The 58,830-nt window shown below is 35.7% G+C and overlaps 1 protein-coding gene, 3 long non-coding RNA genes and 1 pseudogene across 5 annotated transcripts; 3 read left to right on the forward strand and 2 right to left on the reverse strand.

Annotated features, from left to right (window-relative positions):
• The first annotated feature begins 18,883 nt into the window (after positions 1-18,883).
• Positions 18,884-19,395, forward strand: LOC147509338 (uncharacterized). The gene is made up of 3 exons (XR_015216537.1): positions 18,884-19,089; positions 19,163-19,255; positions 19,358-19,395. It is a non-coding gene; the product is annotated as an uncharacterized LOC147509338 (long non-coding RNA).
• Positions 19,396-20,324: 929 nt separating this feature from the next.
• On the forward strand, positions 20,325-20,848 carry LOC147509339 (uncharacterized). Its single transcript, XR_015216538.1, has 2 exons — positions 20,325-20,372; positions 20,456-20,848. It is a non-coding gene; the product is annotated as an uncharacterized LOC147509339 (long non-coding RNA).
• Positions 20,849-21,129: 281 nt separating this feature from the next.
• LOC147509340 (puromycin-sensitive aminopeptidase-like) lies at positions 21,130-27,998 on the forward strand (annotated as a pseudogene).
• Positions 27,999-32,856: 4,858 nt separating this feature from the next.
• Positions 32,857-34,963, reverse strand: LOC147509341 (uncharacterized). Its single transcript, XR_015216539.1, has 2 exons — positions 34,690-34,963; positions 32,857-33,226 (listed from the first exon to the last, which is right to left on the reverse strand). It is a non-coding gene; the product is annotated as an uncharacterized LOC147509341 (long non-coding RNA).
• A 3,776-nt stretch (positions 34,964-38,739) lies between these two features.
• Positions 38,740-41,260, reverse strand: LOC147509342 (transmembrane protein, putative (Protein of unknown function, DUF599)). 2 transcript variants are annotated; one of them, XR_015218472.1, is made up of 3 exons: positions 41,026-41,260; positions 38,948-39,813; positions 38,740-38,799 (listed from the first exon to the last, which is right to left on the reverse strand). XR_015218472.1 is itself a non-coding variant. In XM_086601674.1 (2 exons), the coding sequence occupies exons 1-2, from the start codon at positions 41,191-41,193 to the stop codon at positions 39,262-39,264; spliced, it is 720 nt and encodes a 239-aa protein (XP_086457800.1). In that variant the 5' UTR covers positions 41,194-41,260; the 3' UTR covers positions 38,876-39,261. The 2 variants fall into 2 exon arrangements, 1 of the variants encoding a protein (XP_086457800.1); XM_086601674.1 differs by lacking the exon at positions 38,740-38,799 and having other exon boundaries at positions 38,876-39,813.
• Positions 41,261-58,830: the final 17,570 nt, after the last annotated feature.

Genomic DNA, 58,830 nt, shown 5'->3' on the forward strand with positions numbered 1-58,830 from the left:
TTACTTTTGTTTCTCATACTAGCAATATGATATTAGAGATAAGAACATATTGTTAGAGATCAAAACTCTATTTTTTATTAAGATTTGTCTATAAATTCCAATAAAAAATAGAGATACAATAAACTAGATTCAAATAATAAAGGTTTTTCTTCACATAAGTGGATTTAACTCTCCACACCCTTCCATCTATTCATTTCTCTTTTTAGGGGTGCATGTTTACGTAACTTGTAACTTAAGATATCTAAAATCAAGCTAAATAGTTTGAATATTACTAAACCATCAAAAATCCTTCTCACTAGTTTTCCATGAACAAACTCTAACTGTAATGCTATCCTAGACTTTAAGTTGGAACGAATCCCTACTCTAATTAAAAAAATCGAAAAACAGTGAGTAAGGAAGTTGAGTAGTGATAAATGTAAAAACAATTGTTTTACCTACTCTTAACTAATTATGCTGAGAATAAGTAAAAGCTTAAATTTACTCTATGATCAAAATTATTATACTCTCGTTTATCATGTAATATGTGGAGTAGAAAGTTCGTTCCACTCCTAGTTGTTTTAGACGTAAGTTTCATTAGTTTAATCAATTCTAACAAAATTAATGAGAGTAATGGATTGTAATTATACTAATATGGTGATTGAACTAATTAAGATGTTTTAACTTATACTATAACAATTAAATACTAAGAAGTGAATATGGAGAAGGAATTAGGGGAATTTGATTTCACTTAGATAAATTTCTAATATGTTAGTGTAGATTATTATAGTCCTAACCAATAAAGATTAAGTATTGATCTCTAATTATTCATGACAATCTCTACCAACTAATTATTAGCATGTGAGGAAGTTTAACCCATTCTCATGGTGAATAAACTAACCTACTAAAGTGAACTCTTAAATAAGCAATAATTCTAACTAACACATCAAGTCTTTATCAAAACTTCATCAAACCCCTCTAATGGAGGTTTAGCTCGGATTCATCAGACTATCATTAATAGAGAAATAAGAAGACCTAATGAAGAACAATAACTTGGCTTTATTAATCTAATGGAAGAGAGTCTAATAATTGAAAACTATATTAAAAACTAAGTACTGAATAATTAACTAAGTTTATGAATTAATAACTAAGTAAAATCTAGGAGTTATATCTAAGTCTAAGTCTAAGTACTTAAGAGTTATGCCTTAGTCCTTTTTATATAGGAGATGGATAGGTCTACAATTTCATGCATGGGCTTTGGAGCCATGTTTTGGGCCATGAAATTAAGCCCAAAACCTAATTACATATGTCCAAAAAGGGATTCTCTATTGGAAATTACTGCAACAGCCTTTTCGTAAATTTTTGCTATGCTGATTGGGTCAAAACCTAAACCATTAGAAAGCTCTTTCCGAACCGGTCGTTTTAACATATAGTAGGCCCAATTCCGAGGTCTGGGTCCAAAGATACGGTCTGCGGAAGTTCTGTTGACTTTTCTGTTCTATTTCTGCCCGCGTTGACTTTGACTTTCAGCTTTGACTGGGCTTTAAAAATGTTTTTTCTCCTTGAATCTTGGCCATTAATCATATAACTTCTTAGCAACCAACCATTGCTCCCTTATCTCGCAAAAGTGACATATTTCTTCACATATTTGACTCAAATACCTGAAATACATAAAAGCACGTATACAGTACTAACTCTTATTTATTATACACATAATTGGTCTAAATGTAATATTATTAAGGGATTAAAACTACAGTTTTGGGTTCTTATCAAATCACCCCTAAACAGCATTTTGCTTGTCCTAAAACAAATATGAGAAATTAAACTAAGTGACCAAAAATGGAGGAGTTCTAACTAATCTCATTTCGCCGAGTGCGATTGCATTGACCATATGCAACAAGGCCTTAAACCACTAAGAATTCCCTAGTGGACGAGTTATAGGCTCGTGAGAGTTTTCCAGAGAAGGTACTCACAAACTTCATCTATACTACAACGACTAAAAAATAAAATTACTGTTTCCTTATTTATGCTCAGATATCTACACATCTCCCTAGCAATGAATACAGAATAATCAATTCGAAACCTAAGCTAATATGTGCATAATAATCAATCATCTACATATAAACATATATATAATAAACTATGCTATGAAATGTAATAACAGGTCTGTTTCTAAAACTTTGGAATAACGTCCTTAAGTAGGTCCTCATATATATGTCAAGACAAAAACACTCTGATTTTTCCACTCAAGTTTCGCTCACTCCAGTGGGCACATTTTACCTTACAATCTCAACGACGTACAAGGAAGCCGAAGTCGATCAAACACATCTGCCACTTACTATCACACTAACATATTCCTAATTGAGCTATCAGTCTTTATTAGGTGTTGTGGGGATTAACTGATGGTTTAAGAATGAAAGAAATGGATATTCAGAAAGGACAAGTTTGAGATAATAGAGTCTTCAAAATATGTAACTAGAGACAACCTTGTTTTACCTTGTTTTTACACTTTGTTTCCATCCTTAGCAATTTTTTTCCTTTTTCTTTTGGCTTTTGACTCTTTTGATTATGTTTTTGGAATTCTAACTTTTTATTTTATTTATTTATTTTTTCTTTTCTTTTCTTTGGACGAAAACTTTCTTTTCTTAATTGAAGCAACTAACAAATTCTTAGTTTTCCACAGGTATTTCTCTTCTTTTTCTTCATTTCATCTCTATTCTCAGACTTATTCAAAAATGGGTAGGCTGATTTTATTTTTATTTTGTTTTATAAAAGGGTAAAGGATTTGCGATTTATGAAAGGCTAAAGAAAGGCTCAGAGAGGTGACTAACGGAAAAAATAATTTCATATAGGTTTAAATTTCTGGCTACATCGATCCAAAAAGGGCCAAAATTCTCATTTAGGATATGGTATAGTGATCAAGCAAGTGGGCGTGTGATTTCTCTATTCGGAATTTATTTCTCCCTTGTGTCATTTCTCAAATATTTCACTTATTTAAAGCTTTAGGCTATATTCTCATAGGATTTGTAGAATAAGTACTCTAGCCTAGATTTAAGAAACTTACTGCCAATACAAACATAGATGCTCATGCAATATATTTATGGAAAGATGCAATGATTATTACCTACATATTAACCTAAATTTCTAAAAACTATTCTAATTTAAAAGCTAACGTGAAACTTCTAGATTACTATCATCATAGAAAAAGAAAGAATACCAGTATTCCTAAGTGTATAGCATAAACTTTTTATTTATATTTTTGAATTTTTGAATTTTTTACTAGAAAACAAGTGCATATTAAACATATATATATATATATATATATATATATATATATATGGTGTCTTAAATTACGCGTATTTCTATGCCACCCCCAAACAAAAACATGTTTTGTCTTCAAAGTATAGAAATAAGAAGGGTAGGAAATACCATGGAAATGCGAGAAAATTTTAGAGTACCTGCAAAACAATTTAGAACATACTAATATAGATAAATAAAAATGGACACAACTCTATATGAGTTCCACCCGTTATGGGGATAACAAAAAGTAAATTACTTGGGACATAAACAGACACGAACAAAAAGTAAAACTTACCTCATATCCCTCATTTAAGCATTATCATCCTCTTCTATGAAGAAGTGAAGCTCCTTTGTAGCATACCATGCCATGACAATTTGCCAGGCCTTACGCCATGTATCATCAACTCGTGCTAATCTGTTAAGCGTTACTCGGTCTGATGGGGTGTAAGGGGCAACCCAATTAGGTTGTAGCCTCTACCCCGGCCAAGTCATTGCACGGAATGAACGTATAATGCAATTTGTGGGTCACATAATATAAACCCCAACCCAATCTGTATAACGGAATGTGAAATCAGGAAAGAAACATACCATGATGCGGCAAACCAAGACAGGCATAAGAAGGCACTTATGTTTCATACTTTGGGCTCGTGCTAAACTGGACACTAAGGTCTGGGGAATGTCATATAGCAGACGTCCCTCAGCTAAAGCAAGGAAAACATCACCTGCGGCGGTATTCGCAGAAGAAAATCGTCATTCCCCTAAGATATTCAGTATGATAAAGAACATAATAGTGCCGACATTAAGGGACAAGCTACCAAGGGCTATATTAAGATTCCCTTGGTCTTCTACACGAAAAATCCCCGCCCCATAAGTCTCTTGGAAATACTCATAGTTATATAGGTATATATTATCAGACATATAACCCCATGAGTTTTGGGGGCCTGGCATATGCATCCCAACAGCAAAGGCTACCAAAAATTTGCTAAAATCCATTGTTATATCATCAATGGTGGCAGAGAACACTTGTTCCCCATCCGGTTGATAAAAGAGCTTACTATAGTCATAGAAATAAGAAGTAAGTGCAGGAGAATAAGAGTCATTGGCACTTACTAGTAGATTTTGCCATCCTGACTGCACAATACTATCGTGGAACCAATATCCATACGTGTTACTATCGAGTAATTCGTCAAAGGATTGCTCCGATATGATTTTAGGAGACTTCATATCAAACAAACTTACCACGGAACTCCTGGAAGTGATTACAAAAGAATCCAAAAAAAAAAGAACTTGCGTTGTGATGAGGTGAACGCGCGAGCGCGCTTTTGATAGCCTATAGAAAGGCACAAGCGCACTCAAGCTTGACAAGAAGTCTAGTACCTTGGGGGCGTGCGCGCTCTGAGTATAGGAAAAATAGGGGGCGTGCATGCTCCGTGTATTAGAAGTGCTCTGAAGTGAAAGTGAAAGTAAAAGTGAGAGGTCCAAAGTGAGAGGTGTGATGTTAGGTCGAGAGTGAACCCTGTATTTATATAGGACTAGTTTCTAAGTTCCACAAGTTGCCCAAATAGTTAAGGCAACAAGATGGAAAAAGAAAATTTCTAAATCCAAAATAGAAACAGACAAGATGCATACTCCAAAACCAAACCAATAGCTTTTTGGCTGGAATTAAAATAGCAATCATCTAATTACTACTCCTTGAGGTTGCACCAAACAACACTAGCAAATTCTAGCTACACCAATTTAGTAACACACTCACATCAAGCAGGCAATAATATTTCGAAAAAAATACGTGGATATGATTAGAGGCATTGCTAAATAAATAAGTCCACCCCCAAACAAGTTGGAAGGGTGGGATTCACGATACAAAACATAGCATATGCTAGAATTTAAAACAACTTCAAATTTAAAATAACAAATGCAGAATTCAATATTAACTACTTAACTAAACAATTCGGAATCAAAATCTACTAAAAATAGGGAAAATAATCTTAACACAACAATAATACAATAAAAACTAGCAACAAGACGAGGATGGGCCAGAGTCATCCGTTCTGCGCCGACGATGCTCATGCCTCCCAGATTCATCAGAAGAAGAACCCTCATGAGGTGGCAAACATCGTAGAACTTCTACTTGAAATCTGCGTTGTTGCTCCATAAATGCATTCATGGTTTCCCCACCCTCATTATCACACTAGACGAGAATCTCCATGTTAGCATGTTAGCATGGAGATCCTTATAACTATCAGCTAGCAACTGAAAATTGGTCTGGTTACGGATAATGTTACCCTGCCTCGTTTGAATCTCCTCATACTGAGTATGGAGAGTTCGTAGGCCACGATGTAGTAAGGAGGCACAGTCTACATCTGTAGTAGCCTTTTCCAAAGCTCCGACATCAAAACATGACGTGTCGTCCTCATCCTCCTCATCCGATACTGTCTCCGTAACCAAAACCACAGGCACATTCCACTTATTCTGAATACATTCCTTGTAAATCTGTGCATTCTCATGCACCTTCAAATTAATCCTATCAGTCTTCGAAACATAGCCCCATAGCATCATAATCTTAGTAATCAATGTAGGTAAAGGGGTGGTATATACACCAACTGATCTAATCTCACTTAGCAAAAAGTCGAGGATACAAAACTCATACCTCTTCTTTTGAAGGATCCAGAGAACATGCAGGCAAGTCGTATTGACGTCACTCACTTTCGTGGAGCCAGTAATATTCCTACCAACCCATTGAGTGACAGCCAACTGGTTCCTTCTCAGAGACGTCTGTCGAACACAATGCGAGCCAGCATCATACTGTCCTTCCAAAATAGTCTCCGTCATCAAAGGACCGATCCCACCAAACTGAGATTCCTGCAATGTGAGTACGAGTGGGCTTTGCCTAATGCCAAGAATCTCAGACAATACAGCTGTATCCAACTGCCTCTTACTACCACTCACCTTCACAAAAACCCGACAACCCTCAGTCTCCTTCTTTTTATAAAAATTATACACCAAATCAATGTGATAAAATTCCTCCGTCAAATACCACAAACTACGCCACCCCCTCCTAATCATCTCATTACCATAAAAGGGTGAGAATTGGTCAAAAATAAAAACTTGTTTTGGAAGAATCTTTAGGTGTGTAGGAGCCATTGAGTTTGGATTTTAAAAAATTGGGGTTAATACAAAGAGGGGTTTAGTGAATGAATCACTCGATCGAGATTTGAATAGGGGTTGTGTGGAGGTTAGGGCGCGGGCGCGCTTTTGTTGGTCGAGACACGAGAGCGTGCACGTTTAAGCTTTTATGGGTCGGTTTGTTCTTGAGTTTTGGTTTGATGGAGGCGTGGAGAAGAAGAACAAAACGTGTGGGGTTTTAAAAGGGTGTCACGTGCGGGGCACATGACCGCGTAGGGTTTAACTTGTTGGGCCCAAGCCCAAAACAATACAGATAATACCCATCCTATCCCATGCCTCATATATCGTAACATTGAAATACTCAATTCGTTAATGGTCCAATTTTTGCGAATGAGCTATAAAAACGATCAACAAAGAAATTCCAATCTAATGATCTATAAAAAACTCAAAGCTAACCGTGACTGACATATAAAAAGATGGAAAATGTCTCAAAGTGCGTGAATGACATAAGTTATATGATCAAAAGAAATATAAATTCATAGATAGTGTCAATCCGAATCAAAATATGACTAAACGACATAAGTAATAAGAATAGAAAGTTGAGTGATCAAGAAAGGAAAAACTAAACACCCCACCCCCAAACAAATTTTTGAAAATATGGGTATTTTAAAGTCAGATTCCCGAGACTTGCTAGATTACTATTTTTATGGTTTTAATATATATATTTTTTATTTTTATGAATAATTTTTATATAAGGAAAACAATAAAACAATAAAGACATAAATCACTCCATAGAGAAACATGACTCAAAAACTGAGAAAACATGCAAGAGTGGAAAGCGTGATTTATGTTAAATGTGGACTTAGGATCCGATACTTATAGCCACACAATCCAAAGGAGGGCCCGATTACCTTAATGGCGCACTCCCATAATATAAGATTAGAATAGAGTACACCGAAGAATAAATGAGTCTCTTATAGTTAGATACTCGAGACGTTATCTAAAACATGTAGTAACCTGCAGTTTATCATATATCAACAATCTAAAGAGTTGCGAGTCTGTCCATACATAATTAATACGTAATGCACCACCAAACATAATCAAGCACCAAGATGTCCTATGACGTGGTGTAGCAAAATGAGAGTGAATAATGGTAGATCTAGAACTTAACCTAGCAGGTAATTTCTCCCTTTTTCCCTAACGAAAAGTTGGCCAAGTGAATGATTGTGAAAAAATGGATGGTTGTGGAAGATATGTGGGATATGGAAAAGGTTTAGAAGGAAGGAATGGAAAAAATGAGAATGTGGGTTGAGCACAAAACTTATTGGTGGTGTGGGTTGGTATAATCACACAGCTGAAAATGAAAATGTCAGGTGGCTCTTTCTTGGGTATTATGTCCTTACCAGATGGGTTTAGGAAGTCATGAAGCACAGGAGAAGCAAAAAGGTTAAGTGTAGACTCAGGGTTCCTTCGAAAAGGTGGAGGGAGGGGAATCGAGGTGGGTGGTGCGCTAGGTAATTCTTGAGAGGGTGGATCATCACAGGCTCTAAGAAACTCGTCGAATTCCTCATCTAGCTTGGTCGCATCCACATGATTATGGTATTCCTCTACATCTTTTAGAAAGTCATAAATCTCGTCCAAGGAGTCAAAATTGTGATCCTTGTCTTCATCCATAAAAGGGGTATCTACTAGTGTGGGGGACAAAAATGTCGGAAGCAAAACTTCCGAAGGAAAGGAAGTTGTGTATCTGATTCTCAGGAAACGTGTTGTGGAAATAATCTTGAGCTAAGCTCTCGATCATGCAAAACTCTCCATCGATAGTTGTATCTGGTAACTGTTTATTCATTTTGAAAACATTCACCTCAACAGAAAGGTGGCCAAAGGACATGGACATCGAACCATAGCGACAGTTTAAGGACATGGACATCGAACCATAGCTTAGGGTGCCAAGAAATGACACCCTAAGATGATAGGAACAGAGTCGTTAGCGACTTCTTTGTCGAGAATAACGAAGTCTGTTGGGTAGTAAAAATCTTGAACTTTAACCAGCACGTTTTCAACGACACCCTTAGGATACTTAAGAGAACGATCAACTAATTACAACATCATTTTAGTTGGTTGCATCTCTTGTAGACCTATTTGTTTATATAGATAATATGGGAGTAAGTTAACACTCGCTCCCAGGTCTAATAGAGCAGTTGTCGTGTGAGTATCCCCTAAGGTGCATTGTACAGTAGGACGACCAGGGTCCTTGTACTTAACGATTCCATTATGTTCAAATAGAGTGGGAAACTGTTCAATTAAAAAGGCGTCCTTTGGAATGTTTGTTTTTCACCTAGTAGTGTACAACTCTTTTAGAAACTTAGCATGTTGTGGTAATTTTTTAATAGTTTCAAGAAAAGGTAGGTTTATCGTTAGATTTTTAAAAACTTTTCTAATCTCATCAAAGTTTGTATCTTTATTTAACATGGCTAGCCTCTAGGGAAATGGTGGATTCTCTCTATATTTAGCATATGGATCAATATGATTTTTAACCTTAGTTGTTTTCTTTTTAGGTTGTGGTTTAACTGGTACCTCTACAGGGGTAGGATCTTCAGCTTCTATTTCGGTATCTAGTAAATTTTCATTTTTACTGACCACTGGTGGTGTAGCAATGGGCATAGTTACGGTGTTATCAATCACTTTGCCAGAATGGAGAGTGGTGATGACATTTAACTCACCTACGTTAAAATTATCATTACTAGAATTACCGATTACTTCAAAGGTTGTGTTTGGTGTTTTCGGACTTGGTATAGCTTAACCTGGAAACACACCTTTCTGTTGGGCTTTATCTTGGTTTAACTATTGTATAGATTGTTGTATGGCTAGTAAAATCTGTTAATTAGTTTACATGTAGGCTTCGAAATGATTCGGGTGTGAAGGTGTAGTGGCCACAGGTGGTGTGACAGGAACTATCTCACGTTGATTATTAACGGGTGGATTGTGATAGTTGTTACTAACCGGAATGATACCTCTATTATTATAATTATTATAATTACCTTGTCCTTGTCTTTATCTTGGTGGAGCTTGGTTGTAGTTGTTCGTTGGCCCAACATTTTGATTATTAAACCCTAGAGATGTAACTTGTTGATTATTTCTCTAACTGAAGTTGGGATTTTATCTCCAAGGGGTGTTAGGTTCACTATTAATGGAACAAATATTGTCTGGTTGTGCGGATGGTTGTTCATAGACTAAAAGACAATAGGAGTCGGGGTGCTCAAGACTCAAACATAAATTACATGGAATAAAGTTGACGTTAATGATAGGAGTAGGCTTTTGTTGAACAGAAATAACTTCTACCTTTTTTGTGAGAGATTCGATTAAAGTTTTAAGCTCTGGATCAAATTTAACCTCAAACATACTGGCAGCCTTAACTGTGGAAGAAGAATTAGCGGAGCGGGGGATGTCATTACCCAATTATTATTATGCTTAGATTGATCTTTTAAAAACCTATAAGCCTCTGAGGCTCCTTTACTAAGGAAACTACCCTCATTCATTATATCAAGAACCTCCTTATGGTGATGTGAAAGCCCTTTAAAAAAGGCACGAACTAGCGCGTCTTTCGCAAGGTTATGATGTGGACACTCAATGAGAAGATTAGTGAAACGATTCCAGACCTCTGAAAAGGATTCATGAGGATTCTGGCAGAAGAAATGAATCTTATATATCATTTCATCTATCTTCAATGGTAGGTAAAACTGCTCCACGAACAATTGAACAAATTTGGCTCATGAGTCCACAAAATTCGGCGCCTGGGCAGTTAACCAAGATGCCGCTCTATCGGCTAGGGTGAAAGGAAACACCATCAATTTAATCTATTCTGAACCTATGGTAGGATGATGAAATGTGGTAAGAACTTGTTCTATCCTACGCATATGCTGATAAGGCTTCTCGTGGTCTAATCCATGAAAAACCGGTAACAAATTAAATATATTCAGGGGAATTCAAAAATCCCCTACTGGGTCTGCAAGAACGATGCAAAACTTAGGGCTATCGTTAAGGGCTTTGTAAAAGTTAGAGAGAGGAGTCTTTGTTGCTTCAGCCATTAATGCAGGTGTAGTGTGTGATATTCTAGATAGGCGTGTGCGTTGACGTTTATGATAAAGAACAGAAGATGATTTACTCTTATCGGACCTTAATCTCATGCAAGCCTAAGCCCAATATTAAAGAAACACGAACAATAGTCAAAACAACCCTGATATGCTAGAATTAAAAACTCCGCTGACAGAAGAGGCGAGGAGTGGAAGAATGAGTACCTGAATGCCTCCTTGCTACGCGTTTGAATAACGTCTTGTATACACAATCTCAGTGTATTTAATAAGTTGGAAACACTGAATAACTTAAACGAAGAGAGTTGGAAACTAACCTGTGAAAAATCAGCTTTCGTCAGAATAGGCGCGGGCACGCTTCCGAAATAGAGTACCTAGGGCGCGGGCGCGCTCAAGGTAGTATTTCGAAAAAAATTATTTTATGAACCAAACAAACACAGTTATAACCAAACAAGGGTGGGTAGGTTTAATGGGGTTTTGGTAGGATAGAAAATACTAAATGAAACGAATCTAAACAAAACTAAGATGGCAGCGACGCCATTTGAAAAATGTAAAAAAAATGGTTTTACCTACTCTTAACTAATTATGCCAAGAATAAGTAAAAGCTTGAATTTACTCTATGATCAAAATTCTACTCTCGTTTATCGTGCAATTTGTGGAGTAGAGAATTCGTTCCACTCCTAATTATTTTAGACGTAAGTTTCACTAGTTTAATCAATTCTAACAATATTAATGAGAGTAATGGATTGTAATTATACTAATATGGTGATTGAACTAATTAAGATGTTTTAACTTATACTATAGCAATTAAATACTAAGAAGTGAATATGGAGAAGGAATTAGGGGAATTTGATTTCACTTAGATAAATTCCTAATATGCTAGTATAGATTATTGCAGTCCTAACCAATAAAGATTATGTATTGATCCCTAATTATTTATGGCAATCTCTACCAACTAATAATTAGCATGTGAGGAAGTTTAACCCATTCTCATGGTGAATAAACTAACCTACTAGAGTGAACTCTTAAATAAGCAATAATTCAAACTAACACATCAAGTCTTCATCAAAGCTTCATCAAACCCCTCTAATGGAGGTTTAGCTCAGATTCATCAGACTATCATTAATAGAGAAATAAGAAGAAGACATAATGAAAAACAATAACTTGGCTTTATTAATCTAATGGAAGAGAGTCTAAGAATTGAAAAATATATTAAAAACTAAGTACTGAATAATTAACTAAGTCTATGAATTAATAACTAAGTAAAATCTAGGAGTTATATCTAAGTCTAAGTCTAAGTACTTAAGAGTTATGCCTTAGTCCTCTTTATATAGGAGAGGGCTAGGTCTACAGTTTCGTGCATGGGCTTTGGAGCCATGTTTTGGGCCATGAAATCAAGCCTAAAACCTAATTACATATGTCCAAAAATAGATTATCTGCTGGAAATTACTGTAATAGGCTTTTTGTCCACTTCTGCTCCTCTGATTAGGTCAAGGGCTGAACCATTAGAAAGAATGCTCTTTCCAAACCGACTATTTTGACATATAGTAGGCCCAATTTTGAGGTATGGGTCCAAAGATACGGCCTGCAGAAGTTCTGTTGACTTTTCTATTCTATTTTTGCCCGCGTTGACTTTGGCTTTTCAGCTTTGACTGGGCTTTAAAAAGGTTTTTTCTCTTTGAATCTTGGCCTTTAATTATAGAACTTCTTAGCAACCAACTCTTGCTCCTTTATCTCGCAAAAGTGACATATTTCTTCACATATTTGACTCAAATATCTAAAATACATAAAAACATGTAAACAATACCAACTCTTATTTATTTTACACATAATTGGTCTAAATATAATATTATTAAGTGGTTAAAACTACAGTTTTGGGCTCTTATCAAGTAGTACCAAAACGGATAAAGAAAATAGAATTCTTTACACCGCAAAGTGCTAGCATCAACTACCCTTATTGCTTCCAATATATGTTGAAGCCTTTGCCACACTACAACAAATATGACATATGACATCACTAATTTTAGATCACTTTCAGCTAAGTGATGTCATATGAAAACTATGACATCACTTTTCTCAGTATGTGATGTAATAATTATCACAATTTTTTTTTAACATCACTTATTTGAAAGACTGATGTAGTAGAGTTGCACAATATCATTTTAATAAGTGATGTCGTGATAGTGATATAGTAACATTTTTTTACGTCACTCGCCATGTCACTTAAAAAGTGATGTAATATCTATGTATTCAACATCATTTTAAAAGTGTTGTCACTCACCGTGTCACTTATAAAGTGATGTAATATCTATGTATTCAACATCACTTTAAAAGTGACTTTGCCAAGTTTTGGAAATCACTTCCAAAGTGTTATTATTAATATACCTATTAATTATTAAGTTAATTAGTTAGAAAAAACCATCTAAAAATAAATTAGGTTAAATAGAAATAAAATAGGCGCGTGATTGGTTCGCCCTTAAACGAGAAATAAAAAATAAAAGCCAGCGATTTTTTCTAGTAAATATATTTTGGTTTCCCCAGTTAGAATCGAAAGATTATCAAAAAATTAGAAATAGAAATTAAACAGCCATTGGTTTGCTCGACTAGCCTTAAACGAAAATTAGAAATAAAAAACCGCGAATTTGATATGAAAAATTTTGGTTTCCCGCTGAGAGAACTTGGTATAAGTTATACTTACGGCAAACTGGTATGGGAAAAGCTAGAAAGTCGGCTGAAAATTATTGCGAAGCAGGTTAGTTTCTTCTTCCTTTCTTCCTCTCCTCTTGATTTTATTCTCATATACATTAACTAATTTATACTTTGTTTTCATGATTTCTTCAAAAAAAGAATCATCTTTTTCAGTAGATCTTACACGTGAGCGAAGGAAGAACGCAAACAGGTTCATTCTTTTTTCTCACCCCCTCTCCATACTCGATTTCCCGATCTTTTTATTCAATATATTTGTGTTTGTCTGGTGGTGTGATAAATTTTTAGTGTTTTTCAATTGGGTGTTTTTCTACTTGTGAATCGGCATGGCCTATTTAAGATTTCTCGATATGTTTATTGAATTATTGTGATTTGCTGTGTTTAGTTCATCTTTAAGATTAATTGTTTGGGATTGTTTGGCTGCAATCTTTTGGATTGCACTTGTTTATGGATAAGTTTCTGGGATGGTTTTGTAGAGAGAAAGTTGTTTTTTTTGTGTGGAATTGGACATGATGATACTGCAATGGTGATACTTGCTGTCTAGATGGTAGTCATGGAGTCTGGTTTTACAAGTTACAAAATAACTCATGGTTTGGGTTTGCGGTCTATTATTGAAGTATTCCCTTAATTAGATGAGGTCTATTTATATTATTTAGTAGTCTGCATGGTGCGTTTTTGGCTGGTCATATTTTCGACCTGCCTCTATGTATGAATTGTATTTGTATATAAGTTCTGAACACTCTACAATAATAAGAAACTGTCGAGGCACAATTTTTTGCCATTAAAACCGCCAAAGATTAAATGGTAATGTTGTTCTGATTCTTATACATCTAGGTGCTACTTTTCGATATAGTATGTTCAATATAAGCGACGTTATGGACAAGACTTGGAGAACTTTAAACAGGTTAAATACTTTACACTTATATTACTTTATTTGAAACAAGTGCTTATTACTATGTACATATATCATTGACTATACTGAAATTTTCCAAAGCTAGTGATGAGTACGAAGATGCTGTTGATGAATTCATTGAATTCGCTTTGGCTCCTTTGATGGATAAAACAAGCATTAGATGTCCGTGCATTAGTTGCAAAAACTTTAACCATTTGAGTCCCGACATTGTAAAAGACCATTTGATCATTGAGGGTATTGATATGACTTATGATCCTTTTGTTTTGCATGGAGAAGAAGGGCAAGTGCATGTAGTAGATGAAAGAGTTGAAACTACAGACTTTAACCTCACTGAGACTTATGAGATGCTTAAAGCGACAAATGAGAGTAATAAGAAAGAAGAGTTTTCTCGTGATCCAAAAAAGAAGCCAAATTCAAAAAGGCGGTTGAGAGTCCGAAAGGCCATTGTATGAAGGTTGTAGCAAGTATACGAAGTTGGAAGCAGTTGTTACGCTATATAGCATAAAAGCTAAACATGGTTTGTCTAATAGAGGTTTTATAGAGTTTTTAGAGGCGTTGAAGGATATGTTTCCGGAGGGTAATGTTATTCCAAAGTCAAATAATTCAGCAAGGGCGCTGTTAAGGAAGTTTGACTTGGATTATAAGCAAGTCGACGCATGTGTAAATGATTGCATGTTATACACTGGTGATTTTAAAAATGATGTGAGTTGTCGAAAGTGCAAGACTACACGATGGAAAACTGATCCTCATACAAAAAAAGTACACGAGAAGGTTCCATCAAAGGTTTTGAGGTACTTTCCTATTATTCCAAGGTTCAAGAGGATGTTTCAATCTGTCGAAATGGCAAAACAGTTAACATGGCATGCATCCAATGAGAGTACTGATGGAAACATGCGTCATCCGGTTGATAGTCCTGCATGGAAACATATTGATAGAAGTTGGCCCTCTTTTGGTGATGAAGCAGAAAATCTTTGACTGGTGTTGTCTGCTGATGGTGTCAATCCTCATCGCACTCTTAGCTCGAGGTATAGTTGTTGGCCAGTCATTTTGGCAATATATAACTTACCTCCTTGGATGTGCATGAGAAAGAAGTATTTGATGTTGACATTTATAATCCCCCGTCCTAGCCAGCCGGTGTAATGACATAGATGTTTATTTAAAGCCACCGATTGATAACCCGCTACTTTTGTGGGCCGAGATGGTGTGTGAAAACGTATGACGATACCAAAATCCACCTTCACATTAAGGTCTGTTTTAATGTGGACCATTAATGATTTTCCAGCATTTGGAAACCTAGCTAGATGTGCAACGAAGGGCAGATTAGCATGTCCTAGGTGTGGCATTAATACATGTGCAGATTGGCTAAAGCATAGCAGGAAATTCTCTTAATTACATGGGAAGTCGTAGGTTCCTTCCAGATGATCATCCATATCGTTTGAAGAAAAGTTGGTTTAATGGGAAGCAAGAACACGGGGCTAAGCCAGTTCCTTTGAAGTCTGATGAGATTTTTACTCAGGTAAAATCTATAGAAAATGATTAGGGGAAAGATCCGGAAAAGAATTTGAGAGATGATTGGGGAAAACCTATAGGAAAGAAAAAAAGAAAATGTGGAAAGGGCATACAAGGTAAGCAAAAAAAAACTGGAGGTGCAAAATTGTGGAAGAAACAATCTGTATTTTTTGATTTGCCATACTGGAGATTTCTTTTGTTAACTCATAATCTAGATGTTATGCATATAGAGAAAAACATTTGTGAAAGTTTGCTCGGAACTTTGTTGAATCTGAAAAAAAAAATCAAAGGATAACCTTAAATCTAGGAAAGACTTGGAAGAAATGGGATTAAGACCTGACTTACACCCTATACAGAATGGGAGTAGAACTTTACTTCCTGCATTACAATGCACCTTGTTAAAAAGTGAGAAGCAAATTTTTTGAAAAGGTTGAAAGCTGAAAGTTGCACGATGGGTATAGTTCCAATATATCATACCGTGTTTCCTTGTCCGACTACTATGCTATATATGACTTGAAGTCTCATGATTACCATGTATTAATGCAACAAGCTGTTGCCTTTGGCCTTCTTGGAATCTCTTACCAAAAGGGCCTAGGAATGCAATTTTCGACTCTGTTCATTCTTTAATGAACTATGTCAAAGGACTATTGATAAGGAAAAATGGAACAAATGGAGGATGAAGTTGTAGTGACAATGTGCTTACTAGAAAGATATTTTCCTCCATCTTTCTTTGACATTATGGTACACTTGACGCTTCATCTTGTCGCGGGGAGGTGTGCCTTGGAGGACCGTGCAATTTAGTTGGATGTATCCCTTTGAAAGGTATTTTTTTTTTTATATTTCCCTGTTATTACTACAATATATTTTAGCTAAAAGATACACCTTTTAGTTTGTAGAGTGTCGCATTCTAAACATTTGATTATTTATCGAGTATAGGTATATGAAGGATTTGAAAGCAAGTGTAAGGAATCATGCAAGGCCCGAGGGGTGCATGGCGGAATGTAACTTGGCTGAAGAGAGTGTAACATTTTTTTCCGAGCATATGAAGCGAGTTGATATTAATAATGACCAACCAAGTAGAAATGAAGACTATAATGATGAGTCCACAAAATCCAGTATTCTTGAAGGTAAGCCACTATTGAAGGGGACAATTATTACATTAACAAGAGACATGGTTGAAGCAGCACATCGTTGCATTTTGTTCAATTTCGAGGAAGTTCGATTAGTTACATTGAGTAAGTTAATATGTTTAATATGTTTAATGTGACAATATATATATATATATATATATATATATATATATATATATATATATATATATATATATATATTAAACATATTAATATTTGTCAATTAAACATATTAACTTTACTCTGTAATCATCCAATGCTCATCCGGAACCTAAACTTAGGAAGAAATGAAGGTGCTTTAGGAGCAAAGCATCTTTGAAACGTTCAATGAGTGGTTTAAGCTTGAGGTGAAGAAGCAGGTTTTGTTATCTAAATTTATAGAAGTTTTAATCGATGTAAGATTTTGACTTTCAATTTTTGTTTGTCTTTAGATTGAAAATGAGAAAAAAAACCAAACATGTATCGATATGTTGGATTGGCTCTCGGATGGACCTTGTTCGCGATGCTTGGAGCTATAAAGGTTATTTGATAAATGGCTACCGCTTCCACATAAAGGATGGAGAAAAAGGAACTCAAAACTCTGGAGTGTCATTGTCAGCTAGTAGCTTGTGTAGGGCAAGTGCTAAAGACACCAAAAAAATCGAGGAAGATGTGACATATTATGGTGTGATAAAACAGATAATTTTGCTAGATTATGGTGTTTTTCAGTACCCATTATTTAATTGTGATTGGGCAAACGTAGGAAGTGGGATCAAAGTAGAAGAGGGATTCACGTTAGTTAATCTGCATCAGAGTTTAACACACAAGCAAGACCCTTTTATCCTTGCATCCCAACTGAACCAGTTTTCTACTCACGAGAATCACATGACAGCAGTTGGTTTGTGGTTTTGAAAACACCTTCTCATGGATTCCGTGATTTTGAATGTAGTACGGAGGAGGACCTTAGCAATGTGCCTGCACCACCACCTTTTGCAAGTGTAGAGCTAGTTAATGATATCGAAGGTGATGTAGAAGGCGAAATCTATAAGCGTCAAGATTGTGAGGGAACTTGGGTGCTACAAAAAAAAAGAAATAGAGTGTAATTGGGTCTGTTTGTTTTCATTTTGTCCATTTAGACTGATTATTATGTGGTTTTTGTTTTTGTCTATTTAGTTATTGACTTTATTATGTTTTGTGAGTGCTTCTTATAATGGTGCAAGGCATGTTATGTTATGGTCATGATCAAATTATGTACTTTATTTTACCTAAGTGCCATGTATATGATTGTTTTGTTTTTTGCTATACGTATTTTCTAATCTTTTCAATGCATGTGAAGAATGGCAAAGGAAAAGACTAGAGAACTAACCCCAGTAAGATATTTTGATTCTCTCTCAATTTTTTTATTCGTCTTTGTATTTGTAGTATTTTAATTTTGTTTTCTTCTGTTTGTTTTGATTTTCTAGTACCAAAAAGTGGCAAGAGCTAAGGTTCAAAAGTTTAAAAGAGCACTTGTAGAAGCATCTAAGAAAAGTGGACGTGCACATTCAGGTTTGTGTATATTGTTAATTTCCACTTAGAAAAATAATTATGCTTCGGTTGTGATTGTGTCATTAAGGTGTGGTTGTAAGTATATTAAACCAATTTATTTTGTCATGTACAAGGTTCCAAAAGTCCAAACAAAGTTTATGGTAAGAAAGTTCAAGAAGTGGAAAGGTTACCAAGGGATATGGAAAAGCTACCAAGTGAGCAACAAAATGGAAATCATGACTTGGAAATGGAAGATGACGAATGGTTGGAAAACTACTATGAAAATGACTACGAAGGAGAAGGTAATGCATCAGAAGGTTCGAATGATCCTCAGCCAACCAATACCAGGGGGCCAACAAAACTGAATCAATTGGATCCAAAAAGCTCAAAAAAACTTGTGCTTGACTTTAATGAAAAAGGTCTACCTATAGGTCCTAATTCAAACTTATACAGCAGTTACTTGGGCAAAGTAGCAAAGGATCGCGCTCCAATTGCCTATCCTACTTGGCATAAAGTAACACCTAAGATTAAGGACAAAATGTGGACTGTTATAAAGGTAAATTTCTTTATTTACATGGCAAGTTATATATTATTAAAGAAATATAGTAATATTTGTTTATGCATCTTTTTACAGCAACATTTTGTAGCACCAGAACGTGCTAGAAAACAGACTTTTAAGTCTATTGGGAAGCTCTGGCATGGGTTCAAAACAAAATTGAGATCAAGAATTTATGATGCATATGATACTGACCAAGCTAGAATTGCACATTGCCCAACTGATGTAAAGCTACCTGATTGGAAAGCATTTGTTGCAAATTGTTCACGCGAAGGATACAAGGTATTCATCATACATTATATGGGTTATAAAATCCATTTTGCATATCAAGACTCATATATTATTTTTTTTGTAGAAACTAAGGGAAAATGGGAAGAAGGCAGTTCAACACCACAAGATGCCCCATACTTGTAGTCGTAAAGGTTATGCAAGATTGGAAGATGAGTTGGTAATTGAATGATCTATTTTTGACTTGTGAAGATTTTTCCCCTTAAGAGTACTTAATATATATATATATATATGTGAAATGTTTTATTTACTTGTTTTGTAGAGGCGTAAAAAGGGTAAGATTGGTAAGCCCATTACAAGAGGTAATCTTGTATGGGTTGCAGGCCACAAGAAGAAAAATGGAGAACCAGTAAATGAGTTTGCTAAAGAGAAAATAGTATGTCGTTCACTGTTCATAAAATATTTTCTAAGATAAAAGGCATGCTTATTCGATTTCTATGCGACTCTAGTTATATTTTTTTATTCTTGTTGTTGTTGTTGCTGTTATAGGATAAGTTGAATGAAATAGACCGCGTGATATAGAATGTGGAAGAGGAGATGCCCTCTCACAAGTTTTAGGTCCTGATCCTAATGGGCGTGCGCATGGAGTGGGATATGGAGTTACTCCATCTACTTTGTATGGTATCCAACAATGCAATGGGAGGATGAGTGAATTGCAGGAAAAATACGATGATGTATTGGAAGAAAAATGTCTTCGTCAAGAAACTTGTTGCCAAACTATTGAATAGTGAAGAGGTATTCCAATTTGTTTGGGGATTCCATATATACTTTTGTTTTGATTTACTAACATCAAAATTATTTTCAGCCAAACCATTCATCATTCAACCAACCTTCTCCACGGTGGCAATGAACCCTCAAAGTCCATCTTCCCAAAGCAATCACAATCTGAATTCTGTATGTATACAATGTTGGATTCTATTTTTTTTTTAAATTTCAAATTCCTAGATTTTCATTTATATTATTGTTTCCTTATATGTTTTAAATCGCATGGGGGGGCGGACTAAATCGAAAGATGTGTCTCTTGAAAGATCTCTTGAGGGTCGGTCGCGTGACCACCAAAGTCCATCTGCCCCAAGCAATCAAAATTTAGTAAGTTTTCCATGTTAAATCCTATTTCATTAAATTTGAAATTTTCATTGCTTTTTATATTTTCCCTTTCATGTTTTCGCACAGGGGTGGGGCTAAATCCAAAGTTGTATCTACGCAAAGACCTACTCATCGGGCTCAACGTGACCATCAAAGTCCATCTGCCCCAAAGCAATCAAAATCTGATTTCCGTATGTTATCCTTGCTAAATGCTATTTCATTTAACATGTGAATTTCTAGAGTCATGTATGTATATCTTTTTGTTTTCATACAGGGTACTAAATCCAAAGTTGTGAAGTGCAAGTTGTTTAGACTTGTTCCTGAAGATGTCGTGGCAGAAGGATTGTGGTATACTGATGATCCAGCAGCTACAGTGCATACTAAGCCTTTAGGCCCGGGTTATTCAAAGGTTTCTGTTGAAGTTGCAATTCAAAAGGATGCGCTACTTGTTAGGGGGAATAATGCTTTGAAGACGATAGAAGATGTTGTCTCTAGTTTTGTGGCTTGGCCAACCAATTCCTTAATTAAGTTGTGATGTGCACTCAATTTTAAGAGCTAGTCTTTTGTTGTTTGAAAACACTTAAATTTTGAAGACCTTTTAATTATGCGTGTTTGGGCAGTTGTGTTAGTTGGAATTGGACTCAATGAATGGTGAATGGTTTAAATTCTTCCACTTGGTGCTATATGTATCTGTTTTCTTTGTTATTCTTAGCTTTGTTATTGATACGTTTGCAGGCTTTAGAACTGATCATTATTCATATATCCATACTGATTGTTCTCTATTGCTTCTTGCATGCCAACACTTTTTAACTCCGCCTTTGTAAAGTTGTCGCTAGCTTTACAATGCTGGTCCCAAGCCCGGATAAAAGGAGGAGGGTAAAGGGAAGAGTATAGGGTATTGCAATTAAAATTCTTTTTAAAATATATCAAAGTTTGGGAGTGAAGCAGATGATCTACTGCTGTAACACGGTATTTATTTCACCTTTTTTTGTATTTCCTTTTATGTCAGAACCAAATACTGTTACTCATTAGTTCTAACTACTACTTGATAATTTTTAGGAATTAGTTTGATAATTACGGTTTGCATTATTTGATTGTTCATTTGTATTTGTGCTTAATAGGGAGCTGAAGTTGTTAGGATGTACAAAACTTTGCTTGGGAGTCGAGGCTTTCGAAAAGTATGAACATGGATTTTCCTGAACCTTGAGTGTGCATGTTTTGTTTTGTCACAAGGGCTTTATAAGTTGTCGTCCTCTGGGAACTTTTATTCGGAATGTGAAGCAGAGAGTTTCCAGAAAATCACATTTTATCAGGTTTCTTCTATCATTCAAACTAATTTTATGGTTCCGATTGCTAGTATTGTTGATCTATTCTAAATATATCAAGGTATGCAATTTGTCTTGTTAGGATCTCCCTGATATCATGGCAACATATAGTTGTCGAATTGAAGCTGATAAATAGAAAGCGATGACGGATATGTGAAAGTAGACCTCTTTATATGGCATACTTGTAGTCAGCCATGTTTGCTCCACAGGAGAGACAGTTCTACCCACCCTCCCCCCTTTATTTTTTCATTTTAGAATCATGTCCATCTTATAAGAGGAGTTGGTGCTTAAAGCAGCCTCACATCTATAAAACTTTAGTGTTTTGCCTTTCTACTCTACGGGTTGTCGCCTCAAAAAGACTTGCATGCTAGTATTAGAAAGAGACCAAATAACCTTTTGGTTACCATAATTTCCTTTTTCCCATATATTTCATTGATAATATCCAAATAGTCTTATTATCGTGCGTTAATCTTTAAACTATCCAACCGAGACGGGTTACTTTTTTTTATACACTAAATTGACTTTGTTTATGTACTCAAAGTCATGTTAATAACTTTTGTACTTGATCTATTCAGGGATATCACTAAAGGGACATCTGTTAAGAAAAAAAAAAGAAGAAATTTTGAAAACTCTGGCGTTCAAGATACATAAACATAAAGGATGTGAGGTCCGAACGCCAATATGTGTTACTAGGCTTCCATTCTTTCTATTGGTGAAATATTAGAACCATTGATTTGATATAATAAGATGGCCTTACTAAGTCTTTTATGAAATCGGTGATTTTGGTGGTCCATAGGGTAATGATAGGTACGTGGAATGTTGCTAGACGACCTCCTCCGGTGTGAGAATCTTGAGAGATTGATGGCTGGCTTTGTTTGGAAGAACCTGCAAACATGTACATTCTCGGTGAGTCTTCCTTGTGTTGTGAATCCTATAGGCAGTTCTAATTTCGAGACCTAGCATCCATCCGTTTGAAGTAAGCCCGAAAAGTGGATTCCCGGTTTCTATGAAGATAATATGTTATAGTGTTAATTGAGGTGAGCAATCTTCTCTTTTTCTTGCTTTGCACATCACTTTCGGTAAACAAGTAAAAGGTCCTATTCCTTTGCATGACCTTTTATTGTGCCAATTTCTTGGTTCCTACCTCTTACCACTTCGTTGATCCAATTCATCTAGGAAAAATACTAGGATCATGCTATATTCTTCCAGATTTTATTCTATTTTGAGTATGGTCGGTGTCATCAATAGTTTACCTTCACGCTTTGGTTGTTATGCTTTTTTGTCGACCTCCAATTGTCACATTCTCGCATCAATCCGAAACGTCGATCATAAAACTCTAAAGAGCACTCTTTAGTATTATTCAAAACAATTAAGTTATATTATTGCTAATCTAAATGTCGAAGAAGAAAGTTCGAGAGAAAAGAGAGAACTGCTTAATTAGTTCCGCCTTCTCTCACTACCACAGGACACTTCCCCACCCTTCTTGGGTGGGCGAACGGCGTCCCACCTATTGAATGACTCACACGCAAACTTCGGGATTTTCATGACTATCCCGGGTCGGAAGTATATCCGATTGAAGTATATCTTGTTTACTACATGACTATCCCGGTTTACGTGAAAACCTTAAAATCGTTTTGATTCACCAAAACTTGACAAACCTATTTCACCCATAGTGATATACTTTCCACTTTCATGAAGCAAAGTTTTTATTAGTACGAGAATTGCTGTTTTTCAAGATTTGGAAGCCGATGGTATGTCAGCATTTTTTTTCACTCCGTATGCTATTCCTTGTTAATCTTTTTATTTGCTTACCGATTTGTTGATAATTCGATTGGAAGCTGAAACTGTCATTATTTAGTACCTTTTTTTTTTCAGTTTCCAAGAGGTGGTTCCTTTAAATGCTGGGAATGTACTTGGAGCTGAAGATAACAAGCCAATTCCTAAATGGGAGGCAATCATTCGCAGAACTTTGAACAAATCTTTTCAACCAGAAGTAAAATATAAAAGCTATAGTTGCCTTTCTTTGTAGTCAAGCTGTGGTTGACATGGTAAGTGAGCTCTTTAGATTTATTTTTATCCTCGTTCTAAATCTGCCCCTGCAACTTAATATTTGTTCGATATTGTCCCCTTTAGTTTATGTGTATACACATTTAAGTTTGTAGCTATAGCTTGCAGATAGGAACGATCCAGTTTGGAAAAGTGGACAAATATCTTCACCTACAAGAACAGTAGGCAAACCCAATTTAAAAGGAAAAGAAAAAGGAAATGAAACAACGAAAACAAACAATAGGCATAGGAAAAAGAGAAAAGGGTTCAACACCATTAACTTCCATATCTGTTCATCATAAAAATTTAGTTGTCGCTTTATTAACTTCAGAAAATGTTAAATAAAAGTTCTGTGTAGGTATAGTATATAGATATAGAGTTGACTACTTAAGAGTTACATATGGGTTTATTATCTTGGAGGCTGTCTTCTTTAATAGAACATCTACACCATGAATCAACACACAACTCATTTTATGTTGGCTGATACATGAAATTGTTTCATTCTTGTGAATGTTGAACTCAATTGTTTGAATGATACTTGACACGAAATAAAAGCTTAATTAATGATTTTCTTGTTCAAGCCTAATCATTGATCTGCATAGCCATAGTATCGATGGTACCTTTTCTTCCATAAGCGGTAGCATGGTTCCTTTTGCAGATGTCTGTCGATTCCGATTTGTTCTTGAATACAACATGTCTTGATGTTGTGGTAAAGGAAATAGGTTGGTTGCTTTCTTGAATGAGAACAAGCTGCCTAGACTTCGGAATCTATTTGAATACATTTAAGGACTTATCAGTTAGAAGAGTTTTAAGCCTCCCAAAATTTAGTCATACTTAATGTGGCAATGAGATGGAGAAGTTTGTATTCTCTATATCCAGTTCTGTTATCAAATGGGAACCTAATTGAACAAGGAGAACTTGAGGTATTTTTTAACTTCTTCCTCGAATATGGACTAGAACCGGAATTAAATCATCTTCATGTTAGTTTTTTCACTTTAATTGTTGTCTCATTCTTTGAAAGGGTGGTAGACATTATGTTCTCTGAGAGGACCCATTCAAGAAACCTTGCTACTTGCTTGCGTTAGTTCTTTGGAAAGCTGGAAAGCACTGAGATGAAACATTTGTCACTCACTCAGGTCGGAAGGTTTTCCACGAGGATCCGGACACCGCACAAGATCCGCCAAAAACAGGTCATGCCATGTATTCACTCAAAGCAAATATGAGATGGGATGAAGATGTCAATACTTCTTCAGGTCTATATTAACTTTTATCTATTTTCTCAAAAAATACTTTTCAAAGACATTTTAAAGCTTCTTGTGCTACTGAGTTCACCATTGGAATGTGTTTTGGTCTTGAGTATGACCTGGATATCTTTAATATTGTTGTTGTTCCAGATTATGACATGTAAGTTGCTGTTTTCTTGTGAATGGTGTTGCTGTAATCTTTACCACAATGTCAATGTACTATTTTTGAAATTGTGAATATATACTTTCTCTGTCTATTCAGGTGAAAGGACTTTTGTTGTGTTGACAAAGCTAGATTTGATGGACAAGGGAACAAATGTTGTTGATGTAAGTATTAAGATCCTTTTCATTGTGAACGTCCATTAACTGCACAAAGTAGAACTCTTTTGGTCATATTTTGAATTTTTCACTAAAATTCTTTCTCCCAGCACTTCAAATTTGTTGAAGTTACTGGTGAAGTTTCTCCCAACACTTCATATTTGTTGAAGTTACTGGTGAAGAATAATTTCTTTATCTCTTGGATTTTAATATATCTTTGATTAAAGATACAACACTTGTTGTATTCATATTTGTTTTTAGCTTATTTTGCTCCTCTCCTATTACCTTGCTTGGGGTGCTTCTACTTTGTTGGATTGACTTAGAAACATATGTATTTGTTTGTTTTATTGGTGAAACCAAAAAGGTTCTTGAAGGAAGAGCATTTAGGCTGCAACATCCTTGGGTAGGAGTTGTGAATCGTTCTCAGGCCGATATCAATAGAAATGTGGACATGATTGCTGCACGGCGTAGGGAGCGCAAATACTTTGCAAGTAGTCATGATTACGGACACTTAGCAAGTAAAATGGGTTCAGAATATCTCGCAAAACTTCTGTCAAAGGTAAGATACTAATAAGTTTTGTTTCCCTTTATCGATTATATGGTTCTGCATAGAAAGGATATGATACACTTGGATGGTATCATGAATATGGAAATTCATTTTTGTACTTTTATGTTTTGCAGCACTTGGAGGCAGTTATTAAGGCACGCATACCAAATATCACATCCTTGATTAACAAAACCATTGATGAACTTGAATCTGAGATGGACCACCTTGGCAGGCCTATTGCTCTTGACGCAGGGGTATGAACAATGTTATCTCATGTTTGTCTTGTAGTAACTTTTGCGTTCACTGATCTAGCTATCTGTATAATAGAGTTTTGAGTTCTTAGATCTAGCTATATCTATGAGAGTTCAAGTTCATAACCAAATTTGCTACAACTTTACCTTGCGTGCTCATTTATATACTACTATCTTGGAACTTTGTCGGGCATTTGACCAAATTTTCAAGGAACATCTAGATGGAGGGTAAGCCCTTCTCAAAAGCTTTGATCTTCCCTCTATTTAACCTAGCCACATGTCCCCACTGCTGATTTTCGTAGACCAAATAAGAGTTTTTAATTTTTTTTCATTAATCAAACTTTTCTTTATGATGCAAAGTAGAAGGAAGACGAGTTCATATTTCCAAATATATTTGAGAGACCAATTCCATCTATCCGAAGGGACTACATTGCACACCTATTTGTCTTGATTCCGATCTCACTCAAAGTGACCTCGCTTTTTCTACTTGCATGATTCGGATGAATTTAATCGGTATGTCTTGTCTATTACCCTTTTCTTGATATTGTCGAAATACATAATATGTTAAAACAAAGCACATTGTGATGGGTATATATGTGTTATATAGTTGGGAGGCGGACAAGTCTTTGGCCGGGAAGCTTATGCTTAACTTAGTTCTTGACTTTTTTCAAGAAAAACAAATCAATCGGTTTTGAACCCGAATTTTACATGGACTCAAAAGTCTTCTATCTAACTCCAACTTGGATAAAGTCAGAGCTGTAACGATTACTTGAGATTTAATAGAGTTTTTGTCAAACCCATATATATTTACTAGCATTGTGGAACATCTCCCTCGGGGCGGACTGGGCCTTCCTCTTAGAATTCTAACAGTTGTATAGTTGCATACCAATGACTGAGGCACCGTATACTGTTTCTCTGGGTAGTTTATTCTTCATAAACTGAATTGTTTCTAGTTGATTCTTTCCAAACAGATGAATGAACTAAATCCACTAAAAATTTCTACATCATGAAACTTTTTGTGTATAAAACAGATGATATTGGCTCCCCATTCTACATCGTCCGAGAATTGTTAGTCATGGTGTTTTATGCTTTAGGAGATGGGAAACAGCCTTTTCTGATCAGCATGGGTGCTATCTCTCTGAATGCCTTCTTAGATTGGCTTTTTGTGTCCAGGTTCTGCCTTGGTGCACGAGGACTGGTATGATACATTTTTACTTGATGGGGGCATTGAGAGCCTATTGTGTGAATTTGTGTTAGTATATTTAGAGTCCTAACAAAGTCACTTTCACTGTTAAGGCACTTTCTACATCTTTGGTTACTTCTTTGTCAGCCTTGGCGCTCTTCACTCTCCTCTCAAGAAAACTTAACCAAGCGGGACCTGCAGGACTGTTCGACCCGACAGCACTGGTTCGCCCTCTCTTGCATAGAAGGTTACTGCTAAAATAGGTAGATCCATATTGATTTCTCATCAAAACAAAGTACATCTTTGTCAGTCTTACAAGCTGGAATAAGTTACAATGCAGGACAGTTACTCATTAGTTCTAACTACTACTTGATAATTTTTAGGAATTCATCGCAAAGGTGCTTACTCTTCCTGGAGATGGGGAGATCATGGATATGATGGAGGTTGCAAATCCCGATGTTGTTCATGCTGTCAGCTCTTTCATCAGGAAACTTCTCACTTTGGAAATGAAAGCTGAATTTCTTAGCACAGTATGACATCTTCAAATATAAATATATGTTAAATCAAAATAGTATTTGCTTTTATTGTTCTTATTCTCTATTCAATTGGTCTTCCTCGCTTCATTTAACGCATCACATGTTCTAGGTTGAAAATAATAGGAGTATTGAGCCTTACATCTTTGACCATGCTAATATCTCCAGACGTGCTTTGAAGAATATTTCTCTTGGTGACTCTCCAAGGGTTTTGTTTGTGTAAGATGGATGCAGGAAAACTTGTTATGCTATCAAGTACATTATCTGACTGCCTGGTTTTGTTCCTTGTATAGCCTATCTTGCTTCTCATGAAGATCCAGACATTGTCAAACTATTCTTGCATGAGTACAAGTTTACATTGATTTTCTAGTACAATGTTTCGTACTGTAGAAAAAAGAAAACAGAGTGGTTTGTTAGGCTGTGATAGGTTCTTGGTTGGGTGATTGTGTTCTCTTTGGCTCAGTTCGATACTGCAGATTAGATTTTGTTGGTATATGTTGGCTCGTTACAATTTTTTGTATTTAGTGTAATATTTGTAATTGGAGATGATATTTGTGTGATAAATGTGATTTTAAGAAACGTTTCATCTTTATTTGATGATAAATGACTAGGAAAATGGTATTATATTGGGATGATATTGGCAATTTTATTTTATTTTTATTATTTTTATTATTATTTTTTAATTATTTTGATAAATGGGACATCACTTTTAAAGTGATGTATAGAGTTATTTCACATCACTTTACAAGTAATTTAGAATCTGAATGAGACGTCACTTCCTAAGTGATGTTAATCGGCCTTATTGATTTCACTTAAAAAGTGATGTTAAACGTTATAACATCACTTGTGGACATCGATTAAAAAGTGATGTAACGTTATAACATCACTTGTGGACATCGATTAAAAAGTGATGCAAAGTTATAACATCACTTGTGGACATCAATTAAAAAGTGATGTGAAGTAACATCACTTGTGGACATCGTTTAAAAAGTGATGTGGAAAACCCTGACTTTTCACGTCGCCACCAGTTACATCACTTGCAAAAGTCACGTCGTATATTTTTGACATCACTTATGGAGTGATTTTAAATGTCTTTTCTATTGTAGTGCCAAGTCCTAATTTTGTTGAAGCCTTAACCAGCCACCAAGTCCTAATTTAGAGCTTATGTGCCATTGAGATGATCATTGTGATAGTGGGCATAACAGCCATGTACAGTAGTAACTGGATCAGCAATCAGTTATTCAGTTGATTATTAGCTAGTTAATGGTAACAAAAATTAGTTATTGAGTTTGTCTATAGATATCAACAGGTTATTCCATAGTACACATGACCTTAAATCTTAAATGTCTATGAAGTTTATGTACGCACTGGCAGGCTGGCTGGTGGACAAAAAGAGGAACATATTTTGGGCCATTATAACAACAGCCAGCATTGGCTTAGTTAAGCGTGGGAACTGGTATTCATTGTTAAGTGGGTTGCAAACTTTCAATTGATGGCCCATGATCATCAATTACAGCTCTTCAGTTTTCTTTTAGTTTTTTTAAAAAAATTATTATTTCTTCTTTATTTTATTTGTAACGTAAGACTGATTCAGTAGACAATATGTGAGCAAGTGATCATTTCTTGCAAATATCTATATACATTTTTTTTGTTTAATAATTATCTTGATCTAGCGAGTGAGTTCACATAGTTTTAGCATACCAACTACAATGGCTAATGAGTACATTTGAACCTAAAAAAAAAGAAAAATAACTAATGTGTACCTCAAAAAACAAATTCAGAAACCGAAACTATGTTCGCATAAAGAAGGAGGTATAAATTTCATGATCACGGTGGCCGTTTTGATTCTTCTTTTTGGGATTTCTTAATATCAACTTAAGTCAGAACTCTTTACCAAAACCGTTTTCTCGAGCAAAGGCGCTCTAGTGGTGGTAGCTCTCAAACAAGTAAAATTAAAGAGTGTCTAATTTTCTCGAGCTACGTTATCAGAAAGTGAGGGGGTCTGAAGCTACTGAAATCAAGCCTGAAGATGAGGTTAAAAAGCCTAATGAGAAAGGCAGACAGAATGTTGAAATGGTTGCAACTCATGTTTTACCATCAAGGTGCCTCATGAAGAGCTTGGACATAAAGATGGCGTTCGGAGACAAGGAAGGACATTGAGGTGATTTACTGATATGGGGTCTGGCAATCCCACATCACTTAAGAAGCAAGACAATGTAGGCACCACAAAATAGCTTAGAAGTTCAAAACTTGGTCTTGATAAGATTGCAAAGGTGCGCAATCTTTTTACTTGCTTAATACTTAAATGTTTTTCTTATTCATAGACTTTTATGTAATATGTCTTACTTTGTCGGTCGTCCATCAACTAAGAAGCTTTTGGACCACAAGGTGTATATATGGGCACCCTTATCAAGTGTCATCTAATAAGATGGGACCAGTTCTTGCTATTGTTGGTAGCACTTGTAGGAAACTTATTCCAAAAATATAATTATTGTTAAGTAAACAAGAAAATCAAATTGATATAACAAATATATCATGAACAAACATTTAGTTCAACGAATAAACTTAATTTACCAAAGAAAAATTTGTCTTAAGTTGTTAGGAATATACAACTTAATTGTACTTACTTTTTACCAATTACCAAACTATACAAACTTTTTGTCTTGTACTTCTTAGTTAAATCCGAGCCTAGTGTAGATACACTATGTCCTTCAGACAGATTTTCCCTCTCACGGTGCTTGAAGGTTGATGGGAAACTGTCTCCCAAGATAAAACAGATTTCCTTCTATAGAAAGGTAGCACTTCAATTCTACATAATCAGCGAACACAATATAGTATTTGACTAAGAACATGAGGAGAAGAGAAAGATCAGAACTCTGTGTGATCTGGTGTGTCTTTCTCTCCAAATTCATCCACTATTTATAGGTGAGTGGTGCCTCTTCGAAACAACACAGTGACTCTTAGGAAAAAGTAAGCAACTCTTTAAAAAGTCACATGTTTCGAAAGGACACAACATTTCGGCATAAAGCACTGTTTCGAACTAGTGCCTATTTTGAAAGGTCACACCTTTTCGGCATGATGCACTGTTTTGAACCAGCGTACATTTCAGAAAGGTCGCACCTTTTCGGCATAATGCACTGTTTCGAACTAGTGCACCTTTTCGAAAATGTTTCTCTCACTTTACATACTATTTCAAGAGAAAGCCATTTCATCTCAAGTGGGGTAACTTGGGAGACAAATTACTCATTTATATCTCAATGGATTTGTGCAAGTCCATTTTTCTAACAATCCCCCACATGAATGAAAATTTGGCTTCTTCTGTCATAAACATCGGATTTCTGTTCTTTTACAAATGAAAAGATACCGCATCAAGTCAAGTAGCATGGGAGGCCTTGAACTTGCCTTAGTGAAAGACGATCGGATTTAATTGGACGATCAGTAGACTTCAATTAATGTCCTTGAACTATCAGCCGTTTGTATAAACCTAGACAATCATCTTCACGCAGTACCTTCTCGAATACTGTTGGTTCTCACGTTTGTGTTCATTTTGGCCTTGAACACTTCTTGGTTTCAGAGAGTGCTTTTGAGACATTTGCCTTAAAATTCTCATAGAAGCGACCCCACTCCACACTCACATAGGTGATTTCTATAAAGAGTATCCCGCAATACTCCACTTGGATAACATAACTTTCCAAGATATAGTATCATTAAAAGCTTGACTTATCCTGGTTCTCGTGGCAGATATGCACTATCTTATATAGGAATGGGTTAGAGTATATTATTACTCTCCAGTGCTAATTGAGTCACAGACATAATTCAGTTGACCCTTTGAACCTAGATCTTGGGATCTCCAATCAACTAGGTAGGTTTTTCCATTATGATGACGACTCTTGGTTGATTATCTCAAAGGTTTTAAGCCCATTCCCCTTGATAATCTTTCCACTTGCTCTCTTGTTAAACCTTTTGTAAGTGGATCTGCAATGTTATCTTTTGTCCTTACATAGTCGATTGAGATAACTCCATTTGAGAGCAATTGTCTAACGGTGTTATGTCTACAACGTATGTGTCGAGACTTCCCATTATACATGCTAATCTATGCTCTACCAATAGTAGATTGGCTGTCACAGTGTATACACATTACTGGCACAGGTTTAGCCCAGTTTGGAATATCCTCTAAAAAATTTCGAAGCCACTCTGCTTCTTCTCTAGCCTTGTCCAACGCTATGAATTCTAATTTCATAGTGGACCTTGCTATGCACGTTTGTTATGAGGATTTCCTTGAAATTTATGCATCTCTCCTAGAGCAAAGCACCATATATGATGTCTTTTGAATAATACTTCAACAAATTTCCAATTTTGAATTGATTAATTTAAGGAGATACATAATCCCCTACATTTTTCCAAGTTCTCATGACAAAGTCAATAAATTGGAAACCATTTAGATATATGTTTTTCAAGTTAGACGTCTTGTTAAAAAATGTCACATATCATTCATATAGTGTCTAAACACTTCTAAGACCTCAATTTGCTTACAACTATGTTGACATTCACAAGACTGAATAGTCAACCATTTAGTACTTCTGTTGGTTATTGGTTATGTTCACAAAGAGTCACAAAAACTCCAAGTTTTAAACCTTATCTTACCAACAGGCTGGTGTCTTGTTCGAAATATCTTGGTTCCACTTTCCAAGTGTTTGCCTTTTCAAACAGTCGCACCTTTTCGTCAAGTTCACTTTAATTCCACCCATGTTCAATGAACCATCTTTGTTTAAACCCAAACCATATGGCACCAAGACTATTACAAAGACCATGGTGGTTATTTAAGTTATTGGACAGACGCTCATTAAATTGGATACAAAGTAGTGTGCTTCAAGCACTTCATCGACGCAAATCGACTTTCCATTCAATCAGTACGTGAACCATTCCCTTCTTTCACATCTCTTCAACCGGATTGAAGGAATTTCAAAGGTCACCTTAGCGTTCACTACTAAAGAACTGCCAAAATATATAATTTCTGAGTGTGTAATTAACTAGAAATACATACCTATCCCAATGCATGGAAGCATCATAGTGAGGAACTATGGCAAGAAAACGTTTCTGCCACATATCAATCTTTTGACCACCGCTTCTCAACGACACGTTAACAAAACCTACTTCAAGATTGTTAGTGCATTTGCAATAAGTATAACCAAAATTAATTCAACAAAATTAATTCAAGGCAAGAAATCTGTCTTAAGTTTGTAGGAAACTTATTCCAAAAATATACTTATTGTTAAGTAAACAAGAAAATCAAATTGATATAACAAATATATCATGAACAAACATTTAGTTCAACGAATAAACTTAATTTACCAAAGAAAAATTTGTCTTAAGTTGTTAGGAATATACAACTTAATTGTACTTACTTTTTACCAATTACCAAACTATACAAACCTTTTGTCTTGTACGTGTCTTGTACTTCTTAGTTAAATCCGAGCCTAGTGTAGATACACTATGTCCTTAAGACAGATTTTCCCCCTCACAGTGCTTGAAGGTTGATGGAAAACTGTTTCCCAAGATAGAACGGATTTCCTTCTATAGAAAGGTAGCACTTCAATTCTACAAAATCAGCGAACACAACATAGTATTTGACTAAGTACAGGGGGAGGAGAGAAAGATCAGAACTCTGTGTGATCTGGTGTGTCTTTCTCTCGAAATTCATCCACTATTTATAGGTGAATGGTGCCTCTTCGAAACAACACAGTGACTCTTGGGAAAAAGTAAACAACTCTTTGAAAAGTCACATGTTTCGAAAGGACACACCATTTCGGCATAAAATACTATTTCGAACCAGTGCCTATTTCGAAAGGTCACACCTTTTCAGCATGATGCACTATTTCGAACCAGTGCACATTTCAGAAAGGTCGTACCTTTTCGGCATAATGCACTGTTTCAAACCAGTGCACTCTTTCGAAAAAGTTTTTCTCACTTTACGTACTGTTTCAAGAGAAAGTCATTTCAACTCAAGTGGGGTAACTTGGGAGACAAATTACTCATGCATATCTCAATGGATTTGTGCAAATCCATTTTTCTAACAACACTTCATCTGACAACCGTTTTATAGGATTGCTAGCATACTGCGTACATTTTGAAGGCCAATGGAGTAGCAGGCTGCTACCAAGAGTTTTTTCAGGCATCCTATTATAATTTACATTTTGAAAACTTATTGAGCTTTTGTATTGTTTAAGCGTAGTGTACAAGAGAGCAACTAAGACTGACGGTGTAGCATAACCTTTTACCAAAACAATGTAAACTGTGTGAAGTATGCAAACTTTTATCTACTTTCCATCAAGTTCACACCTAATAAACAAATGGAAGAGCACTTTGATGATGATGATGGTTAAATAGAAAACATCTTAAGAGATGGTGGTTCAAATCCACTAAGACTCTATTCCTAACTTTGAGGTAACGCTTAATTAAATATGTCTTTTATTAAATACAAGTGAAAATTCAATTTCATGTATGCCACTTGGTGTGCTAAACAAAATAATAAACAATTGCAATAAACCAAATCTAAAAGAACTTGAGACTTAAATTATTTTCAAAATATTCTTCAATATTTTCTGTTTGTCATCTTCGTGTAGAGCACGTGCATTTTGCTATTGGACATAATGCATACGACAATTTTCATGATTTATTTGCTTACCTTTACCCATTCCTTGTATGGTAACTCCTACATGTTTTATATGGATGGATACCTCCACGGTTCCGCGAAGAGAAGAATACACTCAATACACCGAATTTATTCTGTCCAATTGGACAATTGGTACATGTGCTCTTGTATATGTACATATGTGATATGTCATGATTTTTTTTTTTTTCTAAGTTAGCAATTCGTAAAAAAAAATATATATATTATCGTCAGGGGCAGCCCTCCTCCAACTTTGCCTATGTATATATATACTAGTCTTAATTGTCATTACTATTTTGATTTTGATTTTTTGTTGATATAATTCATGAATAGTGACCACTATATATATATAGCCCCAATAAAACTAAAATTTGGCAAAAGCAACACTTACAATATCGACATAGGATCGACATATCTGATCTACACATCTCAGTAGTTTCTTTGTCTTTTTTCCACTTGAAGCACTTGAAGTTCTAAGATCGACATATCTGATCTACACATCTCAGTAGTTTCTTTGTCTTTTTTCCACTTGAAGCACTTGAAGTTCTAACTAACGAATGTTTGTGGGCTATTGAGTAAAAGAGTGTGTAACGGTGCAAGTGAGAATCTGACGAGGCGTTTTTAGGAGATAGACAAAGCGTTTCGTCACTAAACAAAGTATTGCATGTTGAACAGGAATTCTATTTTTATTTGGTTCTTAGTGCCATATATTTTTTTTGGTAGATCTTAGTGCCATACATGTGTCACATATATGAATGATTTTCTTCCATTTCTTCCATTTACTGTTGTTTATGATTCCGTGTGCCTTATCATAAAAATTGAAAATGTATTTCTATGGAAAGCCTAATTTATGCAGCCAAGTGGGAATGTGGGATGATACTTGACTTGAACACCAAATATCCAATGAGAAACCAATACTTTTACTATATCAATAACTAATTGAGTAATTGCGGTGAATGGGGTTCAAATCTTTCCCATTCAAGTATGTCTCTCTAATACATTCCCTCAGTGGGCTAGGACCATAATTTAGTGACACAAAGCGTGCACATTTGCCTATCGCTCCCGCTCAAAAATCGCAATTTGACAGTTTAAGCCTTTAATAGCATCTTTAGCATAGCAACCAAAAAAACACTAAAATTTTGAATAAAAAAAATACCAAACCAAAAAAACACCAAGCAACTTTAGGAGCAACATCAAAAAACTCATTTAAGATGATAATTTTGAGCAATTACGCGGTTTTGCCAAAACCGCTATATAAAGCCCATGCGGTTTCAACCAAACCGCGACAGTTTAATTTTACTAAAGCCCAACTGACAGGCCCAAGCCCACGCGGTTTTGGCAAAGCCGCGCGGTGTTCAGAACACTGCGTGCTACTTCTATATAAACAGCTCCAAAGCTGCGTGGTTCAGTCACTTTCACCTCTTCTCACAATTATAAAACCCCTATCATTAGTTTAAAAAAAACAAAAACCTACCTAAACTCTTAAAATTTGATATGGATCATTTTGAACCTTTTGACGTTGATGATTGGCAATACACAGACGACATTGGCGATGAGGGAGAAGAACATGAGGAAGTAGAATACGGTGGGGGAGAAGACAGTGGGGAAGAAGAACCCGAGGATGTCGCGCCGACTGATAGACATCCCTATGTATTGGAGTATCAGATGAACGACTTCGATTGGCAATTTGCACCTGGAGAAGCACTTGATATGGAAGTTGTGTCTTCTACACGCGTGATACAAAACACGGTCGAAAGCATTATATAATACTCGTAATTAATTAGTTTTGATTAAATATTTTGAATATTAATTAGTTGAGTTGGACTAATTAATTATTTATCTTATAATGATTATTTTTTATATAATATCAAAGATGTTGTTGACTACCGAAGTTAGATCGGCTTTACTTGGTGTTAGAGAGTGGTGGAAGGTTATTAGGAGTTTGGATGAATTTGTACATATTAGAGATAGTATTTTGTATACACCTTTGGGTATTTTGATTGATACCGGATTATGAGAAGGCCCCCATTAAGCAAGGGTCATAACTTTAGTAGAAAGATGGTGGAGTAGAACTCATACATTTCATTTTCCTTGTCGGGAGTTAGGGTTCACACCACTAGACTTCACTATGATTTCGGGTTGAGTATCGGTATAGGCCAACCGATACCTTTTCATACAAATTATGAGAATATGGATAGTATGCTTATGAGTTTTCCTCGCTTGGGGTGATGCTTATGATTCTTCCGGGATTAAGCTTACCCTCATATTAAGATTGCATATATGGAACCCCTCTTGCATCCCCGGACGGCCGGAGTTAGCTTTGACCTGCTCTACCGGGTAGTGAGGGTGCCGATCAAGATTATTAGAACTTTAAAGTGTTATGGCTTTTTGATGTTTTTATTGGGCATGTTTTGTTTCCCAATGGTCATTCTAGGGTACGACCGGATATTATGCTTATGTATCCGATTTGCATACTATTAGAGATTATGACTGGGTAGCTCAAGATATGTCACATTGATATCGACCTTAGATAAAGCTTCACGTATCATTCGAAGTAGAAGTCCCTCGATTGCGGATTCACGGACTTTTAGAGATTTGGTTTTATGAGTACTTTCGTGTCTTTGTCCTAATATAGACATGATTGCCGATACTAAAGCCTAGATTTGCTAGTTGGTTAGGGCCTCACTTGACTTCGTAAAATAGAGGGCGATTAGGAATAATATCCAGTATGGCTCATGCTCGATTGATATTAGATCATTGTCATCTATCGAGTGGAGACCTTGGCGCTTTGTCTACGCCTTTGACGATCCAACAGACAAAGATGTTTGTGTCTTTATCCACGCCACGAGTTGGTTTTGCCGCCCGCGGACCGTCGCCGTTTGGTAATGGGCGCAGATGTTGGAGGCAGATGACTGGACGTTATGGAGTTTCATGTGCTCCCATGCCAGATGTTAGTGATGCAAAGTCGTGGGGTATAATTCAAGTTCATGCCAGTGGTGGTCCTTGGCCAAATGCGTCTTCTTTTGTTGTTGAAAGCGCATCGTCAAGATTCTAGATGGTGGAACCGTGTCTCCATGGGTCCGTTGTTGCCTCCTATTGGTCGGGCTAGCAACTTCGAGTTTGTGGGCCTGGAAGGGTTGAGACGTGAGCTATGTATTCCTCATCCGCCACGTTTACTTTACAACCCACAACCTCTCGAATGCATATCGGCCGGCTCACCCCGTGGTTCCGCCAAGAATCCTCGATGTTTGCCGGGTGTGGACTCGATGGGGAGCCTACTTATATTTCCATTCCCGAGGGTGCCTCATGCTCGTTTCTCGAAAGTTAGAGCCACATATTGATCAGTATACCATGGTGAGTTTAATTGTTTTATTTATCTTCTTCATTATATATATAATATGTACTCACACTGTATTTTCTTGGATTTTTAGGCTGAGGTTCTAGAAAGATATGAGAACCAGGTTCATATGTTTGATGGGATGAGGACTGCCCTGTATCATTATAGCCAAGAAAGAGAGGAGGCATATTCTCAGACATATCAGCAATCCCAGCGTGCGTATGACGAGACTCGAAAAGCATATGAGGATATGCAACAAGTATACACGCAGCAACATCAGGGATATGAGGAACTTCAGGCTGAAATAGTTAACCTCCGTGCAGACAGAGAATATCATAATTCTCAGATTAGGAACTTAGAGGAGGCGACTTTCTAACGTCCAAATAGAGAGGGAGAGGGATCGAGTGGTAAGGGGCGTAAGAAGATAGCTAAATAAATTTGATGTAATATGATAGGGTTTGAATTATTTTGGATATTATATGATTATATCATAATCATAGATTTTGGACTGCATAATCATAATCATAGGTTTTTAATTTCTTTAATTTTTTCGATTTTGAATTACAATTCTTAATTTCTTCAATTGCACAATTGTTAATTTCTTAACTTCTATGCACAACTCATAATTTTTCAAGTTCTATACACTACAGTTCTAATTTTCAGAAAAAACGCACGCGATTTTGGCAAAACCGTGCCATAAAAACCCATTTAGCAGCCCAAGCCCACGCGGTGTTGGAAAAACCGCGCGGTTTTGGTAAAACCGCGTGAGTGATTTGATACAACACCAAACCTGAAACCAAATATTAGTCGATTTGGTGTTTGGTTTGGTGTTTTTTTATGCTAGGTTGATATCACGGGTAAAGATGCTCTAAGATATATAAATCTCATATAAAAAGCACCCTCTGAGATTTTGAAATCCGCGCTCTAAAATTTGGAAGCGCGCTTTGTCAATTCGAAAGTTCATGACTTCATGTGAATGTTCGTATTTGGTGATAAACTAGTGTGCCAAACGTTAAAACTTGTCCGAGTGGTCTGACACTCTGACCACTAGTGTTATATATTTTTGATTAAGTATTGTGACCACTGAATCACTAAGAAATGTGATGATTACCAATAGGTATATCTTTCATTTAAATAATGAAAATTTAAGTTCTACCACTCTTACTGATTCAGTGGTGATCTTTATGTAATAGGTATATCTTATGTAATATTACCACTAATGTTCTACCACTCCTACAAATTTAAGAAATGTGATGATTACCAATAGGTATATCTTTCATTTACCAATAGTCCTACAATATGTGATGATTACCATTATACATAAAAATGTAACAATATTGTAGGACAAAGATTCCTCATTTGCTTGCTTTAGACCAAACACACAAGTACTAAAAGACAAGACAAGTGGGTCCCTATGACTTACACCCATGTACGCTTTGTCCCAACCATGTAGCGCTCACCACGTACTCTACCCTTTTGCCGTTACGATATATTGCGAAGCTTTTCTACAAAAACCATGGTCTTTTGCCTGATCGCTGATTTGCTGTTATAAATCTCGTCGTTGTAACGTAACAATCGCTTTTGGCTTTGCATTAAAGACAGCCAGATTACTCCTTAAAATAGCTATCAAACTGGTGCAAAGTCCTCAACGCTATTCTCACCCATCTGCCCTTTGATCGCACCATTCTTCCCTCTCCCAAAAATAACATCAAGATTGTACAATATAGGTACCATGGTTACTGAGCACAAGAAAACAAGCACAGGTCCAAAGATCCAGAGCAAAAGAGGTAATGCTGCATAGAAGAGTCTGTTGCCGATTGTGTTAAGAGTGAACCCTTTCTCAAGTAGGTCAGATACATATTCTGGGGTCACCACACTCATACAGTCTTGTGGAGTGTTGATGAGGAAGTTCACCTGGTTAATGAATCTGATTGATAATGAATAACATAAGAATGCAAAGAGAAAGATTAATAGGAGGGTAACATATTTCAAGGCGACCATGAATTCTCCATGTGCACCATAGATGGTATCATTAAGTGGCTTCTTTACACTGTAAGTACTACTAATCACAGCAGCAAGGCCAGAGCATAGGAGGATTGAAGTTGTGGCCATCAGGGTTGAGCCCATAATTGCATTTCTAAGGGATTGTACAGCCAATATGTTCTTCTTATCATTGTCCTGCAATAATATTAATAGGGGAATATATAAACGTTAACAAAGATGTAGATCGACCTTTAGTTATTTAGAAAACCAGTTTAAAAAACCAAAGGTAAATCGAAGTTTTTACTTATAGCAACAGGAGCAGTTGCATTGAAAGATTGAAGCTTCAATTATTGGTGAAGCCAGTAAATCAAGTGCAGAATGAATTAATGTAGCATTTGGTTCATATGAACCAATCTAACTAATATACGACTGAACTAAATTACCTGATTATAAGTGTAATTATTGTTCCATCGTACAAGTTGGATTATTTGTTTAGTAGAGCCCAAATAGGCAAATCTTGATTTTTGATATATATGCTTTTGTAGCAATTGTCTATAGATCGAAATTGGCATTTCAATTGGCTAACACAAATAAAAATGCAAAATCACACTAACACCTGCAATATCGACTTGAAGCACCAAGTATAAGATTAATAAAGGAAAACAGGTTCCTCGATACCTTAGAAAACATGAGACGTAAAACATGAGCAGTAAAACTCTCAATTAGTTCTCAAAATTGTTTAGTTCCACTTTAATTTATAACGAAGATGCGCCCTAGGAGTCAGGACACTCTAGCTACTGCCTCTCTCCTAAGTGGTATTATTTTTTATTTGACCAGTCCCACTGAACCGAAAAGCTCAAGGACTCCGGGATATCCTAAACATACTTTACAACTAATTTATGGTGTAGTAAAAAGTTCAGGTTGTTTGAAGAAGAATCTCTTTGTTCTAGGTTTCTTATCATAAGAAAGCAGTTGATTATTCTAAGTTTATGGCATATGCTTCTGTACCACTAGTTGAGCATGAGCACTAAAAAACTATCATAAACCAACTTTTTGAGAAGCTCTTTACCAAAAAAAAAAAAAAAAAAAAACTTTTTAAGAAGCTGAGATTGTATTTTTGTATAAGAAGTTGCAACCAACATGAAGTGAAGTACCATACGTGTTCCAAGTGTTAATTATCAACCATTAAGCAATTGCAACAGCTTAATAAAAAATGGCATATCAAGAATGCATTTCGAATGTCATGTACTGTATTAACAAAACAAGGAGCTCAGAAACTCTTACGTTGGATTAATCAACATGTTAGTTCTAGTGTGCCCTAGTTAAACTAATTAACCAATCCAAATCATGTATAGAGCACACAGGCACAAACATATAGGCTTTATGCAAATGAAATAATATGTATACCTTCATCATGGCAGAAACCCATAGTCGTCGCCCAGTCGCATTGGTGCCAATGATGGTAGTAAGGGGTTGGGTCCGAACCTTATGCCACAACCAGACATGATATGCAATTGTGATCATAAACCCCAATGGAACCAATATTAGATCCAAATAGCTCTTCCTCCATTCCATCTTTCCCTCTCTTCCACTTTGTTAGTTTGTTAGGTAAGTGAGCCTTCTCTCAGCATTGTAATAACTCTATAATGCACATCTATTTATATTCAAAGTAGTGAGATGTACATGGACGTCTTTCAAATGAGTGTCCATAATGCCACTTTTTCATGGTTTTCTTCTACAAATCAACAATACAAGTGTGACCCATTTCCGAGCTTTAGTATTGAACTCCCCCTGTTTGCACACATATTTACTAAAATGCAGCTTAGACAAAACTCCCAACATACAGTCATTGAAAATCGAAAATTTGACCTATTCGTTCGGATAGTTCACAGAATATTTCATACACAGAATTAATCCTCTTTTCTGTGATATCGATATATATATATATAAGTATAAAATGCGTTCGAAATGTTGTAAGGAGGTGAAATCAGAAGACATGCATATACGACAAATCATGCAATATGTAGGTAACTTCGTAAAAATAAAAAAAAATCGGCAACATAATTCCAATGTCTCTTGCGACATGCAGCTTGTAAAATTTGCTGCTGCATTTTATTTTTAACATTTAAGTATATATTTAACATGTTAACAATCCCTATATTTTCCTCACCACAATATTTGTAATACTGGCCGGGATTATTGTTGCATGATATTTAATTACTGGTTTTTGAAACCTCCAAAGTTATCATCGACTAAAACTAATTAATGTTCTATCTATTCAAGAACGTTGTTAAGATAGGAAATCGTCCCACTATTTGAATTGAAGCATATAAGATCGAATACTATGTTAAGGACACACTAATAGCACGCACATACACGCGTGTGACTATTATTGGAGAAATATATCATCCATTTCTCCAATAGTCACAGATTTTACATATGCAACGCATGCGACATTTTTTCGTGATTTATTTGCTTACATTTAGTCATTTACACATTTGCTTGTATCCTAACTCCTACGCGTTTTTATGGATACCTCTACGGCTCCAGCTCCACGAAGAGAAGAATACATACACCGAATTTATTCCGTCCAATTGCCCGATTGGTACATGTGCTCTTGCACATGTATATGTCATGATCGTTTTGGTTCAGTTCGTGAAAAAGAAACTGTTATCCTTAATTTTACATGTTCAGTACGTATGTATAGGTTTTTAGTAATCAATTTCAACATCATCAAGTACTAAAATTTGGCAAAAGCAATACTTTCAATATCGAAATATCTCATCTACACATTATACTATGATATCAGTGATTCAAATATACCGATAGTTTCTTTGTCGTTTTTACACAAAGTTCTAACGAATGTTTATGGGCAATTGAGTAAAAGATTGGGTAACGGTGTAAGTGAGAATCTGACGAGGCGTTTTTAGGAGATAATGGGACAAAGGTGACTAAAGCTGCACGACAATTTCGTGAAAGTTTCAAATAAGTGCAGCCGTTTCGTCACTAAACAAAGTAATGTTTCAACCAATTTCTGTTTTTGGTCCTTACTTCTTAGTGCCAGACATGTGTCACATATATGAATGATTCTTTTGCATTCACTGATGTTTATGATATCATTTGCTTTATCATAAAAATGCATTTTTTGTGGAAAGCCTAATGTATGCATGCAAGTGGGGTTTGGCCAGTAATCAGAAAATCGTAAGTGGATACTTGACTTGAACACCAATTGTAACTAATTGAGGTGAAGGGGGTGCAAATCCCCAAGGCCAATTCAAGTATGTCTCTCCAACATATCGCACATTTCCCTCATTTCAATTTTGGCTATGACTAGATTGCACGAGAGCAGCCAAACACGACACATCTAAGAGACTACACGTCTAATGCGCGCATGCTCCACTTAGCTCAAGGTGAGATATAATTTAGCTCAGTTAATAGAGCTCCGGCTTTTGCTACTTCCACAATTATTGTCTAGAGGTAATGACAATATATTGTACCTGAACCGGTTGCTCAATCGTTTTACGCCAATACGAAACCTTACGAATTTCAAGAGGAAGAATGATGAAATACCACATAAAAGTACGAAATATTTCAACACTTTCTGGTTGAACAGTATCGATCTTTTCGATGTAATTCACGCCAAGTTCTTAAAAATGAAAACCCATGTTGGAAGTGAGCGGTTATATATATTAGACATGTAAATAATGATACATCGATGACTCAGTCAACAGCAGAAGAGGAAGAGTGGAAGACAATCAACAGTCAAGACAGTTACAGTTTAGCAAATGATAGAGTGACAGCTGTGTTGTATCCGAATAAAGAAAACAATAAGAGACAAGGACAGAATTAACATGTAATAACTAAGGCGCGGATTAGGCTGTCCTTAAGAAAAGATTTCGCCCCTTCCAATGGTGCAGAAAGGCAGCAGTGGCGTCTTTCTCACAGGATTCAATGGTTAACAGCAGTTTGACTTTGCACTAGAACAAACTACCCTCTAGAACGACAGTATAACTCTCTCTGGCGGCTGACAGGAAGACGAGAAAAAAAAATAGGATGGGGTCGAGTTCTGTTTCTCTAAAGGTGTGAGTTGTTGTTTTCGGGAAATACTCTATATGGATGCAAGGTCCTGTATTTATAGAGGTAAGGTGGTCGGTTCCAGATAGGATAAGGACTCACACTTCCACTTTAAGTCGGTTTCAAACTCTAAGTCAGTTTCAAACTCTAAAGAGATAAAGACTCATCCTCAAAAGATAAGTAAGAAGAAACCAACTAGACACCGAAACTAGTATTTAGAAATACTCCTCGAGATTCCAACAATCTGTACATACGTTTTCTGTTAAAGTAACTGATTCTGTTTTGTAGTATAAATACATGTAACAAGCCAAGCCAATGATTAACAAGAAAGGAAAACAAGATTCATTTGAGTGTAAGAGTATTTGTTCGTGGTATTAGAGCATCTCACCATTCGGTGTTGATCCAAAATCAATTTGGAGGATTCACCTCTTTTCATGGAATCATCAAAACAATACTTAAATCTATTACTTCTAAAGATCAAGTTGTCGATTTCTTCAGATTCAAGATTATCAATTGAGTTTTTCAATAAAATCTAGGGTTTCAAATGGCAAGAACCAATCAAACAACACAACCATCAATGAGTATCAATCAAATTCCCACTGTGATTGATAACACTCAATCAACTGTGAATACAGTTCTACCTGGTTCTGATTCAGCTACTGTAGCTCAAAATCCAACAATAACAACAAATTTAAGTGTGGTTGCTCTGATTCCAGCATCAAACATCAATTCTAATGATTCTACTCAAGTTCCTATGGTCAATGTTAATTCAGCTATGCAAGATCGATCTTCAAATCTCAATTTTAGTGATTCTACTCAAGTTCCTCTGTTCAATGTTAATTCAGCCATGCAAGATCGAAGTTTTTATGGTTTTCAACCAATAATTTCAAGTTTTAATAGAGTTTAGTATCAAGTGCCAGTTTTCAGTAATGGTTAATATCAAGGTTTTAATTCTAATGGTGTTCCACAGCAAAGTTCTACTAGTGTTCAACATCAAGGAGTTCCTTTTTAGAATTATTATAACAATGAAGTATTTCAATCTCCATCTCATGGTCTTCATGCTCCACCTGGATTCAGTATGCAGTTACCCATGGCGGTACCACCTTAGAATTCATCCTACACATTTCAGAACATAAGTAACATGGTACTAGTCAAGTTGACTTCAAAAAATTATCTATAGTGGAAACCTCTCTTTCAACCAATCTTCAAAACTTATGATCTAGAAGGGTTAATTGAAGGTACTGACTTATGTCCTTAGTTTCTTATTGATAACAATGGTAACTTGACAAATCAGATAAATCCTCAATATGTGGCATGTGTATAGAAAGATCAAATGTGTTTAATATGACTCAATGCTACATTGTCTCAAGAACTGATTCCTTATGTTGTTGTTGGATTACCTACTGCTAGAGCTCTTTGGGTTACACTGGAGAATAGATTGTCTAATATCTCTAGGTCCCATGTCATTCAACTGAAAACTGAACTTCAAGACATTAAGAAAGGAAGCAGCTTTATGGCTCAGTATGTGGCATGGGTATAGAAAGATCAAATGTGTTTAATATGACTCAATGCTACATTGTCTCAAGAACTGCTTCCTTATGTTGTTGTTGGATTACATACTGCTAGAGCTCTTTGGGCTACACTGGAGAATAGATTATCTCTAGGTCCCATGTCATTCAACTGAAAACTGAACTTCAAGACATTGAGAAAGGAAGCAGCTCTATGGCTCAGTATTTCCACAAGCTTAAGCACATATTTGACAAGTTAGCAGCTGCTGGAACTGTACTTGATAAAGCTGATATGGTTTTTCACATGTTACATGGATTACCTATTGAGTATGCTGCATTTAAGACATCAATTAGAGTACGGTCAAAGAATGATCTAGTGAGTGTTGAAGAACTTCATAATCTGGCATTAAGTGAGGAACTAAACATGGAACAAGGACACAAACAAGTGAATTCAGATCAAGTAAATCAAGCATTTTATGCTGTAACTCAGTCTAGCAGAGGGAACTATAATAATAGAGGAAGAGGGAGTTATAATAATTACAGAGACAACAACAAAGACAATTATAGAGGTAGAGGATCATACAACAATTATCAAGGCAACAACAATGCTTCAAGCTCTAATTCTAATTACAACAGTAACAATATATGGCAGCACTAGTTCAAACTACAACAACAATAGCAACACTCACTCAAGGCCTCAGTGTCAGATTTGTGGGAAATTTGGGCATGTTGCTATTGATTGTCCCATTTATATGAATCACTCATATGTTGGGAGGATTCCACCTGCAAAGTTAGCAATGCTAGCTAATATGAGTGAATTTACCTCTGATAGTTCCACAAGCTCTAACAACAACAACAACAATGGCAACTTCAACAACAATATTAGATCTTCAGGATACCATTATATTCAAGGGATTCTCTATGGTATGCTGAAACTAGAGCAACTAATCACCTCATATCAGACTTATACAATATCTCAGTTCACTCCGACTACAAAGGTTCTGACAAAATTCTAGTGGTTTCTAGTGGGCAATGGTCAAGGTTTGTCTATACAGCACACTGGTTCCACTTACTTAAAACTTTTCAATTCCAGTCATACATTTAAAATGCAAAATGTTTTACATGTGTGATAATTATAAAAACTGTGTTTTACTCCTACTTAACTAATTAAACTCGGCATAAGTAAAAACATGAATTTACGCTAGTTGTTTATCAAAGTTCTACTATCGATTATCTTATATAATAAAAGGGAATCAGAATTCGTTCCACTCCTAGTTTCTTAGACGTAATAATTTTTCTAAATTAAACAATCCTACAATATCAATGAGAGCAATAATTGAATTCTACTAATATAGTGAAATTAACTAATTTAGATATTCTAACTTATACTATGGCAATTTAATACTAAGATGTGAATAAGAAGAAGAGTATTAGGGGGATTTAATTATACCTTGATTAATTGTTAATATGCTAGCATAGATTTGTTGTAATCCTAATCTTTATATTTTTCACATAAATGTTAGGTCATTTTAATCCCTAATTATTCAAGGCAATCTCTACCAACTAATAATTAGCATGTGAGGCAATTTAAACTCATTCTCATGGTGAATTAACTACCTTCTAGAGTGGAATATCTTACTACAACTATTCTATACTAACACATCAAGTCTTCATCGAAGCTTTAATCAAACCCCTCTAATGGAGGTTTAGCTAAGATTCATTAGACTATCATAATTAAAAGAATAAGAATAAGACATAATGAAGAACTACTTTATTAAGAATAACTTGAATTGAAATAATGGTGGCTAGATTAATAAAACAATAATTAGGGTTTAAAACTAAAGAAAATTAATGATAGAAAGCTTAATTAACGAAGCGGGAGAGTCTAAATTATTATATGTAATGGAAGGGTTAGTTCTTAGAGTTTAGCCTTAGTCTTCTTTATATAGGAGAGGGCTAGGTTTACAATTTCGTATATGGGTTTTGGAGCTATGTTTTGGGCCATTAAATTAGGCCCAAAACCTAATTACTTAAGTCCAAAAAGGGTTTTTTTGCTGGACATTACTGCAATAGTCTTTTCGTCTATTTTTACTCCTCTGATTGGATCAAAGTCTAGACTATTAGAAAGCTCTTTCCGAGACGGTCATTTTCACATATAGTATGCCCAATTCCAAGGTTTGAGTTCAAAGATATGGCCTACGGAAGTTTTGTTGACTTTTATGCTCTATTTCTGCCCACGCTGACTTTGACTTTTCAATTTTAACTAGGCTTCAAAAAGGTTTTTTCTCCTTGAAACTTGGGCTTTAACAATAGAACTTCTTAGCAACCAACCTTTGCTCCTTTCTCTTGCAAAAGTGACATATTTCTTCACATATTTGACTCCAATACATGAAATACACAAAAGCACGTAAACAGTACTAACTTTTATTTATTATATACATAATTGGTCTAAATGTAATATTATTAAAGGGTTAAAACTACAGTTTTGGACTCTTATCAAACCATCCCCAAATAGCATTTTGGTTGTCCTCAAGCAAATATGAGAAATTAAAATAAATGACCAAAAATAGAGTTTTTAACTAATCTCGTTTCGCCGAGTGCGATTGCATTGACCATATGTAATAAGGCCTTAAACCACTAGGACTTCCCTAGTAGACGAGTTATAGTCTCGTAAGAGTTTTCCAAAAAAAGTACTCACAAACTTCATCTATACTACAACGACTAAGAAATAAAAATTACTGTTTCCTTATTTATTCTCAGATATCTATACATCTCACTAGCAATGAATACAAAATAATCAATTCGAAATATAAGCTAATACGTGCATAATAATCAATCATCTACGGATAAACATATATATAATAAACTATGCTATGAAATGCAATAATAGGTCCGTTTCTGAAACTTTGGAATAGCGTCTTTAAGTAGGTCCTCACAAATATGTCAAGACAAAAACACTCTGATTTTTCCACTTAAGTTTTGCTCACTCCAGTGCGCAGTGGGCATACTTTACCTTACAAACTCAATGACGTACAAGGAAGTCGAAGTCGATCAAACACATCTGCCACTTACTATCACACTAACATATTCCTAATTGAACTAGAGGTCTTTACCAAGTGTTACGGGGATTAGATGATGGTTTAAGAAGGAAGGAAATGGATATTCAAAAGGACAAGTCTGAGATAATAGAGTCTTCAAAATATGTAACTAGAGAAAACCTTGTTTTACTTTGCTTCTACACTTTGTTTCCATCCTTATCCATTTTTTCTTTTTCTTTTGGCTTTTGACTCCTTTGATTCTGTTTTTGGAGTTCTAACTTTTTATTTTATTTCTTTATTTATTTATATTTTTTTCTTTGGATGGAAACTTTTTTTTCTTTCCTTATTTGAAGCAACTAACAAATTCTTGGTTTTCCACAGGTATTTCTCTTTTCTTTTCTTCATTTCATCTTTATTCTCAGACTCATTAAAAAATAGGTAGGCTGATTTTATTTTTATTTTGTTTTTATAAAAGGGTAAAGGATTTGTGGTTTATGAAAAAGGCTAAAGAAAGGCTCAGTGGGGACAACTAGCGGAAAGTAATTTCATATAGATTTGAATTTTTGGCTATATCGATCTAAAAAGGGCCTAAATTCTTGCTTAGGATATGGTATAGTGATCAAGCAAGTGGACATGTGATTTCTCTATTTGGAATTTACTTCTCCCCTGTGTCATTACTCAAATATTTCACTCATATAAGGCTTTTAGGCTATATTCTCATAGGTTTTGTAGAATAAGTACTTTAATCTAGATTTTAGAAACTTACTGCCAATACAAACATAGATGCTCATGCAATATATTTATGGAAAAATGCAATGACTATTATCTACATATTAACCTAAATTTCTAAAAACTATTCTAATTTAAGAGCTAACGTGAAACTTCTAGATTAATATCATCATGGAGAAAGAAACAATACCAATATTCCTAAGTGCATAGTATAAATACTTATTATTTATATTTTTTTAATTTTTAATTTTTTTTTTACTAAAAAGCAAGTGCATATTATACATATATATATATATATATATATCCTAATAGATGCCATAAATTACGCATGTTTCTATGCCGCCCCCAAACAAAAACATGTTTTGTCCTCAAAGTATAGAAATAAGAATGATAGAAAATAGCATGGAAACGCGTGAAAATTTTATAACACCTACAAAACAAATTTAGAACATACTAAAATAGATAAATAAAAACATATGCAACTCTATATGAGTTCCATCCATTATGGGGATAACAATAATTAAACTGCTTGGGACATAAGCAAACATTAACAAAAAGTAAAACTTACTTTCTATCCATCATTTAAGCGTTGTCCTCCTCTTCTATAAAGAAGTGAGATTCCTTTGCATCCTGCCACGCCATGACAATTTGCCAGGCCTCATGCCATGTATCATCAACCCTTGCTACCCTGTTAAGTGTTACTCAGTCTAATGGGGTGTAAGGGGTAACCCAATGAGGTTGTAGCCTCCATCCCGGCCAAGTCATAGCATGAAAAGATCGTATAATGCAATTGGTGGGTTGCATAATATCAACCCCAACCCAATCCGTGTAGCGGAATGCGAAATCAGGAAAGAAACATACCATGATGCGACAAACCAAGACAAGCATAAGAAGGTACTTATGCTTCATATTATGGGCTCGTTCTAAACTTGACACTAAGATCTGGGGAATGTCATATAGCATATGTCCCTCAGCTAAAGCATGGAAGACATCACCGGCGGCATTATTCGCAGAAGAAAACCGCCATTCCCTTAAGATATTCAGGCTGATAAAAAACATGATAGTGCCTACGTTAAGGGGCAGGCTACCAAGGGCTACATTAAGATGCCCTTGGTCCTCTACACGAAAAATCCCTGCCCCATAAGTCTCTTGGAAATACTCATAGTTATAGAGGTATATATTATCAGACATATAGCCTCATGAGTTTCGGGGAGCAGGCATATGCATCCCAACAGCAAAGGCTACCAAAAACTTGTTGAAATCCATTATTATATCATCAATGGTGACAAAGAACACTTGTTCCCCATCCGGTCAATAAAATAACTTACAATGATCATAGAAATAAATAGTAAGTTTAGGAGAATAAGAGTCATTGGCACTTACCAGTAGATTCTGCCATCCTGACTACACAATCCTGTCACGGAACCAGTATCCATACGTGTTACTATCGAGCAATTCGTCAAAGGACTGCTCCAGTATGATTTGAGGAGATTTCATAGCAACCAAATACACTACTAAACTCCTAGAAGTGAGTGTGGAAAACCCTAGAAAACATAACTGGAGGTGTGTTGAGGTCAGGGCGTGGGCGCGCTCAGAATAGCCTATGGAAGGGGCGCAAGGGCACTCAACTCTAACTCTGCGTTCCAGGTCCTTGGGCGTGGGCGCGCTCTGTTAGAAGGCAACAGAGAAGGCATGCCGCTCCGAGTGCTATTTGTAGGTATGAAGTGAGAGGTGAATTTGAGAGGTGATGTGTGAAGTTTAGAACATCCCATGTATTTATAGAGCTCTAGTTTCTTAAACAAAGGTCCTCAAGGTTTCCTAATGGATACGGAAAGCGATGGAATAAGAAAAGGCTTCTAAAACCAAAATAGAAATAGGCTCCAAATCAAACCTATAGCCTTTAGGCTGGAATTAAAAATAGCAATCATCCAAATTCTAATCCTTGAGGTTGCACAACCCAAGAGTAGCTGATTCTAGCTACACCATATTAGCAACATGCTCACACAAACCATATTCTCAAACCCTTGCAACATTAAATTCCAAATACAGGTGCATAGGGTAAAATGCAATGCTAAACAAATAATACTACCTCCAAACAAGTCGGGAAGGTGGGATTCATGAAAAATAGATAACATGCTCAGACAAAATTTAAATTAACTCGAAATTTAAATAACATCCAAATACATAATCAAATATTAGCTGCTTAACTCAACAACTGGAAATCAAATTCTACTAAAAATAGGGAAATTTCCTAAAACAACAATAATCCAATCAACAAACTAGCCACAAGATGAGGATGGCCTAGAGCCATCCATCCTATGTCGACGACGACATTTGATAATTATAAAAATTATGTTTTACTCCTACTTAACTAATTAAACTCGGCAGAAGTAAAAACATAAATTTACGCTAGTTGTTTATCAAAGTTCTACTCTCGATTATCTTATAATAAAAAGGAGTCAGAATTCGTTCCACTCCTAGTTTCTTAGATGTAATAATTTCTCTAAATTAAGCAATCCTACAATATCAATGAGAGCAATAATTGAATTCTACTAATATGGTGAAATTAACTAATTTAGATATTCTAACTTATGTTATGGCAATTTAATACTAAGATGTGAATAAGAAGAAGAGTGTTAGGGGGATTTGATTCCACCTTGATCAATTCTTAATATTCTAGCATAGATTTGTTGTAATCATAATCTTTATGTTTTCACATAAAGGTTAGGTCTTTTTAATCCCTAATTATTCATGGCAATCTCTACTAACTAATAATTAGCATGTGAGACAATTTAAACCCATTCTCATGGTGAATTAAGTGCCTTCTAGAGTGGAATATCTTACTACAACTATTATATACTAATACATCAAGTCTTCATCAAAGCTTTAATCAAACCACTCTAATGGAGGTTTGGCTAAGATTCATTAGACTATCATAATTAAAAGAATAAGAATAAGACATAATGAAGAACTACTTTATTAAGAATAACTTGAATTGAATTAATTGTGGCTAGGCTAATAAAACAATAATTAAGGTTTAAAACTAAAGAAAACTAATGATAGAAAGCTTAATTAACTAAGGGGGAGAGTCTAAATTATTATCTCTAATGGAAGGGTTAGTTCTTAGAGTTTAGCTTTAGTCCTTTTTATATAGGAGAGGGCTAGGTTTATAATTTCGTGTATGGGTTTTGGAGCTATGTTTTGGGCCATTAAATCAAGTCTAAAACCTAATTACTGAAGTCCAAAAAGGGTTTTTTTGCTGGAAATTATTGCAACAGTCATTTCGTCCACTTTTACTCCTCTGATTGGATCAAAGTGTAGAATATTAGAAATCTCTTTCCGAGGCGGCCGTTTTTATATATAGTATGCCCAATTCCAAGGTCTGAGTCCAAAGATACGGCCTGCGGAAGTTCTGTTGACTTTTATGCTCTATTTCTATCCGAGTCAAAGGGTCTTCAGTTTGTTCTTTTTGTGAGGACTGTGTTTTAGGCAAAAGCACAAAACTATCATTTTCTTTGTCTATATGTAAGTCTGAAAGTCCTTTACAATTACTTCATATAGACCTTTGGGGTCCATCACCTATGTATTCTCATACTGGTTTCAGATTGTATGCAAGTATTGTTGATGACTTTTCAAAGTATTGTTGGATTTTTCCTTTATCACACAATTTTGAATTTGACATGGTATTTCAATCATTCAAATCTTTGTAGAAAATAGTTTACATCAGAAAATCAAGTATATTAGAACAGATGGTGGGGGAGAGTTCATCAGTACACATTTTGAAACGTTTTTATCCAAGTGTGGAAGTAAACATCAATTCTCTTGCCCTCATACCCCTGAATAGAATGGGATTGTAGAAAGGAGGAAAAAAATGCATAGATGGATAACGAACTATAGCCTTAATCAAACATTGGGGTTTAAACTTTTTTTTAGCAAGATTGGGTATCCATGTCTACCACGTTTTGCAACGTTTGGTTCTGTTACACTTCCATCCATTTATTTCACACGTGTCACACTCTTTTTATTTTTCTCTAATTACGTGGCCTTAGTTTCCAATGTGGCTCTTTCTTATGTGGCAAAGGGGTATGATACAATACTTTTGATGCAAGATTGATTAGGCAACCACACATGCACGAATCACGTGTGATTTCAAATGGTATATTTATTTATTTTGATGGTTTTTTCCAACGATATAACGATATATATACTAAGAAATTTCAAATAAATCGAGAAATTTCAAAAATCAAAGAAATTAGAAATTTCAATAAAGTATAACTAAGAACCCTAACAACTCCCACGTAGTTCTTGCTCCACCACCCCCAAATTAGATGCACATTACTTTGACAATGTCATCTTCAAAGAACTCAGTCAATTCGCGCAAATCTTGCTACTGTGGTGCTCCTTCTCCAATACGAGTGGCTGGTCCAGATTCCCAAAATCCAGGAAAGAAGTTTTTTGGTTGTGGACAGTATAATAAGGAGACCAAGACTAGAACATGTGGGTTCTTTTTCTGGGATGATGAAGAACAAACAAATCATGAAGATGCCCATCATGAAGATGTTTTGATCGCTGAGAATAGACAATTAAAATTGAGAATTATGGATTTAGAGAAGATGAATGCACTTCTGTGGGCCAACTTGGAGAAGAAGAATTTTGAATGGAGGTTGAAGAAGGTAGTAGCTATCTTTGTTTGTGTAGTGATTGTATTTTGGTGGTGTTTTCTTTGAATTTGTAAGAACAATTTGTAATGAGAAGATTTCTAGAAAGATTTCTAATGAGAATGAACGCAGTTACATGGATTTTTGCTGGATTTCTGCTTGAGATTTCTAATTAATTATTTTTCTTCATAGCATTACATAGCAAATTCCAAATACGCGCATTCATCTTTAAATAGCATTACTAGAAGAGGTTAATTCTGATGAATATGATTGCCCACAGTCATCTGCACTCTTACTGTCCAAGCTATAACAATTATCACTATCACATTGCCCACATGAACATGAACTATAAGAGGTTGATTCTGATGGAACAGAAACAAGAGGACCTTCACCAATCACCTTAGTTCCTTCCAGTTGTTGGCACACTTTTCTTCCCTCCTTGTAAACTACATTGGTCTTCATCATGTTGTTGCTGCTACCCTCAGCTTTGGGTTTTGGGTTTGCAACTCTCTCTATTCTTGAACCAGTTCTAACCCATGATGCAATGCGCCCCTTACCCTTACTAGTATTCTCCTTGTTCTTCCCCTGACCATTATTCTCCTTATTCTTGCTAGTATCCATTGTTTTTTTTTTCTTTGAGATGTTCATCAATGGTTGGTTTATCTTGGTTTTATAGATGAATTTCTTTATAGATAGGATAGCATTGAAGAAGTCCACCAGTTTAGTATTGGGAAGGGAAAGATGCAATTGAACTTGAATAGTATAGGCTAGGCAATGTATAGGCTACAGAGGGAGTACTTCTTTGGGTAATTACGAGAATTTTGAATTGAATGAAATGACCCTATGCATGGGGTTATCTGAAACAAAGCTAGAAGAAAATTTCAAACTACAAATAAAATAGAAAAGAAACCCACCAAACCCTGAACAAGTAGTAAAACAAACATTTTATAACAAGAAATAAGATCAACATGCATCAACAAACTATTTTAATGTTTTCCATGTATCCAAAACCCAAAAGAAACATCTAGAACAAACTCCAAAATAACCAAAATATACATGAATAAACATGAAACATTAACATAAAGATATCCCAGAACCAAGCTACAACATCAAATTTTCCACTGCTGCTTCATTGGGCTTGCAGCAGATCTTGTCTTCACACCTGGAGTAGTTGCTCTTGTATCCATAGTTCTTTTTCTAGTTCTTTTGAGACCCAGTGTTGTAGGTTTTTTCTTGTTAGGGATTTTTGTAGGTACCGCATTTGTAGTTGTGGAACCTTGTGTACCAAGATGAGCAAATACTTGAGTTGATGTTGTATCAGTTGTTTTCTTTGAAACTCTTCCCATTTGAGCAGTTGAAAATTGAGCTCCTGATCTGGTCCCTGATAATGGTCCTTTAGAAATTTTAATAGGTGGCCCTTCTTGTCCTGGAATCTGCATGACATAAACATAAAACAATAAAGTTCAACAATAAACTCTAGGAACTAAGCTCTACACTACATAGAACTTACAGAGAATGGCAACATCAAACATAACACATTGTTGTATTAAACTACCGAGAATGGCAACATCAAACTAAGCTCCAACTATAAAGAAATTTCTACCTATATATTACCTTAAGCATTTGAGGCCCAGTGTATTCAGAATAATACATTACTGTATTAAATTCATTTTGTGATGCTTTCTCTGTCCCACTAGATGATGTTGCCTTCCCCTTGGCAGTACTTGCCTCCTTCTCTTTTCCCTTGGCAGTGGTCTCTTTTCCTTTGGCAATGGCCTCTTTTCCCTGGGCAGTAGTTGCTTCCTTATCTTTTCCCTTAGCAGTGGTTGCTTCCTTGGCAGTGGTTGCTTCCTTATTTTTTCCCTTGGCAGTACTTGTTTCCTTCCCCTTCCCCTTAGTTTTAGTTCTTCCCTTACTCTTAGTTTTTGGCCTTGAACTTGGATCTTCAGTTGGAGTAGTTGTTGGTTCTTTTTTGTTTCTTGCTTTCTTAGTTGGCTTGGAACTTTCATCTTCAGCACTTACATCCTTCTGACATGTTGTCCTATTATGGCCAGGTTCCTTGCACTTTGAACACCTAATCAATCCCCCTTTTACTTAACTTAGTGCTCCCACTACTACCTAGTTGTTCATGATACTCCTTCCTTCTTGCTTTCTTAGGCGTACCTGGCATTCTCCTTGAAAGAGAAGGCAATATAATCTCTCTATTTGTAACAGGCCATAATCTCTCACCATTCAAGGGTTTCATGAAGTGATTGTATGCATTTTGGTAAACTTCAACTGTGTAGCATTTGTGTACATATATGTCAGGGTTCTCCTTCATTGCATAAATTGCAGCTACTGCATGACGGCAAGGTATGACAACCAACTCCCACATCCTGCATGCACAACTCCTAGTTGCTAAGTCCACCACATACTTGTCATCTCCATGACTCACTTCAAATGCATGTTGACCACAATACTGAGATACCCAATACCTACAGTGCATTTTGTTTTCCTCCAATTTCACCCTTGCAGTGGGAGTAAGGCTGTCATGCCAACCTTCTAATATTTCTCTCTTCTTTTGCATCCTAACCATTGTACCCACCCTTATATCCTCCAACATTGCAATAATATCCTTTGACCTGGCCTCAATAATCACACCATTATAACACTCACACATATTGTTTTCAACATTTTCACAAGTAGAAACAAATGAGAAATAAGATCTACTCCATTGTTGAGGATTTTGCTTCTTTAGCAAATACTCTTTTGCATCTGGATCATATGCTGCAATTTCAGACATCACCTTCTAAAACTCTGCATGAGTTGCAGCTTTACTTGCTTGCCAAAACAAAACTTTGAAATGAGCACCTACAATAACGCATAACTCATATTAATTTGAATTTCTACTAATTTCTTAAACTGACAAAACAATAAAAACTTAATGTAAAGGAAGAATGTCAAGTTACCTGAGAAAGTCTTCCTAGAATTTGCATAGATATGCCTTGCACAACATCTATGTTCTGCAAAAGGCAATCTCTCTTTTATAACTTTGTCTAACCCCTTTTGTTGGTCTGTTATCAAAGTCAAACCAAGACCTTCAGCTAAATGTAGATCATCTATCAACAAGTCAAGAAATCATCCCCAGCTCTGAGTGTTCTCTCCTTCCACAATAGCCCAAGCAATTGGATACATCTGGTTATTACCATCCCTACCAACAGCTGTTAATAGTTCTCCTTTGCAATAACCCTTAAGAAAGCAACCATCTAATCCTATAACAGACCTACAACCTTTAATAAAACCTTTCCTGAGAGCATCAAATCAAATATACATTCTCTCAAACATCTGCTTACAATACAAGCATAGGGCTCTCTGGGTTAGTGTTCTGTTGACATTGTCTCTTCACTGCAATCTTAATAGTTGAACCAGGATTCTGCTTTGATATTTCAGCACCATAGTCCCAAAGCTTAGCATACAAATTTTTTATAACCTCATCAATTTGTCCAAAAGCATGTTGCTTAGCTCTATAACACTTGAATTTTGACACATTGAATGCGAATGTTTGCTTGACTTCTTGTACCATATCCTTCACTTTCCAACTTGGGTTTAGCAAAATCCTGTCATACAAAGTCATGCCCAACCACTTGGCATCAGCAAGTTGGATAGTCAAATCCCTTAAACAAGTGTGCACACTGTTATAACTCTTTATCTGGAAGCTATCTTCTAATTGCATTTTACTTGCCAACAGCCTCCACTTACAACCCTCAGCACATTCAGCAAGTATTTTACTCTTTTTATTCACAATCATCCAAACAGGGCAACTTTTTGCAACATCATAGTCTTTCAAAGCCTTTTTCAGTTCTTCATTAGTCCCAAACCTCATCCCTAACTGAAACTCAACAAGTTTGTAATCATTGCTTGGATTAAATATAGGAAACTTAGACTTCTGTCTAAGGCTGAGCTCACATTCATCATCTTCTTCAGGGCTGTCATAGTTAGAACTATCTGGACATTCAATGTCTTCAATTGTTGTATCACCCACACTAACACAACTTGGTCCACTACCATCTCTAACAATTGGCTCACATTCTATATCTCCATCAGTTAGTTCAGCACCTTTCTCATCACCCTCAGTACTTAATACCCTCAGTCACTTGTTTCTTCTTCTTATTCTTCACTTCTAGTAGTTTTTTCTGCCTCACTTCAACAAGCTCCTCATCTAAATCACTTAGATGATCCAAACTTGCAACTTCACTCACATCCTCATCACTCTCATCATCTACATAGTGTATCTCATCTTCAGAGCTAGAGTCTTCAGGTTTAGGTGCTTCTTCAGGTTCAATAAAGAATTCACCAAGTTCACCATGTCCACCATCTTCACCATGTTCAATATACAGTTCAACCTTACCAGTCACCCTTGAAATTTTCATCATTTCATTTGTACTACTATCATCAATGACTAATCTATTAGAAGATGTGAAAGTCTTTCCAGGATGGGCATAGTACATCTTAATCATGTTAGAAATCCCTACAGACTTCACCATATCCAGTAGCTCAAAGAAACAGAACTTATCATAATCCACTCTGTAAAAGTATTCTAGTTTATATCCCTTATAATAAGGTATTGGATCAGACACAAACTTCCCCCCATGGTAAAGTTCTATGCAAAAATCTGGTTCCACTGGAAATAAACCTTCCAATATCTGATCCACTGAACAAAAACAAACAAGACAAAAGAAAATTTTAATCTCATTCTATTAAAACAAAAATCGAGAAGCTTTATGATAAATAACACAAAATCAACTATTATTCTATTGAAACCCTAGAAAATTGCACAAACTACAAAAAAAAAAAATACTCGATAGAAGTAACATACTTGATTCTCCAACGAAATCACAGTCCAATTGAATATTAATTGTCCTTTCTCTTCGAATTCGTCCCCAACGTGCACAATTTGATTTTTATTTGGAAATCTCTCAAACTAGGGTTTTGTTTCGTGCTCAGACAGAAGTAGTCAGGTTGTGTTTTGTGTTGGCGTACCACATGTCAAGTTAACATAGCCACATTGGAAACTAAGGCCACATAATTAGAGAAAAATAAAAAGAGTGTGACACGTGTGAAATAAATGGATGGAAGTGTAACAGAACCAAACATTGCAAAACGTGGTAGACATGGATACCCAAACTTGCTCAAAAAAAAGTTTAAACCCCAATGTTTGATTAAGGC

The sequence above is a fragment of the Coptis chinensis genome, chromosome 3 (assembly GCF_015680905.1).
Source record: "Coptis chinensis isolate HL-2020 chromosome 3, ASM1568090v1, whole genome shotgun sequence".
NCBI classification, from domain to species: Eukaryota; Viridiplantae; Streptophyta; class Magnoliopsida; order Ranunculales; family Ranunculaceae; genus Coptis; species Coptis chinensis.

What these genes read in the sequence shown, in the direction of transcription:
- LOC147509342 (XM_086601674.1), bottom strand. Translation starts at nt 41,193, where the DNA reads ATGGAATGGAGGAAGAGCTATTTGGATCTAATATTGGTTCCATTGGGG. An exon ending in GGGTTTCTGCCATGATGAAG is followed by an intron (nt 39,814 to 41,025) that starts GTATACATATTA and finishes ATATTATTGCAG; the next exon opens with GACAATGATAAGAAGAACAT.